The 70,974-nt window shown below is 41.9% G+C and overlaps 6 protein-coding genes across 11 annotated transcripts in view; 4 read left to right on the plus strand and 2 right to left on the minus strand.

Annotated features, from left to right (window-relative positions):
* Positions 1–5,589, plus strand: part of fignl2 (fidgetin like 2) — a 17,285-nt gene extending 11,696 nt beyond the window's left edge. For both annotated transcript variants that reach the window (XM_056424078.1, XM_056424077.1), the window contains one exon: positions 1,100–5,589. In XM_056424078.1, coding sequence (XP_056280053.1) covers positions 1,100–3,144 — 2,045 coding nt within the window. In that variant the 3' untranslated portion in view covers positions 3,145–5,589. The remainder of the gene's footprint in view (positions 1–1,099) is intronic.
* Positions 5,590–11,991: 6,402 nt separating this feature from the next.
* stat6 (signal transducer and activator of transcription 6, interleukin-4 induced) lies at positions 11,992–26,858 on the plus strand. Of its 2 annotated transcripts, none has more exons than XM_056422611.1 (19): positions 11,992–12,633; positions 13,807–13,952; positions 14,153–14,297; positions 14,765–14,830; positions 15,188–15,371; positions 15,740–15,840; positions 16,333–16,481; positions 16,576–16,692; positions 16,861–17,028; positions 17,647–17,734; positions 17,813–17,935; positions 18,498–18,590; positions 21,804–22,007; positions 22,090–22,184; positions 22,270–22,403; positions 23,140–23,289; positions 23,387–23,447; positions 23,527–23,601; positions 24,731–26,858. In XM_056422611.1, exons 2-19 carry the CDS (start codon positions 13,819–13,821, stop codon positions 24,786–24,788), a joined length of 2,145 nt encoding a protein of 714 aa, XP_056278586.1. In that variant the 5' UTR covers positions 11,992–12,633; positions 13,807–13,818; the 3' UTR covers positions 24,789–26,858. The 2 variants fall into 2 exon arrangements, with proteins under 2 accessions (XP_056278586.1, XP_056278585.1); XM_056422610.1 differs by having other exon boundaries at positions 11,993–12,633; positions 14,750–14,830.
* A 531-nt stretch (positions 26,859–27,389) lies between these two features.
* On the minus strand, positions 27,390–30,582 carry mipa (major intrinsic protein of lens fiber a). The gene is made up of 4 exons (XM_056422612.1): positions 29,839–30,582; positions 29,361–29,525; positions 29,163–29,243; positions 27,390–29,065 (listed from the first exon to the last, which is right to left on the minus strand). Exons 1-4 carry the CDS (start codon positions 30,196–30,198, stop codon positions 28,880–28,882), a joined length of 792 nt encoding a protein of 263 aa, XP_056278587.1. The 5' UTR covers positions 30,199–30,582; the 3' UTR covers positions 27,390–28,879.
* Positions 30,583–42,430: 11,848 nt separating this feature from the next.
* Positions 42,431–47,889, plus strand: dtx3 (deltex E3 ubiquitin ligase 3). Of its 3 annotated transcripts, XM_056423968.1 has the most exons (5): positions 42,431–42,919; positions 43,118–43,158; positions 43,687–44,489; positions 45,538–45,755; positions 45,987–47,889. In XM_056423968.1, exons 2-5 carry the CDS (start codon positions 43,146–43,148, stop codon positions 46,060–46,062), a joined length of 1,110 nt encoding a protein of 369 aa, XP_056279943.1. In that variant the 5' UTR covers positions 42,431–42,919; positions 43,118–43,145; the 3' UTR covers positions 46,063–47,889. The 3 variants fall into 3 exon arrangements, with proteins under 3 accessions (XP_056279943.1, XP_056279945.1, XP_056279944.1); XM_056423970.1 differs by lacking the exon at positions 43,118–43,158 and having other exon boundaries at positions 42,431–42,711; XM_056423969.1 differs by lacking the exon at positions 43,118–43,158 and having other exon boundaries at positions 42,432–42,919.
* Positions 47,890–49,048: 1,159 nt separating this feature from the next.
* Positions 49,049–51,751, plus strand: LOC130199573 (probable E3 ubiquitin-protein ligase DTX3). Its single transcript, XM_056423209.1, has 3 exons — positions 49,049–49,348; positions 50,287–50,504; positions 51,318–51,751. The coding sequence occupies exons 1-3, from the start codon at positions 49,061–49,063 to the stop codon at positions 51,394–51,396; spliced, it is 585 nt and encodes a 194-aa protein (XP_056279184.1). The 5' UTR covers positions 49,049–49,060; the 3' UTR covers positions 51,397–51,751.
* Positions 51,752–64,297: 12,546 nt separating this feature from the next.
* Positions 64,298–70,974, minus strand: part of rnd1b (Rho family GTPase 1b) — a 9,898-nt gene continuing 3,221 nt past the window's right edge. For both annotated transcript variants that reach the window (XM_056424081.1, XM_056424080.1), the window contains 3 exons: positions 67,878–67,987; positions 67,596–67,730; positions 64,298–67,227 (listed from right to left, as the gene is read on the minus strand). In XM_056424081.1, coding sequence (XP_056280056.1) covers positions 66,982–67,227; positions 67,596–67,730; positions 67,878–67,987 — 491 coding nt within the window. In that variant the 3' untranslated portion in view covers positions 64,298–66,981. The remainder of the gene's footprint in view (positions 67,228–67,595; positions 67,731–67,877; positions 67,988–70,974) is intronic.

Genomic DNA, 70,974 nt, shown 5'->3' on the forward strand with positions numbered 1-70,974 from the left:
TCTCGACTGCCCTTTCTGCTGTTAGCTCAGCGATGTCCTCGGTGCGTAGCAGCCATGATCAATCAGAGCTCAGCCAGTGCTGAAGTCAGCCAGAGGAACAGACATTCCACTTTCCCAATGTTCCATGGGAGACTGTGCTGATGAATAGCACACTATGCTGCAATTCCAAGCCCAACCCCCCTCTAGCTTTCTCTCTTTTTCTTTCTTTCTGTCTTTCTCACTCTCTCCACACCACTGTCCACACACACACACACACAAGAACGCACACACACACACACACACACACACACACACACACACACACACACTCTTTCCCTTCTCCCTCCCTCCCTCCTTATGTCCAGCCGGCCACTGGGCCTTTGGAGCTCTGGTGTACGGTGGGTGGGTGGTAGGTGGGGGTGCAGGGCGAAGAAAGCAGGCATTCAGAGCAACATGCACGGGGAGATAACAATAGGTCCTCTGGGAGACCTGCAGATGTTAATAATACAGGGAATAGTAGTGGGATCTTATTGCTACTCCAACATGGTAAACTGCAAAACAACACATTTATTTTTCTTACTTATTCACCTCCCCTTAACCTTCCTTTCCCTCTCTGAGAATTGAAAGCTAGCATATATGTTGGTAACACTAGAAAAGATTCCTTTCCAAACAGAAGAAAGGCAATTTCTTTTCACTGGCTTCATGAAGATGAGGGCCTCCGACCATGTGTCACTGTGACATTGACAAATGTCTACTAATACTGCTTTGCACCGTCTAGTTTACTAATTCAAACCGAATATAGACTGTTATTTGGACTATTATTTGAAAAATCACAAGTAATGTGACATTTTATATATTGGCAATCTTGGAACTACAAATTTTACCTTGAGAATTATTTCACTTTTCAATCGAAGTCAACAAACTTCTCCATTTTCAACTCACAGGAAAGGAATAAATTAATAAAAATGCTAAATTAACCCCAGATGTATTCATATCCAGCATGAACACAAAGCTGCACAGCCCAACATTCCTCATTTCATCATCAATATACTATTTTCTGACGTAATTGTAATTATAGGAAAATCCTGACCTGGTCCCCCCTGTGTGTTTCTTTTGACAGGCCTGTTAAAGATGCACTGGAACCCAGAGCATGCCCAGCCTCTCAGCCAGTGGCCTGAGCAGCACCTGGACGTCTCCTCCACCACCTCCTCTCCAGCCCACAAGTCGGAGTTATACTCTCGCGGTCGCAGCGGCTACAACTACGCCTGGGCCAATGATGACATCTCTGCTCTCACAGCCTCCAACCTGTTGAAGCGCTATGCTGATAGATATTCTGGCGCGCTGGACTCACCATATGACCGACCACCTACTGTGGGCATTTACCCAGAGCCAGGGGCCTTTGGAGGCCTCAACGCCCCAAAAACTGAACTGGAGCCCTGGCCACTGTCGCACGGTACTGATGCCTCCTATTCCCTGGTGCCCCCTGGAGGCCATGACAGCCTCTCAGGTTCAAAGGCCATAGCCACGTCTGCAGGCCCTCCAGGGGTTAGTAGTGTTTCGGTGGTGAACAGTAACCTCTCAGACTCGGGCTACAGTGGCAGCAGCTCCTGCAGTGGCTCCAGTGAGTACCCCTCGAACTACAATGGCACCTATCTTTCCTCAGCGTACTGTCCCCAACCCAGTGCAGCACTTCCCCCTGTCTCCCTCCACAGTCTCCAATCCACCCCCACCCTAGTGCCCAGCTATAGCCCGACCACACCTGTCTATAACTACCCCCCGAGCACATACCCTCCCCAGACCAGCCTTGCCCCCAGCTACAGCCACCCCTCCGCAATTTACCTTCCCTCCGGCCTATCTGCCCCATCTCCTGTTCCCTCAAGGTCCACAGTCGTAGGAGGCAGCTATAGTTACCAGATCACAAACCTTGTGACATCTGATTCTGAAGGGACATTAAAGAGAAAAGCATTTGAGATGAGTATAGAAGATGATGAGAGCGCAGATGGGTCTCGCTACAGGAAATATAGCTATGACCCCTTGAAGGCAGGGGGTAACTCACCCTACAGTGTGAATGACAAAACAGAATGCCGGGGAATAGGCTTCAGCAATTCAGGCAGCACAGACCCTCATACCTTCAAGGCCGGTAAGCCCTCTTCCCAGCCACTCGTGTCTCCTCACTATGGGTCAGTTGGGGAGTACAGCCCTCCAGCAGGCATGACGGGGGAAAATAGTGTTGCAGAGCAGGGCTTCATCCAGCAGCAGCAGCAGCACCGCTCACAGGCCCATAAACGCTCCCCATTGTGTGCTCCAACTGTTGAGACTATGAAGAGCCCAGACCCCCGACTGTTGGACCTTGTTAATGGAGAGTTACTGGACTGCAGCCCAGCACTGGGCTGGGGCGAGCTGGCTGGGCTCACCCATGTCAAGGCTGCCCTGGAGGAGGACCTGCTGTGGCCCGTGTTGAGGCCCAGTCCAGTGATGCGTTCACCAAGAACCGTCCTGCTCTTTGGCCCCCGAGGAGGAGGTAAGACGACGCTGACTCGTTCTTTGGCCTCACAGTTGGGAGCTTCCTTCTACCGGTTAAGTGGAGCCATGCTTGCCTCTAAAGGGAAGGCTGAGGCAGAGCACATTCTGGGGTCTCTTTTACAGGTAGCGGGGGCACGGCAGCCCTCAGTAGTGCTGCTCAGCCAGGTGGAGGCCATGGAAGAGGAGGGGCTGAGGCAGACACTGCTGACCACCCTGGAGAAAGCCCAGGTGGGGAGCACAGGTCTGGTGATTCTTGTATGTTCCACCGGAAGGCCAGATCTGCTGCAAGATGCAGTTCATCGGAGCTTTGCCAAACGCTATCACGTTGGCCTGCCAGATGTGGGTTTGCGCAGGCAGGTGCTGCTGCAGGCGCTGCCGCCCCAGGGCTGCAGCTTAAGCGAGAGGGAGCTGAGTGCTGTGCTGCAGCGCACAGAGGGCTTCTCAGTGTGGGAGCTGCTGCAGCTTTGCCAGCAGGCACTCTCCTCAGCTTCCTCCCCCTCTGGGGCCATGCATGGCCACCCCTCATCCTCCAAGCCGCCAGTCTTCACAGACTTTGACAATGCCTTCTGCAAGGTGCGCCCACACACCACCACAAAAGAACTGGACACTTGCATCGAGTGGAGCAAGATGTATAACCACTGAGGAAGCAGCCAGTCACTGTACCTGGACTCTCCGTCTTTGCTTTGACATGGAAAGCCATGGGAATGTTTTCTTGTTGTTCTGTAATTACAGATTTTACAACCAAAAGAGCCAGAGACTGGTAGAAGCATGCCATGGTGTGCTGTTTTTGTTTTCGTATGAATATCCACAATGTTTTATTTTTCCCAAAGAAAAGAAAGATGAATAGGCCTTGTTGAGTGTGGTCGTGTATAAGTCTTTTGGCCAATGGGAAAATCAGATTCTATACTATTTGGATACTCTCAGAGATCCTGATTAGCCTTGGTCTGGGACAAAATCAATTGTTTGTTGCCAGGTGACGTGGTCCAAGATTATGGATAATCAGGGTTTGGAAAATCCCCCCTTTGACTGCTACTCTCAGGATCCTATTTATTGCCAGTCCACGACCCTTATCTTAATGTTGATTTAGTCATTGGATTGTCACTAATTATTTAGTCAGAAGGGCTTGGGATCAGACAGAAAGATTTCAGTAAACCACAGTTCTTGACCAAAAATATGTCAAACCAAATGCATCAACAGTGTTGCTATATTTCTCAAAACGGACTTGTCCCCAAAATCTCAATAAATATATGAATCTTTCTCAAATCAAAAACTTTGCTGCAGTCTATCCTAGGAGTTGAGTTCTGCAAGTAAAACCTTGCAGAACTCAAAATTTTTGGCTGGAGAAATACTTCAAACATATCTTTATTCTTGTCACTTGCCAATAGCACTACATTTCACCGGCATCATAACTTCCATAATGTTCTTTATTTCACATTCCTCATCTTCTGCAGTTTTCCTGAGAATCTCACTTACAGAACAAAATGTGTACCTACAGCGTGTCTGTTTTCTCTTTCACTTACTCCTTTTGTTTTATTAGTATGTAGTCTTGTTTGAAATGCTCAGGAATAATTTCTTTACCTCAGAAATATGAAATAAAGAATGTATGTAATCTTAGGGTCTTAGTAGAGAGTGGCGTGAAGCGAGAGAAAGAAGCGAGGAGAAACCTGACAGTCTTGTGATACCCACTACCGCTGGGCTTTTACCTCGGGAGAGAAACTTGAATATGCTACAAAGAGTAACATTGAATGTAATTCAGGTATTTCAAAGGATATTTGATGCCATAAATCCATGTATTATTATATATGAATATATAAACATGTTTTCTTTTCTGTTCTTTAACCCTTTATTTGTATTGTAGTTTATGGTGGAGTGATGATTGTCTTCAAGAAATGCTATGTAGAAAACAGAAAATATTCCTTTTTTTGTTGGACAAACTGTGCACTGCTAATCCCTGTATTGTTTAGTGTTTACATATCCTGTATATGCATGTCTGCATAGTTTTACGGCTGCAAGATACCATTTATAAATGTAAATACAATGCACAAAATCATACATGTGCACACACAGTGAACATCTGAGCACAATAAGACAACAAAGAAAACACAGATGCCGAATCAGTTTATAGATTATGTCTGTATGTACGTTTCAGCAAATCCCAAAGTCTACGAACGCACAATGTATGTGTACACAACATTTAGGCAATCTAGATCTAGAAGTCTCTCCTTTTCCACCAGCTCTGTTTTATCAGGCTGGAAAACGTTGGTCACTGGAATGCTGGTCCAGAGGTCGCTCATGTTAGACTGTTGCTATGGTCCTGAAGAGGTGTACACAGAGTGATGCAATATCTCCCACTGCCCTTTCCTCCCTCTGTCTCTCCCTCTCTCCCTCATCATTATTTTTCTCTTTTTCGCTCTCCCCAGTGCAATCTCATTAGATTGGATTGCCCCCTGGCCACGAGCCCCAGTGGCCATGTGGCGTTGCATCCTCTCCCCACCCCCCTTCTCCCTTCCCCTCCCTTATACCGATTCCTCTGGAGTGGAAGTGGTCTGATTGATGTCCAGCAACCCTATATCACAGCACAGCCGTCCCTCTCCAGCTGGTGGCTTCAGTCATGCCATACAGCCAGATCAATTAGAGTGATCCCCGCTGTGCATACTGATCAGTCTCAGAAACCGAAAACACATTTACAACTTACAGAACAACCCCCGCCTCATGGTCTAGATAATGCTTGCGACTATTCACATGTAATTAAATATTAATGATGACTTAAAGGTACAAGTAGCTCACATGTTGATGTTTGTTGTGCCCACCACTCCAGACAGTTTGTCCAATAAAACAAGCTTTTATTTTGTACATGTTTTGATACGTTCTGGCGGTAACTTTGTTCTTGGTTATTGTACATTTTCTGTAACCATTTCTACCTCATTTTTGCGGCATATTGTACATGAAATTATTTATTTCATGTCTTTTTTTATGTCTGTTTGAAACATGATAATAATGTTCTTTAACTGTAATGGTCTACCTCAAAAAAGACTGTATTTTAAGAGAAGAGTATCACACAATATTAAACAGAATTTGTCCATATTGCACTGCGGTGATCTCTTTTTTTCCCCCTCAACAGTTGAAGGACTGCAATTGACCAGAGTGCAGACATTACATGATGGTGGCTTCCATATATATCTGTATTTGTAGCCTGGCTTGACCCCAATGTTAAGGGCAACACAGTTACTTAAACTGATTGATAAATTCACGTAACACAAAGGACCTAGTCAATGGACAAAAGTGGGTTCATGTGGCGGTGTGCTGCTCTTAGATATGACACAAGCATGTTTTCAGTTGAGGCCATTTGTTGTGATGGTTTTTCTGTGTGTGGGTGTAGGATTTGAACAAAAGCTTTGAGTGTGTGTTTTGTGTCTACATGCACATATGTTTGGCAGCCTGCACGTGAGTGTGTTTTTACGCGCTGCGGTGTCCAGAACAGCAACAGAAGTGGTGCTAGCACCCCCCCGGAGGCTTCAGGCCCAGTGCCAGAGCACACAGGTCCTTCCTCCCTGTCACTGTCTGTAAACAACTGCTCGTCCCGGCGGCCAGCCCTCTGCTATTTCTGGTCTTGCCTGACATCTTTTAAAGACTCAACACTAACTAAGAGAAGAAGTACACCTGAGAAACTCTGTGCCAAGAATTGAAAGTTTAGTCGAGGCATGACTCAGGATTTGTAGTTATGGATAGTGCGTCAAAGTTGGAGAATCCCGGTCGAACAGTAATGATGGTGGTGTTGATGCCAGAGTAATTAATAGTCTAATAATGATGCATAGCTTTGTTATAAGCAAAACCCTGTGCTGAGGCCGCCCTTCATCCGCTGATGAAGGATAATCGTTTCTACAGCTGTTTAAAAAATGATTTCCTATTTTTCTTGTCACAAACTCAATAACAATATCCACAGAACAAAATAACCTTTCAAAGGTAGAATAGACCATGTTGATATGTGAGGTGAGAGATTTTTACATCTTCACTACTAAATTCACACTTCATGGATGAAATATTTTGGCAAATATAAGATCAATCATTGAAAATACTGCCTAGAGTTTTTCTAGATGTTTTTGTACTGGCAACAGTCACAAAGTTGTAAATGCTTTACTTCCCCATGGTGGTGTTGCTGGAAGACAATTTGTGATAGTTGGACAAAGACAAAGACACTTCTCACACAAACTCTTGCATTTTATATACTTTCACAGTCTGTGAGTCACTTTCCATCCCGTAAGCAACTGATCACCAGTTTGTCCTTCTTGTCCTGAGTGACTTCTGTCCTGCAGGAAGTCAATCATGTTCTTCTTCCTGCTGATTGGAGGTAATTAGGCGAGCAGAGTTTGTAATTGGATAATAAAAGATGCTAATGAGCTGCTGTCCTATTTACTCATACAGTGGCAGTGAATAGCGGGACACAGCTTTGCCACACTTTCCATGTGTTTCCAAAAACTGATAAGGTACGACCATTTCACAAAAATCAAAATGAATTATATTGATTTAAAAAATTGGGATTTATTGAATAGGGGAGATTAAGAGAATAATTTGCATTATAGCACATCTTAAATAATTTGATGATGTCAATGGTGTAATTATAATAGGAGCGGTTTTACTCATGCATGCATTAATGATTATCTATTTTGTTTAGTGTTTATGAATTGTTTTGTGCTGATTGTGAGATTTAAAAAAATTTACTCCATGCACTCAATTTAAATTTCTATATTATGTTATTTTATTTTATTACATAGTTCATGTTTTACAGTTATTTATGGTAACAACCTTCATAAAAAAAGGTCATTCTCTCAATCTCATTTCACACAGACACGGCCCCTCTACCTGTGCTGCTGGTCTTCCATTGTCCGGGCCTTGATACTGACAAGGTTGACATCAGAGGAGAGCTCTGACACTGGGTGAGTTAGGACTGCCAGCTGTTAGCAATCAAGTCTATTTTGAAGTCAGGGACACATGGACCCCCAGGGCCAAAGCAGCAACTAGCCCAACCCCTCACCCCCCAACACAGCCTACAACCTCTGAGCCCTCTGGTCCCACAGATAGCCATCCCAGCTGTATTGGTTCCAGATGTTTAAAAGCTGCAGTAAGGGACCTTTACCTAAAAGGACCCCAACAAGTTACAGCCAACATGCACAGAGCGTGATAATGCAGCAAACAACAGTAATACAAACAATGATCTGAAGAATATATGTTAACACCAAACCTGCAACCAGCAGACCAGCTTTCAAAAGCTTTAAAAAGCTTGACAAATTTGAAGTGAAAGGTTTTAAATGATATAATATTCTTAAACTCTGGCCTGTGGTGCTGCATATTGTTTCAGACAAAACACTTGCAACCATTGCAGATTGCATTTGGTGTCCGGGATCAATGTAATTTAACATGAGATATTAGCTGTTTTCTCATCACAAATATTGACCTGAATATTAAAGAGTCTAATCTTGATGGTAACTAGTCCATCAGCTCTGCAACAGTTTTGTACAGAGTAGCAAGACCTAATGAGAAAACACAGAAATAACTCATCACAAGCATCAGATGAGGTCTGCAGCTTCAAGACAGACAAATAAACTAAAGTGAAACATGGATGAGGAAGGAATGGCACGATGGAAACTGCTCAAGTTGTTTCAAAGGAAACGGTCAAATCTTTGCAGCTGCATTGTTTCTGTGTTGGAGAGGTCAATCAAAACTCTGAGGAAATTAGGTTTGACAGATGGAATGTCCTGGTAAAACATCTTGACCTGCCCCCTCTCACATGACAAAAATGTGATCACTGAATAAATAAATAGTAAATAGGTATAGGACAACAAGAGAAACAGAAGGGTCACTGTGAGAACAGCAGCAGAATCCGATATTTATAAATTCAGATGAAGGAGTTAACATGAAGATCTTCAAAGTTTGGGTAGTTTTCTTCAGGTTGGGTAGTCAACAGAAGATCATGTGTGATCTTGCTATCATGGCACCTAATTTCAAACAGACCATTCAACACGACGAGGAAGCAGCTTTAAGGCAGCTCTCTACTTCCCTCAGGTGGTCGGTCCAAGAACATATTAAACCTCACGGTTTACCCGATTGTGCCACGAAGACATTCTGATTAGACCCCAACGGATAAGGCTACAACTAGATGAATTTTTGTGGCATTCATCGTTCCTCCAGCTCCTCACAGCTCGCTTCTTTGAAGAGAGAAATTGAAGTATAGTTTGACGATGTGTCTTACTGTCTCTGAATCACACATCACATGTTCCAATTCCTCCTTGTAGGCTACTCCTGGTGTTTGCCCACAAGGCCCAACTATGACACAACTATGACACATATTTATGTCCTTGGTATGTTAAACAGTATATAATAAACAACCTACACAACAGGATTATTAGTCCTAGATTATGTTATCATGTGTCATATTTTATCATGACATATTCTAATTGTGTGTGTACAGTATTGGCCTGCATTATATAATACACATGTATGTGATATATTATTTTAATATATAATTGAAGTCCCCATGTGTGGAATAGTTTGATTTATTCCTGCATTATGCTGACAGGTGGTCATGTGGGCAGACTGATCTTAAATTAATATAGGCCTATATTTCCATTCAAGCAATAGAATATTTATAATGTCCAAATATGTCCGTATCGACCCTAAATCCCCTCAACACACTGTAACATAAACATAAAACATGAGGTCACAGGCCGGTAAACACCTGAGTGACAGTCATTAGCACAGGCCTGATAACTTTCCGGCAGTGGGTGCTGTTGGGAAGCTGTCCGACTTGAATCCGCTGCCATTGAGAGAGGGCGAGTGCAATCACTGGCATCGACAATGCCATTCGCAGATATGGTATCATGTGTCTCAGTCAGGCAGCACGTGCACAGATAAAGCCCGAGTGGTGCTCAAGCACCAGCCCTTTTGCCCTGGATGTGAAAAGAGCCCCCCCCCCCGCCCCTCTTCCCCCCGCCGTGCCCCTCCTCTTCCTCCTCCTCCACTTCCTCCTCCGCGCAGTGCTCCTCGCGCTACTAAACGGGTGCACCTCCTTTCCTCTGACGCGCAGCATCAGACACACAGGTCATGACGGTGTTTGTTCCCTGACGTTGTTTTGTGATAAATCAACCACAACATTAGCGCTGCTGAAAACATGAAGTCACACCTGGTCCGACGTTTCCTAAAAAAATAAACAAACAAAAACTCACGAAATCCGTGATTTCAAAGTCTTGTCCAGCTGTTTACTGACGTTAGTTATGTTTAGAGAATAGAGAGAGGGAGAGAGAGAGGAGAGAGAGAAGAGACAGAAGAGAGAGAGAGAGAGAGAGAGAGAGAGAGAGAGAGAGAAGAGAGAGAGATAATTATTATTCCGTTCTACATTCAAAGAAATGACTCATTGGATGAACTCAATTAAATTGTTGGCAGGTTTTCCATCCAATAATGATATGCAACTCCAACTCAAATTTAGCACATCAGTGCAATAAAATGTAATTAAGTTAGTCCAACTCATTTGTATCAAATACATCTAAAATAAAATAACGATATTCATTAAATTAAATTAATTTGTGTTTGTCCAACTCAAAAGATAAACTAACTAACTAACAAACAAAATATGCAAACTCCACACAGAAGGACTGGGAATTGAACCCACGGCCATCCGGCTGTAAGGCGACAGTGCTAGCCACAACACCACCGTACAGCCCTGAAAGTCTCTTCACCTCATGTAAACAACTGATTTTCAGCTGGCGCATGCGCAAAGGGTAGTCCCCAATGAAACACATATATTTTGAGTTGATATGCACACCATCGAACCTAAATAAATCTAATAAATGAAAGTATTCATACATTTTGTGTTACACCCATTAAATATAAATATTAATTTTTGGAATTGATTTATTTAAATGTATCAAACAATATTTAAATGTGTCACCTCGAAGAAGGCCTTGAATCGTTTTTGTGAGTGTAACCTAAATAAATCTAAAAATGAAAGTATTCATAAATTTTGTGTTACACCCATTCAATATAAATATCTTCGTTTTGTAATTGATTTATTTAAATGTATCAAACAATATTTAAATGTGTCACCTCTAAGAAGGGCTTGAATCGTTTTTTGAGTGTATTTAACAAGGGCTAGTCTAGGATTTGCGTGGCCAGACTGAAAAAAAAATCATACGGCCTCTCTTGTTCAGAGGGCCGGGCCAAATGTGGAGGCGGGCCGTGTCCGGCCCGCGGGCCTTAGTTTGAGGACCACTGCTCTTGGCTGTTGATGTCTATCAATATCGCTCATTTTGAAAATGACGTACACTAAAAGAAATGACTCATTGGATGAACTCAATTAAATTGTTGGCAGGTTTTCCATCCAACAATTATATGCAACTCCAACTCAAATTTAGCACATCAGTGCAATAAAATGTAATTAAGTTAGTCCAACTCATTTGCATCAAATACATTTAAAATAAAATAACGATATTCATTAAATTAAATTAATTTATGTTTGTCCAACTCAAAATATAAACTAACTAACTAACAAAATATGCAAACTCCACACAGAAGGACCGCCCCGACTGGGAATTGAACCCACGGCCCTTTGGTTGTGAGGCGACAGTGCTAGCCACTACACCACCATACAGCCCTGAAAGTGTGTTCACCTCATGCAAACAACTGATTTTCAGCTGGCGCATGCGCAAAGGGTAATCCTCAATGAAACATATTTATTTTGAGTTGATATGCGCACCATCTAACCTAAATAAATCTAATAAATGAAAGTATTCATACATTTTGTGTTCCACCCATTAAATATAAATATCTATTTTTGTAATTGATTTATTTAAATGTATCAAACAATATTTAAATGTGTCACCTCTAAGAAGGGCTTGAATCGTTTTTGTGAGTGTAACCTAGATAAATCTAATAAATGAAAGTATTCCTACATGTTGTGTTACACCCATTCAATATAAATATCTTCGTTTTGTAATTGATTTATTTAAATATATCAAACAATATTTAAATGTGTCACCTCTAAGAAGGGCTTGAATAGTTTTTTTTAGTGTAAGAGGGCAATACAGATCCGTATCAGACCAGCTAGGAGGGCAATACGTGGCTGGCATGACGCCCATTAGCCAATCAGAACGCTTGTACTGTTGTTGCTATATAATAATTCATCTTTATTCATAAAGAAAATGTAAGCTAGCGGTCTGATGCTGCCCAGAGGAAACGCAGGTCGAGGACAGCATCATCAGTGTATTGCTGCTAATGCTTCAACTCATTCAGAATTTTTTTTTGGCATTGGGTGCCCTTTTTTTTGGTTTGAGCACCTGCCCCCCAAAATGTCTGTGCACGTGCCTGGTCTCAGTACAGTCTGACTGGAAATTACAGCATCTCGTAAAATGACTCAACGTTCCTCCGCCTACGCTTCGTTATGTGGAAGTTGATCAAGCCCACGAGAGGGCTGAGTAGGCTTGTGGTTTCTGTGTTAAAGGTGGCACGACAATGCCTGTAAGCTTCCCTGTTTATCGTTAACCTATTGTTATTATCTATTATTAGATCTATTTGTGTCATTATTATTCGTATTATTTATTATTATTTGTTAATTTTATTATTGCAGCCCTGAGACATATCCGCAGAGTGCTTTCAGGCGGTAACAAAACAGAAAGTAGACTCGACCAGACAAAGTCAAAGACATTTGGAGCAACATGTTGTAGCCTATGCTGTTGCGCTGGACACACGCACAGTCCGCAGTCTGCGGTCATACCGATGCTCCTAAACGGCTGTCCTGATGTTCTTCGGGACGTCATCATTTGGGCTTTCGTTAACTTGAAGGCAGGAAATAAAGCGCGCGCCTCCGCTACTGGCACATCGTGCGCAACAGGGAAGTAAACCTAACCTATTTTCTCCGTGGCATAACAGTTGTCCGGGCTGAGCTGCTCGGTGCTCTTAGTGGATTTCTCCTCGGTTAAAACATTATAACGCCAGTAACGATCCAGCTTTTCAGGGACAAACGTCATCCTTAAAGTGATGGAGGCAGGACATGCTCAGTAGGTTATTCGGACTGGCGGAGTACTTGTGAGACAGAAGACAACAGAGCATGTTCCAATGTTTTGAATCTATATTTAACTAAAGGTAAGTGTATGTTTTACTGTACAGATATGATGATGTTAAACACTGCAGCCTGTAGCTGAGGAGGTCTGTTGAGAGAACAGTGCTGAGTTAATGAGTGTTTTCTGGCTCTGTTTTGGTAACAGAAAAACAACTGTTGCATGATGCATGTCGGCCTGACATACAGGCTTAGTGCTTCAGTTATGCAAAACCACGTATATGATTATGTCCAGGTTGTACTGTTAGCTATAGAGAGCTAATTTACTGTATGTGGTCTTCGGCAGGTTGTTACACATGTGTGGCCTGATATCAATACAAATATGCAGCAAGCACTTCTGTACAACACTGTACAGCAAAATAAAACACAATAGCGATACAATACAACACATTGCAAATAGAAATGTCAAAAGTAGCAGATATGAATAAACAATGAGAGTGCAGGAGATGAGGTATGATTGCTTCGTCTATGTTTAAGGATAATCTCTTAGTGACCTCTCTTAACTCCGTCACTGTTCTCGTAGTGGGTGGTTCGGACTGAGAAGTCCGTACAATACAACACAGTCCCCTAATCTTTGTCTGGTATTTCCCAAAAAATGTACGATGTCGTAATGAAACAATCTTTACCAATTTAGTCTCACACTCCACGCTCTGTGGTTCATTGTTTATTGTTCCTAAAAAGCATGTACAGCTTGGCAGTATCAAATTATGTTCTGTATCAGCATGTTCCAGCTTGAATTTAAACACAAGACTTGTTTTATTGGCTCCATAAATCAATCAAATGGAAACTTGTTCTCTGTATTTTCTGGAGCTTTGGGACCCCATTGAAAACAAACACAACTACGAAGGCTTGAACAATGTTCGGGTCTGCAGTCGAAGTGTGTACGGACCGTCCAGCTGGCAGTACAGTGAGACTATTGAGATAACATTTGTCAACCATCTTTTTTAAATATTTACATATGCAGGGGGAATGAATATGATTGGGCATGAGGGCAGGGAAGTCTTGACTTATTTGTTCTGTTGTATGTTTTGGTCTTTTCATGAGATTTGTTGATATTAAGACAAATATAGAATAACGCCAGTCTTAAATGCCAGTGTGGTGTTTTCTGAAAGGGAGTGGATTTGTTTCCACTGTAAATAAAAAATCCAGTGACATTGAATAATCCGACGTAATGTTCTTTTCCTCCTTTAACTGTGCAGCCCTCTCTGACCATGGCCCAGTGGACACACATGTCTCAGATGTTACAGGGCCTGACTGACGACACTATCAACAACCTCTACCCCCCAAACGCCTTCCCCATTGAAGTCAGACATTTTTTAGCTGAGTGGATTGAGAGACAACCATGGTATGACTCAAACACATGTGCACACATATTTTACACCGACATACACATGCACGTGCACACAAAGAGTGACACTAAGATGCATGTATATATGCAGCGTCTGGATTCATGCATGTGCGTATGTTTACATGCACATACTGCACATGAATGGGCAAGTATTTATGTGTGTGAGTGTGTGTGTGTGTGTGTGTGTGTGTTCATAGGGACGACTTTGTGCTGGAAAAAGAGGAGTCGGAGAGCCAAGCCCAGGCTCTGTTGGACCAGACCATCAGCATGCTGCAATCAATCTCTCAGCAGAATGCCAACGTGGTGGACCGGATGAAGCTAATGCAGATCAGCAGGAACATGGTAGGGGAACTGTGTCCCAGAGTAGGAATTAAGTTTCACCCTGGATCCCTGACAGGCTTCAATAATCTATTATAATAAGCACAATAATGCTAAGCAGCTGTCGATGGTTGCAGCAGGTTAAAGTGACTATTAACGCTGGAACCAAAGACAGGAAGAGGGTCTTTTCATGTGTAGGAAAACATTGTGCCTCTCATGAGAAACGTCTGTGGAGCTGGAGAGATGGTGAGAACTGTCCACAACTTACAAGTGCTTCCAAATACAAAATAAAAGCCTAACTTACATTCCACTGAACGCAAGATACGAAAGAAAAAAGGTGAATTCGGAATCTTTGGAGATTTGTGTTGCCAGTAAAAATGTATCGGCATTAACTGAATAAACCACTGCATGCTAGTTGCTACAGTGACATTATGGACTGTTTTAAAAATGTGATAAGATACGTTCTTGATTCACAGACCATGTTTCAGCAGCAGCCTCTACAATTTGCAGTGATGGTCAGGGACATCCTCACAAAGGAGAGGGTTCTGCTGGGCACGGTAAGATCTTTTAACAGATATAGTCTGCCCATAACCTAATAAGCTGTCTTATCTTGTTATACCACTTCGTGAGCATGATCTCAGAGTGTATATTATAGAGTTGATATCATTACAATTATATAACCACAGAGGGGAAATGCATGCATACTACTTTGCAGGAAATAGTCTGACAAAGTCACTTAACTGTGGTTTTGAAATACAAATATTATATTTCCAGATTTGGAGACATTGAAACTTGTCTGAAAAGATTATGACTATTTAATCAAAGTATGCTGTGTTAACAGACAGCAGTTTGAAATCAGAAGAAGATGAAGCACTGACGCTGTAAGTGTATTAAGTGCTTTTCCATGTTTTTAGCCCAATCAGATGCCCAGCCCTCCACAGTTCCAACAGCATCCGAATAGAGAGTCCTCGTTCCGCAGCATGCAGGATGTAGACCACCTGGTTCTGAAGGTGCTAGATGTCCAGGACATCCGACAAAAGATACACCAGCTGCAAGAAGAGCTCAACTGGGAGAGGCAGAACTATGAGGATTTACAAGGTATGAGACACAAACACGCACAAACACAAGGTAGACTGTATTTTCTATGTCAGTTTTGTTTCTGTCGGCTCTTGTCAGGCCTGCCCTGTGTGTCTGATGCTCACGTGCTGGACTGTTTCATCAGATTTATTAAGAGGTTTTAATGTGTTTTTCCCCTTGTTCTTGGAACTGTCATTGTTCCTGAATTCAAAATAACACCAATCTTGTCAAATGGATGACTCACTGAGCTTTGCTTTCTTGTTTCTTGTCAGAAAAATGGTAATTTGTCTTTTCTAGTCAGGTGTTGAGAAAAGTTGTCACTCACAATTTGTTTGTCTGCTTGTTCATTTATTGGACTCAAAATATGATGTTATGTATTGTTTGAACAGGGCCAATTCAACAGAACGGACTGGCTCCAACACAGTCAGACATTCTGAAACTCCAGAATCACCTCCAGCAGCTGGAGTACAACGTGAAGGCAATGGCCAGGGTGAGCTGGGCTTCAGCTGCATGTAGCAACAACATTACTGGGGCCGTAGAGGGATATTAGTTTATTTTTTTACATCGATGCCTAAAGAAATTAAAGCTGCACATTATCAAAACACTGTAAACAAACCACAGCTGAAACTAGTGTTGAAACACAAATGACAGCAAACAGTTTAAAAATGTTGATTCATAATTTTGAGTGAATAATCAAATGAAAAGATAAATATGTGTAGATTCCAACCACTCTAGTATTAGAATGTGCAGCTTTTCCCTATTTATTATCATCTAACAATTCAAAAACTCTTTTTTCAAATGTTGTCCAATCAAAATAAACAACAATTGGACAATAACCTTAAGCTTTAAGGAATTTCAGAAGGTTCAAATGTCCATCCATCCATTCATTCATTCTCATCCGCTTATTCCGGTATGTGCATGATTGACATGCAAACGCATCTGTGTGTGCCCGTGTAACATGTTTGGCTGTTGGTTGTTGTAGAAGCGTTTACAGCTGCTGAAGGAGTGTGTGGACTGTCTGGACCAGTGTCAGACCCAACTGATCAGCAGGCTGAAGGCGTGGAGGTGGGATCAGCACAAGGCCACCATCGGACAACCATTTGATGACAACCTCAGCCTCCTGCAGACCAGGTAAGGTGCACCCCACTCCACTTATGGCCTTTTCTATTGACTGCGTCCCTTTCTTTCTTGCTCCCTCACTGTCTTTCCATATCTTTTCTGTTAGGTGTGAGCAGTTGCTCGGTGTAAATGGAAAGCTGAGAGAGGAGTTGATGCTGATAGGGGAACCGATCCCAGAGCTCCAGGAAAGGCTTAAGAAACTTCTCCAGGTTCTGATTCAAAGGTAGCACAGCGCAATGTTTGCTGATATTTATTTATTTTTATTTTTTAAATGGAGAACTGTGAAAACTGTGTTAAACTCAAACATTTCATTCCACAATAGCATCATAAATGACTTCCTTGCAAACATCTTTTAAAACTGGTAGATCTTTTTCCTCCCTGTCTCCTTCAGCTCTCTTGTAGTGGTCAAGCATCCCCCTCAGGTCATTAAGACGCAGTCAAAGTTCTCCACAACAGTGCGATATCTGTTGGGGGAAAAAGTCGCTCCTGGGAAGCCGGTGGTGCTGAAGGCGCAAATCATTAATGAACTGCAGGCCAGGAACCTGGGCAGTGGACCTGGGTGAGTCATACACACAGCACAACATTGAGGACTGCACAGTATCAGGCAAGAGGAATGTACTGTAATTAGTGCATATCGCTTACTGGTTATTATGAAAGTAGCAGTAATATGTAGTAAATAGACATTTATTTACAAAGTAACCAAAGAGAACAGAGCGAACGTGTAAAGTCAGTCATCAGTGATCAGTCAGCCAAGGAAGAGAGAACTCCATGTCAAGGTCGAGCCAGCAAAGAGGACGCAAGGCCATGATTTAATTCAGTGGTATATTTTTAAATGTGCCACGAACAGAGGTTTTCTATTTCAAAAAGTAGCATTGAGGATCTATTGGCAGAAATGTTTTCATGAGTGTATAAATCAACTGAAACTTAGAATAAGTATATTTTCAATATCTTAGAATAAACCCTTTATATCTGCCGTTTGCCCGGCCGTATTTCTAAAGTACCGTAACATCTATTTGTGAATTTGTGATATTGTACGTCATGCATGGCAATACTGGTTGTTGTTTAGTGTATGATAAACCACAGTTGTCAAACTATTAAAGTTTAACACTTCAGATTGGGTGCACTTAAGGTACTTAAACTTACTAATACAAGATAAAAATGTATATTGAATCTGCAGTGATAATGTTGGGGAACTGATCAACAATGCAGCCGTCCTAGAACACAACACATCCAGCAAAAGCACATATGCCACCTTCAGGAATATGGTATGTACCGCTCTAGATTTCTCAACCTAGATTATATCATTAAATCTTCACTAATTTAAACTTATTTTGGTGTCGCAGTCTATCAAGAAGATCAAGAGAGCCGACAGAAAGGGATCAGAATCTGTGACAGAAGAGAAATTTGCTCTCCTTTTCTCCACGGAGATCACCATCACAGGCTGTGACACTCCCTACAGGATACAGGTCTGCCCCGGTTAATTGTTCTGCCTGTTCTTTAACTGATTGTTGTAGTGAGAAGGTGTTTATTTAGGCTTGATGATGATGGGTTTCCCCCCAGTATCACATTGAACACAGTTTAATGCGTTCAATGTTCTTGCATACCATTCTTCAGCACATTAGCTTTGTGAAGGCCATCCGCTACACGGGGTGTTTAATGGACTCAGAAGTTCATTCAGGGAGCGACTCAGGATGCCTCAGTGTTGCACTGAACGACTCGGATGGTCTCTTTTTCCAGCAGCAGTTTGATTATTTAATGAACACCTTTAGGTTTATTTAGATTTAGATTTAGCATCTTTCTGATGGTCATGTTTTATGGGTCATCTTCTGGTTTTGTTTGTTCCTTGTGGTGTGTTTCTTGTCTGTTGTGTCTATTGTTGTCTGTGTGGCTTGTTGGTGGCAAATGAGTTTCCCCACTTGGGATTAATAAAGTTTTCTAATCTAGTCTAATCTAAATGGAAACAGCAGTGATACACTGAGGCTGACAACTATGTGGTCACACAACTTACAAATTCTGTCATGATTATAGATGATCTCAATGCCGGTGGTTGTCATTGTTCATGGTAGTCAGGACAACAACGCTCTGGCCACCATCATATGGGACTGCGCTTTTTCCGAACCGGTAAGTATAAGACATTTGTATTTCTCTGCTGTTGCTTTCAAGTTCCATCACATTTAAGTCTCTCCTATCACTGATGCAGTTTGTCTTTTTTTAGCTATTGTGAACACTGCAACTCCATTTTAGTCAGAAAACTCATGAGTAATAGATTGTTATGTAAATGTAGTCTTTGTTCAGCATTAATGTGTGGTGCCTAGTCTCTATTGTCATTAGTTCATCTTTGTAGGAATGTTCTGCAATTGTTTAGATTTTAAGTGGAATTCAATAAAACTAGAACTTCTCAATAATAGGTTAAATTAGCCAATTAACATCAAATGGCTCATTGTAAGTCATCCATAATAGTGAACAAGCGAGCTCAATAACAGGACCCGAATCTCTATTCCGAATCTCTTTCACATGCAAAATCTAACAGGACAAAATATTGCTATTGGAAGTATTGACCAATCATGTAAATTGATCATGTATAGTCATTATGCAACAATGCAGTGGTAGTCCATTTGCAAGAGAAGAAAAACATGACAAAACAAAAACAGTAGGACATTCTTGGAGTACATATTTTGGAATTTGCATCATAAGGAATGTAAACAGAAACTACAAAAACAAGTATCTGTGCAGATAAGGCTTTAATCAAAAGTGTACATCAGGAAAACATTGTCCATCGACTTTGATTATGTTTTGGCACCAAGCATCATGATGTAAACACAGAGTCCACCTCCTTCCATCCTTCCGTGTGGAGAGCAACGGACTCAGAAAGCAACACGTCGCCTCTCAACTCCAAACTCACATCTTAAGTGGCAAATTGTCTGCAGTGGTTTTTAATCAGTTCCACTTCAGAATCAGAATCAGAATCAGAATCAGAAACAGTTTTATTGCCAGGAATGTTTTCACAAACAAACGAGGAATTTTTTTTGGTGGAAGGTGCAACATTTGGACATGACAAACAAACAACAATCAACACGACAGAAAGACAACAAATAATGTGAAGTGTTTGGGTGTGTGCTTCAAGTGGTGTGTTTTAGTTAAAGTGCATGTTAAAGTGACGTGTGTGGAGGAGGGAAGAAGAAGGAGGAGGGAGGAGGAGTGAGGAGGAGGAAGAGGAAGGAGCGGGAAGAAGGAGGAGAGAGGAAGGTGGAAGAAGAGGTGGTAGTCCTGGGGGTGACAGTCAGTCAGTCCCGGGGTCCATTGATGAGCCCGACCGCCGTCGGGAAAAAGCTTTTGGTGTGGCGGGTGGTCTTGGTCATGATGGACCGCAGCCTCCTCCCCGAGGGGAGGGACTCGAACAGGGAGTGTCCAGGGTGGGAGGGGTCAGCGACAATCTTTCCGGCCCGCTTCAGTGACCTGGAAGTGAACAGGACCTGGAGGGAAGGCAGATTGCAGCCGATAACCCTCTCGGCCGAGCGGATGATGCTCTGCAGCCTGCACTTGTCTTTGGCTGTGGCTGCAGGGTGCCAGACGGTGATGGAGGAGCAGATGATGGACTCAACGATGGCCGTGTAGAATTGTACCATCATTCTCCCTGGCAGGTTGAATTTCCTCAGCTGCCTCAGGAAGAACATCCTCTGCTGGGCCTTCTTGGTGATGGAGCGGATGTTCAGCTCCCACTTGAGGTCCTGGGAGATGATGGAGCCCAGGAAGCGGTAGGACTCCACAGCGTCGACGGGGGAGTCACACAGGATGAGAGGGGCGGGTGGGGCTGCATTCCTCCTGAAATCCACAACCATCTCCACTGTCTTTAGAGCGTTGAGCTCCAGGTTGTTCTGGCTGCACCAGGTCACCAGGTGGTCAGTCTCCCACCTGTAGGCGGTCTCGTCCCCACCAGAGATGAGTCCAATGAGGGTGGTGTCATCCGCGAACTTTAGGAGCTTGACGGACTGGTGACTGGAGGTGCAGCTGTTGGTGTACAGGGAGAACAGCAGAGGGGAGAGAACACAGCCTTGGGGGGAACCCGTGCTGGTGGTCCGGGAGCCTGAGACGTGTAGTTGTCCTGCTTTGAAACGTGTTGATCAATTGAGTTTTCCTTAAAGGTAATATTATAGGAAAATGATCGCTGAGCAAGGTGACCGTCATGTTTACATCTGTGTGAGTGGACCCAAACTGCAGAGAAGATGAAGGAAAGTGAGAAACAAAGTCCCACGACCTGACACTGACAACAAGAAAACACACAGACTAAATACACATGTAAACTAGAATGGGCACTCGGTAGAGCGCATACCTTCGCATATCACAAGATTGGGCATTGAATTATGAACATTGTGGCATTAGTTGCATGCCAATTGGACACAAATGTATCGTGCTTTGGTAAAAAAAAGATGTTGACCTTTCCATGACCTTGACCTTTGACCCGATTGATCCCAACATCTAATCAAATGGTCCCTGGATAATAACCAATCATCCCACCAAATTCCATGTGATTCAAGAACATTTGACCTATTCATGACCTTTGACCTTGACCTTTGACCCGACCGATCCCAAAATCTAATCAACTGGTCCCCGGATAATAAACAATCATCCCACCAAATTTCATGCGATTCGGTTCAATACTTTTTGAGTTCTTGACCTTGACCTTTGACCCGATCGATCCCAAAATCTAATCAACTGGTCCCCGGATAATAAACAATCATCCCACCAAATTTCATGCGATTCGGTTCAATAACACGCATACAAATAAATAAATAAATACACGGCGATCAAAACATAACCTTCCGGCATTTTCAATGCGAAGGTAATAATCTACTAGTGACACACAGGCTTGGTGTAAAACAGGCAGGAAAATGACAAGAAGTAAAACTAAAGAAAAAAAACAAGAGGCAAGGAACTTGAAAATAAAATTGGAACTAAACTAAACTCAAGACCATGTCTACGTCCCTAACACCAATATAAAATATCATCCTCTTCTGGAGACCTGAGTTTTCACAAAACCTATTCCACACGTATAGCAGTTCATCAGTACCAACGCATGTCTTCTGGTTTATGTATCAGACATTATATTGTATGCAGCTTTATCGGTTGAATGTGCACTCAAGCACTTTGGGCCTTGACAAGATTGCTCTCTCTTTGTCAATCTTAATGTTGACTGCAAATAGTCTAATGTGGTCGATAAGAAATACATATATTTTTTTAAATGCCTTTCTTTTTTTATTATTACTCTGGCTATGACATCATTGTGAATGCACATCAGTATTCTTATCACATCAGCGTATTTGTTGTGGTCATCAGGACAGAGTGCCATTCATGGTGCCGGAGCGAGTGCCGTGGAAGATGATGTACAATACCCTCAACAGTAAATTCACAGCTGAGGTCAAGACGACGCACAATCTAGACCAGTACAACCAGCACTTCTTGGCCCAGAAGATATTCGATAAGCCTGACTTTGCCGAAGACTTCAGCAACATTTTGGTGTCCTGGACACAGTTTAACAAGGTACACACGGGTGCATGTCCTCTCGCACACATACGCAGGCTATCATTCACTCAAGTCTCACAGTGCAGCTTCAATCTTACAGGAGGTTCTCCCGGGCCGACCCTTCACTTTCTGGCAGTGGTTTGAGGGAGTTATGGAGCTGACCAAGAAGCACCTGAACAACTACTGGAGCGAAGGGTGGGGGACTCACCTTGCTATATTATATATTAAATGTTAGCAACCTGCCGCAGTCTGTTAGTAATGAAATGTTTGGTTCCACTAGGTTGATATTTGGTTTCATTGGAAAGCAGCATCTCCACCTGATTCTCAAAGACAGGCCCAACGGGACCTTCTTGCTTCGCTTTAGTGACTCTGAGATCGGAGGCATCACCATTGCATATGTGTCCGCTACTGAGAGTAAGTGTTGGTGTGGTTTTAAAGTTGATGAAGCAAAGGTGCACACAGTAAATTCAGTGTCGGCATGGTGAAAAGCCTTTTCACCATGCCGACACTGAATTTACTGTGTGATTGCCCTTTTCAGAAAAGGGCAATCATACATCTATCTGTTACATTTGTTATTTGTATGTGAAGGAATGGCAGGACTTAATTTAATAATTGATAACTGATGATACCCCATTTTGTGTGGTAGGGTGTATTAAAACAATTAATTAAGACCCTTGAAATATATATGGACATCGTTTTTAAAGAATTTATTCCATTGTTGGATGTTTACTTGGCCCTTTATTTTTGCGCTCTTTTGCAATACATTCTGGACTCCCCCTGATCCGCAGAGAAAGGCTGAGCTGTTTTAAGATATAGTTTTATGAAGTTGACTGCCGTTGGTTGTGACCACAGGGCGGATGGCTGTCGCTGCATATCTGTAATATTGCATCATAAGATGTACAACTTGCGGAAGAAGTTAAACAAGATTTATTGCCAACTGCTGCCACGCTGTGATTATGACTAAGAGTACGTTGCTTCATATGATTATTTCTGTGAGACCTTAGATTATAATCGGTGTAACAACACAACTTGCATGCAGATTTGTGTAAATGCAGTAAACTGACATTAATGTGCTTTATTTAAGCTACTAAGGTCTCACACACACACACACACACACACACTGACACATCAAACTTTCTTTTACTTCTAGATGGAGGACAGAAAATCCAGAACATCCAGCCCTTCACCAAGAGAGATCTTGAGATCCGCAGCCTTGGAGACCGCATCCGGGACATAAACCACATAACATACCTGTATCCTGAATTTCCGAAACATGAAGTTTTCAAAAAATTCTACACAGGTAATTGTCTTCATCTCAGATTTATGGCCTGAAGCTCAGGTGGAAACGGAGAACTAACAGATTGAGTTCTTTCTCTCACTGCTATTGTTTGATACAGAGCCTCAACCATCACCCGGCGGGGGCTATATCCCTGTGTCTCTCCTTACCAAAGTTGGCACGTAAGGGACTGTTTTACAAATAAACAATGTCATTTTCAAGGAGCATGTCATGTTTGAATGTTTTTGTGTTTGTGTGCAGGGAAGATAACTTAGACACCAGCCCAGCGCCACCACCCCTCGCTGAAAGCCCTCACAGTGCTGTTGGCTTCCCCGTGTAAGTGTCACGCCGACTTAATCCTCTCTTTCACTTCATCTCATACAACCAACTCGTTGTCATCAATTCTCTACTACTGGCAACTGTTACACTGTGTTTATGTCTGCACATTTATATTAATATTTGATTACTAGTTTGACCATTTTTGAAGCCCAAACTGTAAGAGGCAGTCAAATGTTATGTGCATATAAAAAGTTGAACTGTAAAACCAATGAAAGTATACCAACGGTATTTGTGTTATTATTAAAGGTGTATAAGTAAAAGCCTTTATTCTTAATCACACTTAATGCTACAAATTGTCCTAATGCAGCCTCAAAGTTGGCTCACAAAGTCTCATAAAAGCGTTATAACAGATTAATTATAATTATTCCATTCCAAGTTTACATATTTTAGAAAGATTTAATCAAATGGCAAGCACCCATTCTATATTATTCCATAGCATTAAATACTTGGTATCTTTCAAAACTTGACCGAAATGAAAAGTAAGATTCTGGTGTGAACATTGCTTCACACAGTTTAAAATGATAAACCCGCAAAGGTGTTTCCTTCAGTAGGGCTGCATAAGAACTAGTCTTGAGGAAATATTAATGTGATGCATTCTAGTGCCGATTTGAAATATTGTCAAAAAGTTACGTGTAAATAATAAGGCTTATGATTTTTTGTATTATTGGTTTTAAGTTATTTTTGTCTATTACTGTTTCTTTAACCCTTGTGTTGCCTTCGGGTCATTTTGACCCGATTCAATATTTAACCCTCCTGTCGCCTTCGGGTCAATTTGACCCGATTCAATGTTTAATGTCGGTGTTCTTTCGGGAGTCAACAAAGAAACATTAAGTACCTCACACTTAAACTTGGAAAACAATATTAATTCTAATAATTTTCTGGAGATTTTAATAGCTGGGGTCATATTGACCTCAAGGGTAAAATATGTTCGTAAATATAAAGGTAACAGGAGGGTTAAACATTGAATCGGGTCATATTGACCCGAAGGCGACAGGAGGGTGAAACATTGAATCGGATCAAATTGACCCGAAGGCAACACAAGGGTTAAGGCATCAGTTCCTGCAGCCTTTCAGCCCGCATGTTGTTTTTACACGAAGGTCATTATGTGTATGTCTCTGTCTTCTAGTTGTGCAGATGATATGGAACTAGATTTTGACACAATCCTCGAGACTCTGAGTCATTAGGAGGAATTACCATCAAAGTTGGTTTTGGGTGCTCAGCAGACATCGGATGAAGACCGGAGCCAAAATCATCCGTCTTACCTTCAGATGAAAGGAGCACCATGGCTCACACAGACTTCCATCCTACGGATTCCTCTACTTTTGAGTAAAAACAAATCGAGCTGGTACTATGTTGCATAGGAAATTATTTTAAGGACAAAGTCAAACTGAGACCAAATGAAACGTGCTGTCCTCCTTGTTTTGCACCTCTTTAGGTTTGTTGATGTTGTTCTCCGCTCAGTGGACAGTCACCGCCGCGAAGTTGTCCTCTGGCCTTTTTGCATGTTTTACAAGAGGAAAGCACACCTGGGTGTTTTTTCCATATGGTATATAATCCTTCGCTATGATGGCTACACCTCTGCTATAGTATATCGTACACTCGATCTTACATTAACTCACAGAATGCATGGGAACGACTTCATAGCTCAGCCAATGTCATGGCCTCACCTGTTTTGTATAAAGTGTGGATTCGGAACATGAGAGGAACAATAAGCTTTTTCATTACTGTTGACTGTTACTATATTGATGGACACTCACAATATAGCAGATGGGATGATGATGATGATGATGATGATGATGATGATAATGATGGTGGTGGTAGGAAATGCTTATATTATTTTTGACTACTTAAAGTGGCATTACTACTTATTATACTGCATTATTTAAAACCGATCTGCTGTCAAAAAATCACAAAAAGGATCATCTTGTTTTGCAGATGATTTTTTGATGAACGATTTCGGTCAGTGTCAAACTTATTGACAAAAAACATATTTCCTCTAACTGCGAACTAGTTTTTTGGGAGTTAAATGCTTTTAGTATGAAGCCACAGCAGTAGAAAATGTTTGGTTTGCACCCAGTTTGTAATGCTACAAATACATAAACATTGCAATACTTTCATCAGTGGGCAATAGGCAAAATAAATATTGTGTTACCTCATTTTACGATATTATTAGGCTACTTTAAAGACTCAAGTATGTATTTTTCTGTGACATGTTTATATTTTTAAAGCTTTCATTCACGTGTTGTTCCTTTTCTCAACTAATTGTCCAAATTTAAAAACAATATTGGTATCTGTGTCCAGTCTTTGGTGTGATACAAATCATAAATATAGAGAAAGTAGCCTTAATGATAAACAGTATATTTCCATACCACTATTCCTATGTAAATTTCTAATTCCCATTTTACATTATTTTATTTATGTGTGGAGTTTAACATTAACATATTAATGTGTCATTTAAATATTTTTTTTATCTGTTTGATAAAAAAAATATGAAAGGGATATATAATAGAGTGATTACTGTTGCAGTTAATAATAGGAAACATTACAGGAGACAACAGGATCTTTGTTTTGTGGAAGCTCTAAATCTTGCTCTGATGTTAGCAGCTTGTACTGAGAGCTGCATGTATATCAAAATGAATCTTCCTAATTAACCAACTTTTGGTTTAATGAGAAGCTTTGCACCACCTACCATCACTGTCAGCGTTGTGCATGCATACATATATTAGTGGGTTAGACTTACCATATTGCATGTATGTTGTTAACCTTTTATATCTTGTGGATTCTCTTGAAAAACACCCTCAGTCTACTACTACAATCATATATCTTTCAACTGATGATAAATAAAATCTCATTTTTTTCTCAAAATATATTATTTACAAGAAGTGAGTTATCTCCATTAAGTCAATATCTGATATCACGGCTGTCTGTGGCAATATTTTAGACGCTGCTGAAAAAGGAATATGTCTTACACGCAGCTGCAGACTGGATTGTAACGTTCACTGCCCCTCTGCCGTCACAGAAATAACCTCATCTGATTTGCAAAATGTTTATGGAAATAGTTACATAGTTTAGTTCTCAGAGGTGTCACAGCCTTTTTGATATATGCAAATCTACCTGTCCTGTTCTAAACCATCTATTTAAATGACATCTTTTTCCGCAGTCAGTCTTAAAGAAAAGAGACAAAGAAATGATTGGAAACATAAGAATGTTCTAATTGTTTTTGACATAAAAATAATAAATCAATGGCATTGTGATTGGGAACCTATGTCTTGTACCATAAAGGCTGTCTATTGAAAGAAAGCATATTGGTGTATAGCGTAAATGGCATTACTTCCATAATCCATCAGCCAAAGAGGAGACATTTCATAACTAGCATATTATATTTTCTATCCATTCAATTTCAACAATCATGAAATGATTTCTTTTTTTAAAGAAAGGAAACTTTACGCTGTACATCACACAGCTTTTCCATTAGAACACAAATTCTAATTTTAACATGCCATTAAAATGAAATTCTACTCAACCACTGCCAGGGAAATCACACTGAAAATAAAGGTTATGTCGAGGATGCAGAAAGAGAATCAGCTTACATGTCTGGTTCAAGAACTGCTTTAGGGAAATCTTTTGAAATGCTAACTCCTCTCAGTGCCCCGTCCCGTCCTTCCATCCCAGCAGCTTTCGATGTCCCCTCATTAGAGCAGAACTAAACGGCTGCCGCGTAAACAAAGGGAGGAGATAGGGCGAGTGAAGGAGGGATGGAAGAGAGAGGGGACGCCAGGCTAATGTAGAACTTCAAAGTTTATTATCTCTTGTTTAGATTGTATGAAAAAAAAGTTGTACATTTATCACCCTGTACAAACACACTAAACCTCACGGTGACCTTCTCTCTTCTCCCAAGTATCAGAGGGGGGCTTGTCGGAAAGCTCAGCGCAGAGGAGAAGGCACCAGGTGTTTGCCAACACCAGCAACAAGCCACCACACCTCATGCACTTTCATTTCTAACTTCGAGTTGTGTCAAACAACACAACTCACGAGAAAACGCTTGTTCCTCATGACATCTTGTCAGGTTTGCTTTCTTTGTTTTTCCATGGCAGACATGCAAATCTAAAAGCAAACCAACTATCACACACCTGTACATGAATCTGTGATGAGCGCTGCTCTAAAAGGAAAGCTCATGTCAGAAAAGTAAATACAAATGTAACCCAACACAAATACTGTATAAGTTATCTAAACTGCAGAAAAACAGTTTTTACCATTTCAAGTGTCTGCGATTGTAACTTCAATGAAGACTGAGCTCAGAAACGACCAGATAGTTTTGGGTTTATTTTAATATGAATATGAATGTGTGCGCGTCACAATATGAGACACCATCTCTAAACTGAATGAATTTGGCATTAAGATTTGACTCGAAGGCATACATTATGTTCATCTGATATAAAAGAGGGATCGCTCTAAACATGGAATCTGTTGAACTTTTGCAGTCCCAGTAAGGGTGTGGAAAAGGCCACATCTGTTTGTATGATTAATAAAAAGTAATGATACAGACAAAGGATTGTGGCAATGAAAAGAGAAAAATTAAAATGATGAATTAAAACAAGCACACATGCACACACATGCACAGAGACATGCATGCACACCCACTCTGTCTCACACAAACACACATTCAACAACAACAAAAAGAATGTGAGCCAAATAAATACTGTTAAATACAATACGGACATGTAATTTACCCAAGTTCATTAAACAAAGCTAAACAAAGGGCGAGATCCAAATGGAAAAGCATGCAGGAATCCAGTGCTCTACTGTAGTTTCACTCCGAGCGGACTACAGATTAGGGAGAAAAACAGAAAGATAGAGAAAGTGAAAGAAGGATAGCGACAGAAGCCCATGTCCTGAGCAGTTATAGCCACTTGGTCAGCCAGGAGTGACGGACTCCCCACACCGCAGGGCACAGGGTGCTTTCTTCAGGGTCAAGTCTTCTTCTAACCCTCCATCTTTATCCTGCAGTCCAACAGGGAGGAAGAGGAGGAGGAAGGTTGGATAGAAGTGAAATCAGGCGAGATGGTCGGGGCTCTGGGTTCCCCTTCCCTGCAATTCAGTTAGTCCAGTTCTGGATGCAGATCAAGGATAGCAAAGGTGTTTGGAATCTGTGTTAGCATGTGTGGATGCGGAGAGGAGGTATGAGCACAGAACGGCCGGGTTGGTTGAGGATGGACCGGGAACTGAGGGTGCAGATTGAGGGGTGGGGGTGTCAGAAAGCTAATCTTCTTCAGGCTTATAGGGCCTGTGTCTTGAGCTCGATCGGGTCTCCCCTGGCCTCCTGCTGGGCCTCAGCCTCTGGGGTCCGGATGCCCTTCAGTGTGGCGAGCCTCTCAGAGAGGCTGCGCACACGGGGGAACAGTATGAAGTCGTACAGCACAGCGCCCAAGGCACCACCAATCATGGGTCCCACCCAGAAGACCTGTCAGAAACAGAACATACAACGTTTGAAGAAGTCACCTCACTATGGTTTGCAAGACTTTGAAGTGTCACAAGATTCACATATCTGATCATCTTACCCAGTGGTTGGTAAAATTCCTGACCAGGACAGCAGGGGCAAAGGACCTGGCTGGGTTCATTCCTGCTCCAGTGTAGTACATCTATGTGAAAGACAGAGAGTAGATCAGGGTTAAGACTGCACATGTGACCAGACACTATGGTGAGGATTTTGAATGGACCCAGTGAGTCGTTTCAAATCCCCCCCGGTTGGTTTTTACCCCGAGAAGATGCCCCATGAGCACAGAGAAACCGATGGCAAGGGCAGCAGAGCCCAGGCGTCCATTGCGCCTCTCATCAGTCACAGCAAAGATGCAGACGACAAGCTGCAGGGTGAGGAAGACCTCCATGGTGGTGGCCATGCCCAGGCTGATGCCAGGCTGCAGCTGAAAGATGAAATGCATGATGTGAGTGTATAAAGTAACACACATTGGAATGATTTTAGGTTTTGTCTCACAAAATGAAATTGTAATGTAAGTTTTTCTTGAATTGTTTTGCAGTGAATGACCTTTCTGAATGTAAAACTTGTCAGGTTAAATATTTACATTTCTTTTCAAAACAGAGTTGGCAATGTTGTTCTGTGGGCATTGTGCAATTTATAGTTGATTATCTGAATATTCAACAGCCAGTGTATTCAGTATGCAGGAGTCAGAGCCAGTCAGCTTACTTCCTGTATTGTACGTAATATTCCAGTCTTACCGTGTTGAGGGCTAGGTTTCCTCTCATGTTGGTGGGCGTGACCCCATACAGCACGGCAGCACCAGCCAGTGCTCCAAGACACTGGGCCACGATGTAGAAGAAAGCACGGAACAGAGACATCTGGGAGCCAATCAGGTAGGCAAAGGTAACAGCTGGGTTGATGTGTCCTCCACTGATGTGGCCAATGGACTGGATCAGGGTGGCAGCCGCCAGCCCAAAGCAAAAGGCAACATGGAGAACATTGTGGGGCCCAGTGGTCCAGCGGAGGGCTGCCCCCAGCCCAAAGAATACAAAGAACATGGTACCATAGAACTCGGCAAACACAGCCCGCCAGAAGGACATGGACCTGAACTCCCACATGGTGGCAAAAGGTCAAATAGCAACTTCTAAACAATGGAGGGATAAAAGGTCAACACAAATTAGATGCTGTTTCTCCACAATAAATGATTGTGTTAAAAAAAGAGTAAAAGCACAAAGGTAATGCTAAAAAAAATAGTTGTCAAACTAAAAAAGACCTCGCTATAGCTAAATGCAACAACACCTAAACTGCTCAACATATAACTCGTATGCACCTGTGGTAAATCTGCTTTGGATTTCTGTTATCGAGAGCTCCTGAGTGGAGCAATAGGCCAGTCTCTGTGCATCTATGTGCCAACCCCGCTGGTCGTTAGTCGAAGAACATAGAAAGACAAACGTTAAGCATGTCCTGCAGACATTCAGCCTCTTTACCAGAGCATGGGGAGCTCAGAGGCCTTTTTATAACACCCTAGGGACCACAGCAGCCCTGCTAGTCCCAGGGGAGGGGCCAGCAAACAATACTACAAATCAAAACAAAATAATGTAACCCTTCTCCTGCCTTGACCTGCCTCTGTCTGCTCATTGTAGAAATTACTCAAAGTCTGGACTCATGGAATTTTTTAAGGTCCAGAAATAATCAAGCTGGTAATTGCTTATAACTTGTTCCTGTAGAAAAGCTCTCCATGTACTGCAGTTTTACTGCAGAGCACTTTTGAAATCATGAATTGAGGCTGAGTGTATGCTTGAGGTTGAAGGATAAGTAAACTAAATGTATCATACTTTGGAACATCTTTTATTTCTTTGATTTCAAGTCTGGTTTTGCTGGACCAGGTGTTGATCTTGTCCCACTAACAGTTTGGTTGACGCATTAAAACAAAAAAATTCATCATTCATAACAGCACTGGTTGATGAGCATGTGGGCATGAGGCAGGTAGACCCTGAGTGATGGTATGGCGTGCAGTGGGAGTTTGGCTTGAATTCAACAACATTTGAACTCTTACAAGCACAGAATAATGTAATTATATTGTCCAACTTTCACTATTTGTATACGTCATTAACTTTAATTAAAGCTGTGAAGACAAAGCATGAGTAATGAGCTGTGGCAGCAGAACTGATAAGGCACAGTTTTACTTTGTGTGTGTGTGTGTGTGATGGCGGGTTCGGAGGCTCAGGTCGGATAAAGCGGTGGAAAATCCACGGTTGTAGAGGAAGAGGGGAGAGCAGGCCTAGCATTGAGCTTCTGCACTGGAGCATCATGCTGACCAGGGCAGCCAGAGGGATGGCCGCAGCCCTCTGAAAGGATTATGCTGAGCTCACCGCTTTTCTCCTTTCATGCATAGAGACAAAACGCTGGCAGTAACAGTTTCTGCTGGCTTCTATGATCTGTGTGTCTTGCCATCACTGTTGAATCTGTGAGCTCCCTTGTCCATGGGACAGAGTGGCTATATGTTTATTTACCTCTGCACTTACTCTCCAGAGTTGTTTTTTGTTGAAGAATGTACAAAAATAGCCAGCAGAGACTTTTATTTCTCTAAATTTGTCGGTCACTTGGGAAGTTGAGATTTCTCGTATTAATTTCACAGCAGCCTGACATTTGGACTTTTTATCCACCTCAAAACATGAAAAACATGATGATAAAAATGTACCACCATCATATAATGAACAATAATGGTTGTTGCTGGAGAATAAAAAACGTTTTTGTTATCAATGTTGATACTGTTGTCCTGATTCTGACAGTGTATTAGTTTGTCGGTTGGTGCACCTCTATTGTGAGGGGTATTATGTCCCTCTCATGACTCCCCCGCCAGTGGTAGGCCACCTTTTGCTAAATTAAGCCCACCGTTTAGTTTTAGGGGAGGATGTTAAAAAGGTGCTTGCATTGTATTTTCCTGTTCCCTGGACACAGACTGCTGACACTCACATAATAACATGCAGCCTCTAAATATCTCACACGAGAGGCTCTGCACTCGACACACAGTGGTGAGACCAGGTATTGCAGAGCACGAGATGAAGGACTCACGTGAAGAATTAACAATGCTAGACTTAAAATGTGTATCCCAGCAGGGGATATTTAGGTTATTATTCCTTCAAATGATCCATTTATATAACAACCTTTTATAACATTCTTATTACCATGAATAATATATGGCCTTTAGACTGATAATGTGTCTTAATAATAAATCCAATGAGCATCTTTGCTAATTATTTTCAAGGAAGTATGTATTGCAGTTGCAAAATCCCATACAACATGAACACAAAAAGGAACTCTATTAGTGGGGTCGTATAAGGCTCAGTCATTTCAAATTCGTGTTAAAGTTTGGTTTTCACTTCCAAGTTGAAGTTTAGGGTCTACAGAAAAATTTGAGTCCGAGTGTCAAACACACAGATGAAAAATGGCCTCTAGGGGGCGCCGCAAAATATGTAAACTGCTACAACTTTTGATTAGATTATCCAATTTTAACATATGAGGTATGTATGGATTCAGAATTAAAAGGAGAAACAGGTATACCAAGCATTTGGTGACCAGATAAAAATAAATACACTTTTAGCCCAAAATATTACATGGACACAAGCGAAATTATGCTTTTTTTGGAGATAAAGTCTGGAAATGTCCTCAAAGTTGCTATGACAAGAGCAGTACAACAACTTCAAAAAGAATGTGCTGGACTCACATGACACACCACTGACAGCTCCGATCAAGCGAAACAACTTGATGTTGTTCCATGAGAAGAAAACACGCAAGAAGACAGCAGCTAAACTGAGGATGCAGCACTTCAAACGTCATGGAGAGCTTTATGGGAAAGCTTTCATTGTGCTGGAAAGCCGGAGGGAATTTGGAAGATTTTTCTGCCACGAGTCTTCGCCATACCCACCTGCATTGTCATCGAAGGATCCCTCAACTCCTGTACGAAATCAGATTTGTTGTTTTACATCCTGGGGAATCCTAAGAGTGGAGGAATATCTGACAGTGAGGAGATAGTTGCACCAGATCTTTATGATTTCATTGTCATTGATGGTGGAGCACTTATCCATTCACTGCCTGGCACGACTGTCCAAGGAAGACCTTTGAGTCCTACTTCGACAAGGTGTCTGCCCAAGAGTTCAACGTGACCAGAAAAGATCAACACAGTGGACATCGTCTGGGACCAGTATCGTGCTTTGACAATCAAAGGAGGAACAAGAGAAAAGCGAGGATCAGGCACCCGACAACATCTCTAGCACTGCCAAAGTCCCAAGAGATTGGCAGGCATTTCTGGCAAATGAGGATAATAAGACAGAACTGTTTTCATTCCTGTCAACTGCGCTTGTAACAAATGGACAGTTCCCAGATGACAAAGATGTCTACATAACAGCAGATGATTGCGTCCACCATGTTGGAAACAGTCCTCCAATGGATCGCTGCAACCACGAGGGAAGCTGACGTGTCCTAGTGCATCTTCTCCATGCCCTCCAAACAGCATCAGTTGGGATGGTCTATACTGGAGACACAGATGTTGTCGTAATCCTGCTGAGTAATTTCCATCATATCAAGGCTTTGAATGCAACTGCAGAAATCTGGATCTGCTTCAAAACTGGAAAGACATCAAGAATGATCTCCTGAACACTCTCCACAAAACTGGGCACAGAAACATGTAAAGCCATGGCTCTCTTCCACGCATTCACGGGATCAGACAGCACATCTTCTTTCAAGTTCAGGGTAGCGATCCTGCTGCAAATTGATGCACGAAGTTCCACACTTGACAGAGGAGTTCGCAACCATCATTGAGACTCCATTCCAAACCTCTCCAAGGCTGAAAGAAGTTGCAGTAAACTTTGTCTGTAGGCTGTACTCCAGTGAATCAAATGAGGAAAATGATGTTGATCTTCTTGAATGAGGCTATTCTCACAGAAGACGAGGGATGTTGAAAGAATCCCCAACAATGGATGCTTTGGATCTACATCTCAAAAGGGTGTCTTCCAAGCAAGCATCTGGACAACAGCCCACATGTATGCACCTGTATGGATTTGAGTACTATATAATCACAAAAAAACCATGCATTTATGTATTCATTCATTTAGGTCTATAATGCCTGACAACAACCCCACTGACCATGGGTGGAAAGAAGAGGACAGCAAACTTCTTCCCATTTGGACTACGATACCACTTGCCAAAGCGTGTTACAACTAGATGTGAAGTGTGGTTGTACAAGTACTGTACAAGTCGACCTGCCAGTTCTCGGTGCAAGTGCATGAAGGCGAAGTTAAGTGCACATGTCAGAACTTCTAAGACTGACATAGAATAAATCAAAGAAGTAAATTATAGTTATCATTGTAGAGTGAAGTTCTCAGAATAAATGTTAGCCCTATGGTCCTCTGTTCATTTTTTGAATGCCAGAAAAACTATTGTTTATCTTCTTATTGTTATTGATTTACTTTCTTCCAGATATAAAGTTCTTTTGTGAAAATTTCTTGTGAATAAAATGATGGCTTGTTGGCTTGTTGGCTTGATTGATTGATTGATTGATTGACTGACTGAAAAAAGTTGAGACACCTGATCCTAAATCAATACATAGAAAGTTCATGGCTGTTACTACATTTTGCGGCGCCTAGGGCATAGAATAGAAGAGTGAGGAGCATTTCAATTTCAGTTTAATCACCACACAGTCTTGACTTGTGAAATAACATTAAAAAGTAAAATTCCTTAGCAACTGTGAGGATATTTTCAGACTTTATCTTTAAAAAAGCATAATTTCGCTTGTGTCCATGTAATATTTTGGGCTAAAAGTGTATTTATTTTTATCTGGTCACCAAATGCTTAGCATACCAGTTTCTCCTTTTAATTCTGAATCCATACATACCTCATTTGTTAAATTTGGTTAATCTAATCAAAAGTTGTAGCAGTTTACATATTTTGCGGCGCCCCCTAGAGGCCATTTTTTATCTGTGTGTTTGACACTCGGACTCAAATTTTTCTATAGACCCTAAACTTCAACTTAGAAGTGAAAACCAAACTTTAACACCAATTTGAAATGACTGAGAAAAATTACACATGCATCCGACCCCACTATATAGCTTTCAGGAAGGAATTTTAAGCTTTCATTTTCTTTCTCGGTATAAAAGTACAGAGATGGGAATCCCTGAAAAACCCTGTGACGTTAGAGAGAAGTGAGAGCAGAGTGCTGCGGAACTTTAGCACGACACAGTAGTCACAGAGGAACACTTCACATGTTACGGGAATTGGTCGAAGAGGAGGGGTGTTTTAAAGAGCTATCAATAATAATGGTATTGTGTAATTGTCCCTCCTTTCTATCTTGCACTGGGAAGAGATTCCTGCCTGAACATGTTTCAATGTAGAAGATGAGACGAAATCTACTCAACCTAAGTTAATATGTGGGGATTTTGTAGCCTGAGTTAGACAGGTGGGTATTTTGCAACATTGAGTCTTTTTGGAAAGAAATTCCCTTTGGGTTCGGATTGCAGCTCAATAAAGAAACACGTTGAATGGAAACCGATGGAACAGATGGATGATTTTTTTCAGACCACATTCCAACAACAATAGCAAATAAATCCTTCCTTAGAGAATACTGTAGCGACCCTGGGTCAGGAACGCTACGAGACGTAGATGGCTTATAGGGTGTTTATTCAAGGAACATAGAACAAGCTACTGTTGGCCGTAGCCTACGCCAAAACCACAGCAAAACGCCGTGAAAACCTCCAAACCAGCTTCACGTCTGCTCCGGGTCATAGCTCTGCTCCGAACGAGTCGTAACACAACACCACACACACAACAACATCGCTGTCCAATCACAGACACGCCTCCCAGCTACCAGCTCGTGAGGCGTTCACTTACATCCGGAACATAACATTTATAACATAACATTCCCTCAGTCCGTTACAATACTTAACCTCATTGAGTTGAAGTCCTACTTCAATACTAAGGCTTTACATTAAATATAATTGAAGCTGCTACAATGTTTTGTACGCTGGCATAGATAAACTAACTAATATTTGTAAAGGTATGGTTATATGCTAAATGTGTACCACTGCAAAACAAGCTGGTCATTATAAGCATAGGTCTATTTTAAATCATTGTTAAATATTGTAGTTGTTGGCATACATTAGAAAACCCATTTCAAGCAGAACTCCTGCCTTTTAAATTAACAGACAAAATAAGTGCATTTTACAATACAAACATTAAAAGGAGAACATGTTGAGTAAATAATTCTACTCTTTTGAAAAATAGACATTTGAAGTTGTTTTCTTCATTAGAAATCCCAATGCTCAATACATTGACTGACATTGCAAAAACCCCAAAACAGAGAGAAGGTGTAAGACATCAGCACATCTCATTACAGTAATGTCATCAACATGACATTTCATTTGAAACGAAAAATCAGCTTAGATTGTCAGTAGCCTATCTGGATTGCACAAGTTTTTTCCATTTTATATTTTCCCCAAGACTTACATCTCTACTGTTTCTGCTCTTAAATCCCCTCGTCGTTCCACGATATTGATATATGTTATAAAGCTGTGCTGCCTGGCAAAAACATTAGAAGTGACACCTAAATAGTAAACTCTCGTTCAGGATAGAACCGTTGCTGTCTGACCAAACATCGCGTGATGTTTATTATCGTGACGTGATTTCCCCAGCCTGTAGCGGGCGTGTGCCACGGACCGAAGACGTCAGAGACAATTCTAGAAAGAAAGTGAGCTGCCTGTCTCCCAGAGCGGCACAACAGCGCCACCACCAGTCCCGCTCCTTCAGAGACAGTGTGGAAACTCACACCATCTCATGATTAAGAGACTACCTGACAGTTATACGAATACAGTCATACATGTATTTAATTATGTCTATACGTGTTTAATAGCAGGCTTCCTTCAGTCTTTTAATCTGATATGTGTTGTGTGGAAATAAGATCCACACTGTGGATAATTGAAATGTATAAAGAGGTGAATGTAGCCTACACAATTATTATGAGCAAAATGCACTCATCAAGCTTGCTACCCAATGCAGATAAATGGCCATTGTGTGTTATACTGTTATAAACTATTTGTCAAGAAACTCATTTTAAATATGTTGTATTGAGTGGTAGGCCTACAGCAGTGCATCATATGTCTTGCCTGTACAATCTTAATTAGTTAAGTAGTAACTATAATGACAAAAAAAATTCTTAAGTACAATACCTGCGCCTGGAACTGGCAGGTAACAAAAATATCTAGTAAAATACTACTACCTCAAATTAAAGGCAGGGTATGCTTTTCTTCAAAAACATTTTGGATATTTTTGTTGAAATTCTCATTACTTCCTGACAGCAATCAATGAATCAAATGCTTCGACAAAGGAAAAACAAAAACAATCGGTGGCTGTCATTTTATTTGAGTGTATTGCAGATGGGGTACCTGCCTGTGAATATTTTGTCTTTGCACTTATTGCGCATCACCAAAGACTTACACAAGCTGCTTGACAGACGTGAGTCCTGACAATAACCGTGTTGATGGTTCAGGACATGTTACGCTCATAACGATGATCTTGGGGGAATGCCTTTGGAGGGAGGCCGTCAGTGTCACAGAGTTGGGGACTTTCTTGGGAGATGTATAGTCACAAGAGTATAGTTGCTAGTTTCTCAAAATGACCAACCCTGCCTTTAAACTTCAAGGTGCTCTGGGTCTTTTTAGTCATGGTTACATTCAGAACTAAAATGCTAACTTGTGAAGATACAGCTTGGGGTGTATGGTGTGCTGCTTGCTAGAGATAAGGTAGCTGAAAAGATGTGGTTGGGGTGTTGATGACTGCAGCTGTAGACTTGCACTCTCATGCCTATTTTATACTTCTGAGGAAAAGCTTGCACAGCCCGCACAAAAAGCATATAGCGCTAAGCCGCAGGAGTGATCATACATTACACTTGCATGTAAATTAGTTTTGATTTCATATTCCCTTTGTTAGTAAGGCAGGTAAAGGGACATAATTCAAGAAACGTTTCTCATCCAAGAGTGTTTGCTAATTAGTGCCTACGTTTTGTTTCACCCTGTTCCGTTCCATCTTAAAATGTTATGTAGAACAACATAATGATGTCAACAAGCAAGCGCTTGAGCAACGTTTACTCTTCGAAGATGTAGCTGGCCACGATTGGCCGGTTTGACGCTTGTAGTGTGAGCATCATGAAGAGGAAAAAAAATGAGGGAACAGGTTCAGAGTTGCCGCAGGTCACCAATCCCTCTCAAAAGATTTTGCTGACTTCGAAAATATTGCCTACATTGACAGTATCATGGAGACAGCAGAGGGCAATCCAGCCTTTGGAGACGATGAAAAAAACATGACGTTGGTTTATAGTTCATTTCTCAACAGCGATAACACATGCAGAGGTGGAAGCCAATTCATCTCCTTTCACAGCCGGCTTATCAACAGATGCCGCTTTCTCGCTAGCCATGATATCAGAGTGAAGGCCAAACTTAGTGATCTTAGGACCCGCGTAGGAGTGGAGGTTGTCAGATGCACCTGCTGTCATGGTGTTTGACTTCAAGAAAGACATGGAGACTGACGGAGGACTTTAAAACGATTTGGCTCACTTTGGGAGCTTCTTCAAATCGTTGGACATGAACGAGGGAGAAGATTGGCTGAGAGGCGCGTGTCACCAATATGAGGCTTGGCAGCTGTCGATGGAGCACGTGAACAATAGCGAGAAGGCAGGAGAAGAGAGAGCAGCTAGAGTAACAATGTTGGGGAGTTTTTAAATGTGTGGAACACAACCAATAATGTCTGAGAGGATGGGATGAAAATATCTAAAATAATAGATAGATAGATACTTTATTCATCCCCAGGGGGAAATGTGTTTGTAGCAGCAGCAAACAAGGTTACAATATATACAATACAAATAAAATAGCAGAGCAGGACATTGTAAATGTAATAATTAAATAATAAAGAAAATGAAAAAAATGAAAAGTATATACAGTGTATTTATACACTATATAAGTGAGTATAAAGTATATAAAGTGAAAGCGATGCAAGGGTTATTGATCTGGCCAGATGTGATTTATTATAAAGTCTAATAGCAGTGGGCAGGAATGATCTCCTGTGTCTGTCCTTGTGTCTGTTGGAGAACGTGCTCCGCTGTCCCTGCAGTAGGTGGTGGAGAGGGTGGTCCGGGTTATCCAATATGGACAATCATGTTTCAGTGTCCTCCTCTCCACCACCTGTTCCGGATAATCTTGTTTGCAGTAAACAGGCATTTGGCACATTATACATCCAGAGGATGGTTTAGGGGAGGTATTGTGGTGACAAAGAAGTCCATCTTTCTTTCCCCCTCTGAACACTGTGCACCGTTCAAGGGTGGAGCAAAACAATGGCAGGCCTTATGGTGGAGGAAAGACATTTTAGAGATGAGAGGCTGGAGGTAGTTGGCAGACGGGAGTTTTCGTTGGCAAAACATGCTGTAGTCAGAGCGCACAGTATAACTGCTCAGTCCCAATTTCAGCTCATAGAGTAGAGGACATGGAGCCCAGACGAGAGCCAAATACACGTTTTTAAGCGTATAAGCCATGTCACCATTAAAATGTAATCGTTCTAAAACTGTGTATATAACCATTGGTAAAGAAAACCTTTAGCAGCATGAATGTAAACAAAATATTTCTGTCATTAATCTTAAAGTTTAAGTTGTATATCAAAATATAATGCAATAATATTCAACATTGTTCCTCCAGATACAGGAGGTATACAGTATAGTAGTTGTATTTCTATCAAAAGATTCAGTACCTTAAAGCCACTGAAGACAGTAGCTTAACAATGAACTCTCATGAATTAGTCATCATACAAGAAAATAGACATCATTGAAACTTTAATTACCTCCAGGAGCTTTCTGCAGCTACAATGTGATTTTGATGGGGAACTGCTGTATTTTCTATCCGTCACAAGCCATAGTTTGGATGCATTATTGTGATCTTAAAACCTATTTTCTTTCTGTGGTCCAGTTGACACAACTCTTCCCAATAGCCTGATTGTAATGACACCATTTATAAAGTTTGTCAATCATACTGTTAAAACTGGCTCTGGGAAAGAAACGGTTTATAGCTTTGGATAGCATGACTGCAAACAAAAATTGTTATATTATATTATATTATAACTGATTTTACGTTGCGCTGTTCGGTGATACACATAAAGTCATATGTCCCATGTCAGATGGTCTTAGAGTTTCATTCACATTATCCTATTGGTTGAAATTCCGTAAAATGTAATCTGAAAAAAAAAACATTTACTCATTACCAACAAATTACTATAACAACATTTGATGATTACGATGTTTGCATCTTAATCTAAAAGAAGGAAAACGGAAGGAAACGCCTCAATTTCACCGTCTTTCAAGAAAATAACAGAACATCCACCTAATATAGAATACATATTATTTCTATAGGACTGGGCAACTCTTTGCCTTACAAGGTTTCATGTGTGCACCTTTCCTTCAGCAAACAGACACGTTGATGTCAGCAAACAGCACGCACAAATCCGAGGGCTGCTCCATATACAATGAATAATTGAACAGCCCTTGGGGCATTATGACTGCAGCCACGGGGTCTGATTCACAGCTGGATGTCCTACATTTGTGTGACACTCATCTGATGTAATATATATTTATAAAAAAGGCCTATAATCAGTCACTAATTCAGTTTTAATGGACAGACTCCAAATAGTGTCATATGCTATGACGCATCCTTTTTTCTAATCTCCAGCTCAGGGATGTAGTTGTCTGTGTATGAAGATATTTACTTTATCTACCAACATTAATAGAATAGCACATGAATAATGTGTTTTAGGGTGTATATGGCTGCAATGAAAGAAGTGAGTAATATTAAGTGCTGTCGGAAAAATGAAGCGAAAGGTAAGATAACCTCAAATCACAATAAATTGCATTTAGATGTTATGTTTTTAGCTAATGTAGCCAACTACAGCATGTAAATGGAGGGTTCAACTGAGAAAATGCATCAAATGCCTCAGCATTTAATCTATGTGTATGACACCCAGATATTAGCGGAAGACGTTTAGCTGAATGCCAAGTTGAATTAAAATGAAATTAAGAAACCGTAAAATGAATTATGAAATGTGTTTTGGGAAATTGTGTGAAATATATTGCGTGATGTTGTTGGCATAAAGCTCCTATAGCAGCGTGATCCAACGTCTATAGACCTTGACAGCCAGGGCCAAATGGCACCTCCTAAATCTAACTACAGACCAAAATAGAAGGGGAGTCTGATCTTACCATGGCTTCAGTGAAAGCCTTGCAGGTACATTTTGCTCTGGCTGCAGACCAGTAGGGATTTCTAAAATAGTTAGATGCTGCTGTGTCAGCAATGTTTTTTTAATTTGAAGAGGAAAAACTAATCAACATTTAAGACACCTAAAACAAGAGTAACAAGAAATCACTGATTTCTACAGGATTAATAAAGGCTTACTCATTGTAGACATCCATATGAATGCAGCTTTAGACATTCTTGAAATCATTAGATATGTAATATTGTAATGAATTCAATAAAAAAAAATTATTGCATTAGTACTTTGTCAAATCCAACTGGGATATTGTAAGAAAGTCACAGAAATCATCAACAAAAGAAACTAGAATACTTGTGAAGGTAGCAAGAAACAAAAGCCTTGCATAACTGACTATGGGTCAGTGGGTAGCAGGTCTGTCTTTCAATCAGGGGGTTGGAGGTTCAATCCCAGCCCTAGTCGATGGGTCCTTGAGCAAGACACTTAACCCTGAATTGCTCCTTGTAGCTGCATCTACGGTGTATGATTGTAACAGGATTGTAAGTTGCTTTGGATAAAAGCGTCAGCTAAATGACATGTAATGTAATAATACATGATCAACTGGAATAAAAATAAACTGAGAACATAAATGAAAAGAGGACCAACTCAACATGTAGCCTATTGAGTGTACACCGTAAAATGAGCAATAGTATACATATGTATATATATATGTATATCTCTATATATATGTATGTGTATATAAAAACACATATATATATATATAGTTGTAATATGTGTGCTCGAATAAAAAAAGCTTAAAGCCAAACAATATATTCTGTCAAAAGTGTCAAAAATGGCATACTTGCTGTCATTAAGTCGGTGTACCCTGAGAGAACAGCTCATTTGCATTAGAACTGAACGAGTGGGTATCCCCTCGATGGCGCGTGAGCTGGACTCGTGTACTGTATGGAGCGCTGCGTTATCAATAAAGCTGTTCATCACGACAGAAGTATGATTCACTCGCAGCATGCAGAAGAGAACAACACAAACCACCATTTGTCAGCCAATCGTGGCAGCTTAGTGACGAACTTCCTGGTTACACTTTCTCGCAGGTCCCGGTCCCCTTATTAATGGGTAGGCTGTGCTCGCTCCCGCACAGGCAACAGGGAGGACGCGGTCTGCAGGCGGAGGGACGGACTCACAATGAGAAGAAGGAGCACATTATCGGCCCGGAGAAAGTTGTCACACAGCTAGCGTGGTCGGAGCCAGATAACAAGAGTACCTCCAACAGCGAGTGACTCTGTGTTCCGCCTAGGCGAGGACGGACGAGGCGGGCGGACACAGGCGAGCCTAGGGACGAGGTGAGGATTTGGATGGCATCTGCCAGAAAACCCAAAGAGACATGAGCTGGGAATACGTTTGGATATCATGTCTTGACTACAGATGACTTATTATCCGCGGATAAACTGCAGCGGCACGTCAGAACTAAAGGCCTCCTCTGATGGAGCACTGTGCTCTCTAATCCAGACAGAGACCTCCCCGACGGGCAGTGACGAGCTACGGCAAAGGGTGAGGTGCCGAAGTAATCAGCCGGGAAACCACTTTGCGAAATGTTGACGCGAAATGTAGGCTAGCAAAAGTCTGAGCTAATGTTGCGAAATCGCTGAATTCCCCGTTCGCTCCTGCGGAGTCCACGTATCGGCGAGCAGCTGTGATCACGTGGGTTCCAGTCCTTCAGTTTGTCTTCCTCCTCTTTCTGTTCAACAGGACGCTTTATTCACAATTGAAGGGATTTATGGGATCACAAGGTAATATTTCACCCCAGAGAAGTGTCTCGGATGTGTTTGCATGTGGCTGTCGGGAGGCTGTCGTGTTTTCCGCGGATGACGGGGTTTAGTTTCCTTTGTTTACAGTCTGAATGTGAACAGCTGATACGTCCTCGGCGATGCCTCGACACTGCCTGTTGTGTGTGTATCTGACTGCAGCCGCGGCAAGAGCGGCTCATGTCGGGTTGTTAGATTTACTTTGACATGCACAGATACACTTCCAACTAAACTACTCCAATGTATATATACATGTATTTGCATTGCCTGAGCTATGCGCACGTAGAAACAAAGAAAAAGTAAAGCCACGTTAATCTGAAACAAAAACACTCCTGTTGCTGCGTCTGCGCAAAAGGCATATTCCCCTCCATGCATTTGAAAATGGCAATTAGGATTAGGGCAAAGACACTTCTCTAACTTGATTTCCATAAACACAAGTGCAAATTATGTTTGTTTGAATAATGTTGTTAATACAATAATGTGCTGATGACTCTTGTCTGCCTCTCCATACAGTTTCCTCTGATGAGATGAGTGTGCGTGCTGGCCAGGGCAGTGATGAGGTGCTGGTTTCACAGGCGGTGTGGGATTACCTGGCTGCAGCTGGGCGGCCCTGGCTCATTGACTTCCAGCTCAAGCAGGGGATGAGTGCTGGTATCATTAGGCGAGGGGAGAGGGGGGGCTGCTGCGCTGTGAGGCTGCAGCCGGTGGAGGGCTTCAGGAACGGTGGCGCTGGGGTGATGGATGGACCCATCTCTAGCGAGACACGGAAAGCTTTCATTGACTTATGCCGCTGCGCCCGCAAAGAAATGAGCAAACAGGACGGGGGACCCAAGAGGAAGAGGGCTCTGCTGCCCTGTGTGGGAGTCCTGGAGCCAAACGGAGAGGGGAGCCTGCTTCAGCCTCCACCTCCACAGCCTCGGCGCTCCCAGAGACAGCAGCAGCGGTTCAGGAAGCCTGCTGATGAGGAGGCCTGCGCCATGCTCCATGAGGCAGCCCAGAGGAAGGACATGGACCCCAGCTTGGCTTCCCATAATGAGGCAGAGGACAACAGTACTTGTTCAATCTGTATGGGGGACATAGTGGAAAAGACTACTTTGGAGAGGTGTGGCCATTCATTCTGTCGCTCTTGTCTGGATCAAGCCTTTAAGGTGAAGAAAGCGTGCCCCGTGTGTCGGCTAGTGTACGGCCAGCTCATTGGGAACCAGCCTGCTAATGGTACAATGATCGTAGAGCGAGATTCTGATCTGGAGCTTCCTGGCCATGAAGGCAGTGGGTGCATCTGCATCATCTACAGCTTCCCTCCTGGCCTCCAGGCGGTGAGTAGACAGGAACATGTACAGATGCAGAGTGAAGTGACTCTCACTGTTCCTGGGATAACGGTTCATTTAGAGAAACATCCAGGGGTGTAATCAAACTGAACTTAGTAGTTATGGATGAATAATACAAATCATAAAATAGTCAAATATTTAAATAATCAAAACCAACCTGTTTTTAAAGCCTGCGGCTCCTCCGATTGACTGTGCAAATCTTCTTTTTACATCCAACAACTAAATATATCAACCCGAAGGTACAATTTCTGATCCAAGTGTAAACAAAATAGGCAACGCAAAACTCATGACCTGAACTAGCCGTCAGTCTCAAATAGATTGACAGATATTTGAATGCAGGTTAGGGACACGAGGCAATGACACACTATTGTTTTTACAATGCGTTTGTGTTTACAGCAGTAGGCCTATTTATTATTTTGTACCGGCAGTAAAAAAAAGCCTGTATCTGCAATTATCCAAGCACCAAATGCATCCCTTTTTTTATGACTTCAAAAAAACTCCTAAAATATGTTGTGAATGCATCTCAAATTCAAAAGATAAACATGAAGGATTGGCCTTTTTGAAAACATCTAAACGCTCACAGGTGTTTTCAGTTATTCTGGTTGATTAGACCTCTGCTCAGCTTGAAGGTGAAACGGAGCTCAAACTAATTGGAAACACCTGTGTGTGTGTTCAGAGATTTAAGGAAGCGAGCCGTTAACCCATGTTCTTTATTTTTGCATCTTCCATTACATTTTGTGCATTTGCTTGATCCTACATGTCTCATGGAACTAATGGTATCTTTTCTTTAGTCCCTGCCTGGTAAATGCTATTTTTCAAACTCCAGGCAGCCTTCTTGTTATAACATTTGTCATCCAGACCGAGATAACCCCAGCATGACATCAGCATTGTATTTTTTTTCTTTTTTCTTTACTTTTCAACGCTCTTCTCCAAGAATACTTCTTTTTACAAGCTTTCCCCTGAGACATCTTGTAAACTTGAGTTCCCGTGAAATAGATTAGGATTTTAACCAGATCCTGTTTTAACTCCTTAACAGCCAGAACACCCCAACCCAGGTGTTCGGTACCCAGGAACAGACCGCGTGGCCTACCTCCCTGGCGGCCCTGAGGGAAACCGTGTGCTGGGTCTGCTGCGCCGGGCCTTTGAACAGCGCCTTATCTTCACCATCGGTACCTCCATGACTACGGGCATGCAAAATGTCATCACCTGGAATGACATTCACCACAAGACCTCAATATGGGGTGGGCCCCGCTGGTATGTATGGCCTTTTGGCTGGAGGCAAATGGCCAGGGAGTCTTGATGTATGACCATCAACAACTTCCCTAACAGATGTGGTAGCTTTGAGAATGGATCAGGAAAGACTGAACGTTGTAATTCAAATGCCTTACAAGGAAATGCTATCAGTTGATGTCCTTGACTAGATGGCACTATTGCTGCCTGAGCTCATACAGATGCAGTGATGGCTTTTTTTATTTCTCCTGACAGTTTTGGCTACCCAGACCCCACTTACCTGGTGCGAGTGACAGAGGAGCTCAGAGAAAAAGGCATCACGGCAGACTGACGGCAGCGCAGTGACTCTTTCAAGACTTTGTAGGACTTTCCGAGTGTCCTTGCAGTGGGCATGACTCGGCTCCAGGTTGTGCTCCGAGTCCCGTAAGGGAAGGCTGAAGACGAGGCCGTCGCCAGGCAGGCGTCTACCGCTGCAGCAGAGCCCTCTTCCCTCCACTACTTGTTCCTCTGTTTGTTCAGTTTTCCTGCATAGCTCATCTTATTCCCGTGCTACATGTGGAAGAAAATACTTTGAGTGCAGTGCATTCTTGTATTACACAATCCTCTACCTGTCACTGTTGGCCACAGGGCCTATATCTGATGCACTTAGTTAGGAGCATCGTGTTGCAGTTCATGGTACCTGTATATTATTTAGAACATTTAAGTTCTATCTTTATAAAAACGGTTATATTAATGTTCATTTCTATTTTGGGGATTACGTTTTATCTCTCCAGTAACTTTTAAGTAAGTCTCTAATTTGCTTTCTAATGACCTGTTGTAAGGATAATATTTGTTGGGTTATATGACAAAATAGTGTTGCTTTAGTAGAAAGTATTCATTTTCTAAGTTATTGCAATCTAAAGCACTCGCAGGCACTTTTGTAAGGGAGTTTGTATTTCTTTTTTCCCCTCAGTGAAGTCCGTCATGGTTGTTGGTTCCTCCGTGTGGAAGAGCCCTCGAAGCAAACGGGTTCGTGCAGCTATCGGCTATTAGCTTGGTGGCTACAAGTTGATGTCAATTGCTTGGAACTCTTTTGCGTGCAATTATTATTATTTTTGTTCTTCCATGTTACCTAAATAGGAAGAATGTTAAACTATGGCTCACTGCAGCACTTTTCTTTTCTTACATGCAATAGGATGTTCCCCTGGGTTGTATTTCTTTCATTCATTTGGTCAGTCCTGTTATTCGAAGATGGCTCCCAAGTGTTGAGCCCGTTTTACCTCAGTTGTTAAGGAGCTCATTTAATTACCAGATTTATGACGATGTCAAATATAAAAGGGCATAGAGACCACTTAAACCAAATCAAAGGCACAACAGCTCTTTAAATATCTATGCCTCTGTCCCTGTCAAACTTTGAGATTTGCCTGCTAATGTTCTCATTTAAAATGAGGTAACTTGTGAATTTGTTTTATCTAAATGGATAATCTACGACACACATTGAAAAAAATAATTAAAGAAAATGTTGTAGGAACAATTTATCTCATTTAGGTTGGGGTGTTGATCTCATTTTGTTGTGCCTTTCTTATATTCACTTTTGATAAACATCAAGCATGTTATTAATGAATCAGTTTGGACATATTTTGGTATTATTTCATAGCTAAACAACATGTTTATGTAGCTGTACTATCTGGCTTTAAGTACAAATACTACGCAGTTCATGAAAATACGGATTAAATGAACTTCTCCTTCATAAACATTCTCGAGTCCAAATGCTGAAAACCCTCCGACTGACAACGCTGTCTGTGTAAAAGTGCTTTTGCTAAGTCCAGTAACCTGCTTGGCGAGTGCGGCATGTGTCCTTAATTTGAGTGGTCAGATCCTTACATCAAATCCCCTTTCGTATGTTTTCATCCCCTTTGTATTTTAGTTAGGGACCAACTGAAATATTTTTGGGACACAGGATTGTAGTTCACTAAAGCTACTGTGCAAACATTTCTATGCATTACATGTCCGAGGAGGAGCCAGGAGAACGAATAGTTGGAGAGATTTCACATATTACAACTGGATTGTCAAGGAAGAGTTGCAGTTTTGCTTTTTCTAATTGTGTTGATTCGTACTTTGTTGATATTCTGAATAATGTGCTTTACATTTTAATACTTGAATAAAAAGTTATGTTTTGTGTTGTGTTGGTTTGTGTAGGTCCTGGATAAACCAGGTGCTCCATAAGCAACTGAATATCAAAATTGTGTCCAGTTGGAATGAGTTACGGTTGTCACCTCTAATCAAGAGTTGATGGGCGCTGCTTTCCTTTGGTATCAAAGATTCTTCATTTAAGATACTTAATTCTGCAGATGCACTTTGGGCCATATAGTGGATCATGACTGCAAAGTGAACAGAGATTTATACTCTTGTACCATATACTCAATTTGTACCTTATTTTGTACGCTACCTAAACACATTTGTAATGTAGGCTATATTTGGTTACACATTTGAGGTATAGTCATGAATATTCACACTTTCAAGTGAAGAGGTTGTGTCACTTTAAATCATTAAGAATGATTACAATTAGTCTTTTGATAAGATTAATTTCATGTTCAAAACCAGCCTTAAACAGATCGGCTTGGTTGGTATCCAACAACATACTATAGGTAGTGCATCCCCGTAATGGGTAGGAAAGAATAAGGAGTAGTTAACCTATTGCAGAAGGAGCACACAAACTACATGTCAAGGCGCGTACTTTCGGCACACAACAACCCAGGGTAGGCAAAACTAACAGTTAACAGTGTCCCGCTGATGCAATATGTCCCATCCAGATGCTCCAGATAACCCTGAAACAACCTCATTCAACACTGCCACACAAAGTGTGCTGCAACTGCACCACCCATGCAGGAGCTACTCCCCTGGTATGGTGGCGAAGGTAAAGGTGATGCTGGTGGATGAGGTGACCTCTCACCTGCACCTCCTCTCCCCCTGCTGCCTGGCGAGAACAACATTCAGATTCTGAGGAACCATTCAGTATTTTTTTGCCAAATAAATTCCTTTCATAATGAGAACGAGTTTGAGTTTACAGACTAAGACAGTTTTACATTATGTGTGTCTCGTGGGATTGAAACCATTACAGATGTACAGAAAACCTGAGTATTATTTGCACATGTTATGTTATGTCGCAAAAACACCCTGTAACATCACAAAGTAGTTACTAGCTGTCAGATAGCCGAGTAGTGGAGTAAGTTACACCACCTGGATGTGCGTGTACTTTTGTTTGTGTGACGTCACCCCCCTTTTGAGATAAACCAACCCAGTTGCACCCATATGCGGAAAAGAAAACACTCGTCACATACCCGGAAATAATGGAAAACATAAGAGTCCGTAAAAGTACGAACGACTGCGCCATTTGCTTGGAAACAATTCAGGAGAAGAAGACATTGAAGTGCTCTCACTCCTTCTGCTCGGCGTGCATCGACTCGGTGTTCAAGCTTAAACCCGCTTGTCCGCTATGCAACAGCTACCATGGAGAGTACACGGGGACCCAGCCCGAGGGCACGATGACGGTGACCCACAGCTGGCAGCGCCTGCCTGGCTTCGAGCACTGCGGAACCATTGTCATACAGTACAGTTTTCCTGCAGGGACGCAAGGGGTGAGGCCGAGGCTCTAACGGAAGCTAGAAGCACTCAACAGAGCGCCTCTCGGCTGTGTGATATGACATGTGTCCACCAGAGGGCGCGCTTTGTTATTGCAAGTCGACAGATATGCACGTGAAGGCATGTAGTGATTGATGGCCGATTCAATTCGGGGTATTTAATCAATTAAAGAGCAGCTCCCTTAATATACTGGAAAATATAACAATAAGCAGACACTTTTCTGTCACATAATATTTAAGATAACTCGCTAAAATCGGATAACTCAACTTGGGCTGCAACTAATTAATTATCAGTTATTCTGCAGATTTTTTTCTTGAATCATTTATATTTGTTTAGTCTATGACACATCAAATAATTGTAAACAAATGTACACCCGAGTTTTATCGAGCCCAACTTGAGGTCCTCAAATTAGAAGTCGACTGATATTTGATGTATACAGTCTGATATAATGATAGTTTAGTGCAGGAAAATAATCTTAAACGTCTGATGGCTATTAAAAGCTGATAGGGATACATTTTGTCTCCAGGTCTCGAAGTAAAAGAGCCATTTCGTGGGTTCTTTCACAGTTGTTTGGTTTATTATTAGAGATTAATCAAATGCAAACATATATAGTCAGCAAAGTGGCCCTCATATGAATGGAGATGGCGGCCTGTGACCTCGTGCCACCGTCCACTCACTCACGACCCTGTATTTCAAATGTTCTACAGGTTACAGGATATAAATGGAAGAAGTGTGTGCATGCGTGTGTGTGCACTAGTTTAGTTCCTTATCGGGAGATGTGAGGATGAGCTCCACCTCATAATCTATGATCCAGATATGACAAGATGCATCAATGTCATGTAGACCTGTATTGCCATTTCTAATAACAATATTGAAGTGTTATAACAAGTGTTCAGTGTATGATACATTATTGCTGCTGTTTATCATATTACAGCCTGAACACCCAAACCCTGGGGTGAGGTACAGCAGCACCTCTCGTACTGCCTTCCTGCCAGCCAGCGAGGATGGTGAAAAAGTCCTGAAGCTGCTGAGGAAAGCCTTCGACAGGAGAGTCACCTTCACCATCGGACAATCTGTCACCACAGGCCTCAACAACGTCATCACCTGGAACGACATTCACCACAAGACCAACATGGCTGGTGGTCCACAATGGTATGCACATCATTGATGGAGAATATATATCTATATATTATTATTAGTATTATTATAACATAAGTGCTCCAGTGCTTTGAGCTAAAACACAATGTACAGCTGGGGCTTATGGGAATGTGATTAGTATTGGCTGGAGAATGGTTGTTATGACTGTTTTGAAAGAGTCCACTTCAATTGTGAGCTATTGTAGACAACAGGTGGTGGGCAGGTGAGGTTATTGTTTTTCTAAACAGAGAATATGTTGCATGTATTATCACCATACAATTCATTTTAAAAGCTATAACTGACACTAAGCATCAATGTACTGAAAACATAAATATACTAAGAGCAGGGAAACTCACATTTCCTATCAAACAAACAGTGGTTTCCAGTAGAGAGTCCAGTGTTCTGCTGCCTAGTGCAAAGCGCTCACAGCTCAACCCAATCCCATCTCTGTGAAGGCTCTGATCAAGCCAGGTCCTTCCCACTTGCTGGTCCTCCTCAGACAGCTCTACCTCCAGACCTGCTTGTCACAAAAATGTGGTCATAAAACAGAGTATTGCAAGAAATACATGTTAACCTGCTGATGGCGCGATATTCAAAGTAATGGGTTCACCAAAGTTAAAAAGAAAAATGAACATGTCTACGTTTTACATTTGGTTGTTCTCTGTGGGGGGAGTTCATTCCCGGCCTGAGGCCTTGCAAAGCCTTTCCAAATGTCATTGAATGCATAACAAAATACATGTTCAGTAAACTGAAAGGATTACAAATAATCCTTGTTCCAGAGATGTACTTACCACTTTTTTTACGTTTGTTTGTCTTTCTCCATTCCAGTTTTGGATATCCAGATCCAGAATATTTGTTCAGGGTTCAAGAGGAGCTTCGTCTTAAAGGAGTAACACAGGATGACTGATGGGTGAAGACAATCAGGAGACATTCTTCAAATAGATTGGACTCTTTGTATTGTTACAAAGGCTCTGATGTTGTGCAGTCCTCAAGCAGGAATCATCATCACTGAGATGTTTTTATTCTCTGAAGGTTAATGGCTTTTCCCAAATAGTTTTAAACTGTCAACCAACTGTAAAAAAGAAAAAGTGAGTATGAAGGGTATGTAATCCAACAAAACAAGGATTGCAGGACAGTGGATGAATAAAGCAGATTATTCTACTAATCATCAGATTACGATCATGTAAATGTCTTTTGTAATGCTGGATCACAGGTCTGGGGCCTAAAATCAGACAATAAACATAAAGGGGACACAGAATGAACACGGACACTGGAGTTTGTATCGAGGTGATCCCACAAACAGTTCTGCCACTGTCAATACTCACTAATGCACCAAATATATAAAACAAAAACAGAAAAAAGTCCCCAACAAATGCACCATTTACTTCAGTTTGAGTAACTTTAGTTCAAACAAATAGTATCCAGCTGTTTTAGGACAACTTTACCACTTAAAAAAGAAGAAGATACATACATGGTCATCGATTTAAATATGTATATCTCCAGTAATAAAGAATTGGCTCAGGCATGAGTGACAGAGACAGGCTGGGGAAGTCAAAGTATTGACAGATTGATAATAACCAACATATAGAATATCTGTTTTATAGAGTACCTTTAATACATCTTTTACATTAAATAGAATTCAGCTGATACTTACAATAAGTGCATTTAACCTTGAGTACAAACTCAGAACAACAAGAATCAAGAAAGTAACATTTCTTGAAGAAACTACAAAAATACCATAAGTAATACCATGAGTAATACCATGAGTCATATCATAAGTAAGTGCCATTCAAGTGCCACTAAAGTGCTAGTCTGTTTTTATTCAAGATATAGTCAGAAAAGAAGTGTTTTTAGTTTCCGGCGGAAGATGTAGAGACTTCCTGCTGTCCTGATGTCAGTGGGGAGCTCATTCCACCAATGAGCCAGGACACCAAACTGGATTTTGTTGAGTGATTAGTTCGCAGTGACGGAGAGCCAACATGAGTTCTCTGAAGTCCTGTCATGTATATCCATCAAAGTATTTGGAAAAAACATCTTAGATATTTCTCAGTCCTGTCTTTTGCCTGTGTGGTCCACTAGAGGGCGATGCTCTCCCGTAGAGGATCACGTGAAGGCGTCTGCTTGGGATGCAGCTGTATCATCATCACAAACCCAAAGGCCTGCAGCACCTCCCAAACCTCCTCGCCCAAAGCCAGTGAGAGGAGCAGAGCATCTGCTATAAATGATGAGTCATGTGTTTCTATGGTGCTCGGCGGAGACTTAGCAGCAGCGTGCTCGCACTGTGTGACACTTATCGCCTCGTGTTGGACCATCGTCTCCGGCTGTCTGATTGCAGTGCACACACGGTTAAAGATGACTTGTGGTGTAATGACATGCACAGACAGCAGCAGATTTTATGTAAAGATTCTTGGCATCACTGACACAAGTGAAACATTTGTATTGACTCGCATCTCTTTTCATGCAGCAACGCAGGACACACGCTTTGTTTTTGCTTTTCAACTGGCTCTCTGACCAGTTACAACTGAGATTAAGTATATCCAGATGATCTTCTTTGGCAACAGTGCAGAGTTATGGGAAGAGGAAATACATTTAAATCTCTATCTCTATATGAGAAAGAGTGCACATGGCGGAGTTACTGGGCTCTGCCTCTTTAGCACCCTGGTGTTTAGAGGCTGGAGGCATTTCTGTGGCTCAGGATCTCAGGGCATCTGCTGCTCTCACAAAGCAGACCAGGACCCATCTGGTCAAATGAACCCCCCAGCCCTCCACACACACACTTTCTCTCATAATTCTTCAGTCCACTACTCCACTCATTTGTTATCATTCTTTATCCTCTCTACTCCCTGTTTTCTATTAACTATGTGTTCTTTTGTTGTTGTATCTGTTATGTTCCTTTCTGCAGTAGTAGTACATACCTGATACAAATTCATGAACATTTCATTACATATTTGCATATTTTGTTCTGATTTTTTACTATTGTTTTACACATTTCAACAGAAGAATGACTTAAAGTGACAGAATGGAAAACCTCCTCTGTAAATAGTGGCTCAGATTGTGAAACAAAAAGAAAATGGACCACTGAACATACAAAGGGACGCTGGAAATGTAACCTAGATTTGAACACACAATATTCCAATATGGTCAAGACGTTCCCCAAAAAAGACTTCCTCCCACTTGAGTTTATTTCTTCAGGCATTATTGTTCAAGTGCACAATATATTGTTTTAACTTAAAGAAAATGGCATTGGCATTGTGTTTGCACTCTCACTTATATGAACTTTGTGTTCAGAATTCACATTCAAGTGGAATGACTCTTTGCTCTTCTCTGCAGGTATTTCCCTTCCCTGTCATTGTCCATCTGGACATCTGAATAGGGGAAACGAATTACACAAATAAGCAGAGATGTAAATATGAATCCCTGATTATGCAGAGCAATATTGTGGGTGGATTCAACATGCATCAATGTAAATGGCTCGGGACAAGCCTCCTCTATGAAATGGATTGATGACAGACTGAAAATAAGCCCTCAGCCTATATGGATTAAGATCGATGCTTCTGTATCTGCTTCCATTCATCTCCATCAAACTATGCTCGGCTCTGTTGTGGGAGATGACTGGAATATGTTCTCCGTCAGGCACTGGAAATAGCACCATGGCTTTGGGGATTTCATGTTTCTAGGTGTGACTGTAGACGGCCACTCAGGAGGGGCTCCCAACAAACACACAGGCGTGCGTACCCTTCAGACGAGAGATGTGCAGCGTTTCCTGTACTAGAGATGATAAGAAAATCATTCTGTGAAAACGCAGAGCTGTTGTTCTCGCCCCCTCTCCCCACTGCGCTCCTTAATTAGAGTGTATCTCTCTGGCACATCGCCTGCCTGCCTGCCTCCTCATCCTCTCATCCTCTGATGGTAAAGCTGCCCTATCACAGATATACCTGTCTATCTGGGTGCAGAGCGCGCCACTCTTTGACTACCTTCACTGTAATGAGGATCAACTCCACCAGACGTGCCCTACTTTTGCATACCTTAGAAGGTATATGCTGTTTATATCTTAAACACAGTATCCTGTTTTAATTCCAAAGTTGACAAAAATAGGGATTCTCTGTCTACTCTGAATTAAAAATATCCATATCCAAAACTTCAAGTACGCACAGAGATATTTCAGGCTGTGTGTGTGTTATGTAAATGTAGGAGGAGGCATCTGTTCCACACACACTCTGTGTGATAGAATGCGAGCCCACCACTGACATGCTCGTTCACTGAGCCTGAGGCTGTTTGCTAAGGAACAGCAAAGTGAAAGTGGGTGTGTGTGTTTTTGTGCTTTTGTGGCTTTTGTCTGGTGCCCTTGACTGCATCTGTGCATACAGTATGTACGGATATGCACTAGTGAATACTTGTGTGTGTGTGTTAATCGAGGCAGTTTCTTACATTCTGTTCTCTGATTCATAGCCGGGGCAACACAGCTTTTTGTCTGCCTGATTTAGCAGAACAGACCTTCGGCTTTTCTTAGGAATGACAGATTTACTGACTTACCTTACAGACAGGACACAACGGCAGAGCTGGCAACTGTTCAATTCAATTCAGTTTATTTTATATAGCCCAATATCACAAATTACGAATTTGCCTCAGAGGCCTTTACAATCTGTCCACATACTGTTGGGGTCTTTGGCTGGTTTGTAACGCCACAGATTGAGTGCTCTGCTCTGCTCAAGCTGTTCTTCATTAGTGACAGCCGATAGATGAGAATAGCAGCTCCATCCTCTGTCCTCTGTAAGCGAGATTAAAATGTAATCACCAACGCTTAAATCAGTTAAATCAAGTGTTTTTTTAATACCACACACAATACCCAACCTCATCATCTAATTTGTGTGAAACATGAAAATATAAAACAAAAGCTAAACACAATCCCATTAAAAAAAGAAGAAAAAAGTATAAGATACATTTTAGGACATATTTTCTAAAAGAATCATTTTAGGACATATTTTCTAAAAGAAACATGTTAGGACATATTTTATGGATGTGTTGAGGAAGGCTGACCTATTTTTTTGTTTTTTTTTGTTTCCTGTCCTCAGCCTTGGCCATCCACTCTCAAACTGCTTCATGGAAGAGCAATTAGCTATGGCTGTCATGGCAACGAGCATGACCTTTCTGTCACGAGAACCTCAACCAAGGCCCATCTTTCTTTTGAGCAACTCCAACAGCTTTTTTCACATTAGTGGATAATGTGTCTCCTTTTATGACAAAAAGCAGACTGATACTACCAGAAATGTTTCCCTCTGAAGACACTGGACGAATCATGTGCCCATTATCAGCTGTGTATTTTAAGAAGTATTGATGCCGCATGGTTATATCCAGTAGCACCTCTACTGTATGTGAGCCCAATTGAGACTTTGTAGGCAACAGTTATGTTACTGCTTAAATAGCAAGAAGCCCTTTTACCTCGTTCATATAGAACAGATCTCTAGTTGTGTACAACATATCCAAGTGAATATAAAGTACAGTTTGCTCTAAACATATCAAATTAGCAGTCACAATTACATATGAAATTCTGTATTTGGATGTCATCCCCATTTATTCAAACCTGTAGATTATAGAAGGGATAGTGTTGTATGTTATTTAATGAAGAATTGGCAAATTTCAGATGCTACAGAGAAAGCATCATTATTATGTAAAGGCTTGGGCTCAGACATAAACCTGTGAACAAGCATTTACAGGATGTGTTCAAGCACAAACAATGTTTTGTTGCATTATATCCTGGGATTAAAATAGGGGTTTTATTGAGATTTTATCGAAAGGACCAACGAACACAAAATTGTCAGGATAGGTGTGAAATAAAAAAAACTTGTTTTAAGTCAAAAGTGTGGTATATGCATATGTAATCACTGCCTTTATGAATCCTCGCAATGAGATCTGATGCTACCAATTACCTTCAGAAATCACATTTAAATAAAGTCCACATGTGTGCAATCTAAGTGTTAGATGATCAGACACAGGATCCAACGGAGCATCATTAAAAACATCATTCTAAAATGTAAAGATTTACATTTTAAGACCACAACCAACCTTCAGAAAGAGGAGCACCATGGGCCAGGCAAGGAATGCATAAATCATAAAGAGAACAATGGATCAAAGAGACCCTGAAGGAGCTGAAAAGCTACACAGCGTAGATTAGTATCTGTCCACGTGACCGCTTGAAGTCAAACACTCCCCAGAGCCAGACTTTATTGAAGAGTTCCCAGAAAAAAGTCACTCAAATAAAAAAATCTGAAAACACATTTGGAGTCTCCCACATACCTTTTAGCAAACTCTACATGTGTTTTCTTATGTTTACCCATGATGTTGTCACTATTTCCTCCAGCATGTTTCTGGTTAAGCATCCATAAGAAGATCCGGCTAAACCTGCAGAACTAGCGGACCTGAACACCCGTCTCGGACCAGTGCTTACATATGTCTCAAGGTGAAGTGTGGTGAGGACCAGAGAATCCCTGCGGTTATGAAGCGGGTACCTTGCTTCACCTGCGGTTTGTTGATGTAAAGACGTCATACTTCCAGAGGGCAAAGCAGGGCCTCTTACAATTAGTACATGGTTCGTACATGGAGCAGCTGCACCTTCTGGCAACAAACCGCTCACTTAGCAGTTTAGCCGACGATGAATAATAAGAGTGATCGCAAAGCTTAATCATGTCAGATAATTAGAGCAGGAGTTGAGAATGTTCTGCAGTAACCCTCCCTGCTACACTGTGTATTATACATAAATCAGAGTGAGTCATAAGCTAGATTTTCATATTCATGAAAACTAAATTAAGATTGTTTAGGTTATATGAAAATAATCAGGAAATATTAAAAGAAGATGGGAGTTTATCTTTGAGGAAAAAGCCTTCTCAGTTCTTCTTTGAGAGAGAGAGGGAAAGAGGGAGAGACTGAGCATATACATATAGCCAGAGTGGCATACTGATTCCTGTCACTAAGGTGCCTCTCAGCCTTCTGCAGGCAGTATCAAGGCAGGAAGAAACTGGGGGAGAAATGCATATTTACTTATCAAAGATGCCTCCAAAGTAGCTGTGAATCAAACACCTTGGAATATGCGAGTCAAGAAGATGGGGAAGAAGAAACAGCAAAAGAAGAAACAGCTTCCGGAGGGAGGACACAGACAGAGGGCGGATGGAAATCCTCCACGGGGATGTCTTTGGAGCAGATGTGTTGCATAGTAACAGACTGCATCCAGTATCTAGAGCAAGCTAAAAACTTCTCTCTTTTCAAAGTGCTTTATTTTCCAATTTTTACAGGTGACGATGAATTCCCAAACAGGGCCATGAGTTAGAGATAGAATGCCAAACTAAAACCGTTGGCATGTGATTTCAAATATGAACCCATGCACCACTGCTGTGCTAAACTACGCTGCTTGATAGTGATGCTGCAGTTTGCAGGCTGCTGGTCTCACACATGTGAACTTTGACCTGTGGGTCTGCAAGAGGTCAAGGCAAAGTTGTATTGTCGTGTGACACATTTTTTTCCTTTCTAATTTGCATAATCTTGATAATTGAGAAGTAAAGTGAATATTTGCAGAAGTGAGAACATTCCACAGACAGTTTGAGAGGTCGTCTGCATTCCAGCTAGAAGATGAGCCAGAAGAACGTCTGTTCATGTGTGCCTCTCCTTTGTTGGACTGGCGCACTCTGAGATGCACGATATGTTTACTGAGTTCATCAACTGCTTCGCATGTATCACAGTGTTGCTTCAGTATCTGCACTGCAAACATACTGCTGTGAGTCAGTGACTGAGGCTTACATTGTAAATCTCCTGCAGGCTCTTGACTCCTCGGTTATACTGTGAGACAAGAGGATGCACACTGCACTTAGATCGTCCGACTGAACTGGGACATTTTCTGTGACAAGGCACCTGTGCAGCTCAACTGTTTCCCTAAACCAATGCATGCATTTGACATCTGCCTCTTCCTTTAGTTTACTTTATACAACAAATATTTTTATTACAGATACAACAGCCACCAGTTGTTGTCATGACAACATAACCCTGCATTGAAATTGCACATTGAATACCATTAAAATAGTTACACTGAAACCAAGCTTTGCTTAAAAGAGTGGCCCTATAAGCCTCTCGTATGTTTCCTCTGTTTGATCGTAGCTGCAATTTCAGCTTCCTGTTGATGCTGCCTGACAGCAAATACTTCTTCCCAATGCAGTGCTTATGTAATCTGCATTGGCGGCGGCGCTATGCTTCAGTTCCCCCTTTGAGTATGTACATGCGAGAACATCCCTACTGTGTGTATTCCCAGTGCTTTACAGCTGCTCTGCCACTGAGGATCAATGTCATTGGTCGGCTGTAGTGGTTCTCTCCAGTGTCCGTATATGTTGCAGCACGGTAAACATTATGCATTTCCCTCTTTAAAACCACTTTATTTTGAGATAAAATCTAAATTAGGTTTAGACTTAACGACATTAGGCGATTGAAGATGTCCTTCAATGTTCTCGGACAGCCTCGGCCTTGGCCTTTGCTCCTCGTTTCTTTCAGCCCAACCCCCCAGGAAAGAGAAGGAGAGTTAATGCTAAGTGGGAGGGCCCCCTGCACCTACGTGCATCTTGGACTAAGCCGACACACACACCTCACACTCCTTCAAACCACTAAAGGCACATGCTCCCGCCTGTAGCCATGGTTCCCTAAAGAGGAGGAGCAAAGACAAAATGAGCAGAGTGCTGTCTGTAGTAGCCTCGGCCTCCCCTTTGTCTCTCTTCCATCCTTCCCCCCACTGCTAATACTTCGCTCAGAGCTGCAGGGACCTTAGGGATAACAGTTGCACACATGCACGCACATGCATGCACTCTGATCACTGATGGAGACGTGCGCTGCTTGGAGGAATGCACTGGTCCTTTTAATAGCTGCTGATGTTTTTCTCCTGAGTTATAGAGCAGGTTCCTCCATCTACTAAGGCAGCCAGATCTGTATTCAGTAATTTGATGCAGGGCTTTTGCTTACTGAGAAAAAAATAAAATGATGGTGGGGAAACACAGCAGAGACATAATATGGTGTAATTATGGAGTAATTATCACTGCTGTGCGCTCAGTCTGCCGCAGCTGACCTAATCTAACGTTTTAATCAGCATGAAGGACAAAGCGTCGGACCCTGAACTGGCACGATGAGGGGACGGCGCTTATCGGCGATGTACTGGATGTCTCTATGTTATTTTGGCTTGTGCAGACACACGCACAATATGGCACGTTGCCAAATCCACTGTGTGTGTTTGTGTGTGTTTGTGTGTGTTAAGTGTACGGCCCAATGCTCCTCCTCATCGTGCACAGCAGAGCACGCCTTCGCCTTTGTGTGAGGTTGCCCGGTGATCACAAAGAAGGGCATAGAGCATGTGCATATCGTGTGTGTGTGTGTGTGTTTGTGTGCGTGTGTGCGTGTGTGTGTGTGTGTGTGTTTGTCGACAGTGATTATGTTTTGGATGTAAGTTTTGGATTGGTCCACTCACTATGGCGAACATCCTCTGTATAAAAGACGGACAATAGAGTCTCCAAACACCACCTAAGAAACAAAATGCTCTTAAATATATATCAACAATCTTTTTTTGTGATGAAATATGTAGAACATTAAACATAGATATTGGTATTTTATGTATAACACCACCGTCATCTGCTCAAAATTAAAACTACACACATAAAGCGCTACAAATTCACGTCAAGCCGTGCATAACATAACAACCCTTGTATAATGTGAACAAGACTAATATGTATGTATTTTTATTTTCTACCAACAAATACCTGCCTTTTAATGGAAACAAGATTGAGGAAATGTGCTGTTCTGGCAAATAAAAGTGAGTAATCATATACCAGAGGCAATGCTCCCGCTCACAAACAGCATAGAAGGATTAGAATAAACCGATGAATACTCGTCCAGCCTACATCTGCTCAATGTGCATGACTTGTGCCACAGACAGGTTTCTGGTCCGTCCCAGTCAACGCACAACGATGTGTCCTGCTACACAGCGATGTGTCCTGCGACACAGCGATGTGTCCTGCGACACAGCGATGTGTCCTGCTACACAGCGATGTCTCGATTCCTTTGCAAAGCAGCATGCAGTGGCACAACTTGTGCGTGCCCACTTTAGCCACAGGGAACAGTAAACAATTGCTCATATTTGTCTGAGCTCATTGGTAGTGCTGCCAGAGAAACACAAGGTCAAGAGGGAGCTAAGGGAGCCGTAGGTTTAACCACAGGAGGGAGTTTGGGGTCAGGGGTCACACAGAGAGGTGGGGGTGGTGGAACATTGTGTCAAGTCCTCAATGAACCTGAAACAGAAGAAATAACTGTTCTGGTGCACGGCTACTGGTGCTGTGGGTGTAAAATGAGGATGAGGATGTGTTTATAAGATGAGGATTTTGTTACCAACAAGAAAAATAATAATAGACAATAAAAAAAAAATATGTTTCTCAGAAGCCATCGACACTCATCTTTGAACCCTAAGTCCGATATTTTCTCTGAGATCTAAAAAAGAATATCTCTTGAAATACAATTGCAAGCTTTAGCAGGAGCTTCTATAGAGACAGTGAGGATACAGGGGATACTGTGTGATCATGTCCTGTTAAATCCTGTTACACCACCCCTTTATGAGAGCATACTGGCTGAATTGGAAATGGATGGTTTTGGATACTCTGGCCCTGCCCTGCACTGCGGCAGAGGCAGAGAATCAGAGAATCTCTCTGAGGGAGAGAGAGAGAGAGAGAGAGAGAGAGCTGCAGATCTCAATACCTCATCACTAATCAAAGATTTGCACACATCTACACAAATATTTCTATTTTTTATTTTCCACATTGACAACATGGAGGAGTTGAATCTGCCTAGATGCAAAAAAGGAACCATGAAGGGACTGGTTACTTCTGGAACGTGCTTGTTGGGTTGTCGCGTTCTTGCAGAGAATTATGTGAGTACCCGGAACACGCTGTAAATAGTACACAACAGTCCACTCAGTGCTGCCTCAGATCCCCCTTTGTACACCACCGTCCAGACCAGCAGAAAAACTGTCCAGTCCAGCTTGAACACTGACTCATTGTGCGACGCTGCCACGTCTAAATCCTATTTGTGTTTTGGCCGGCATACTTTTTAACTTGAATACAATCGCTATGACGACAACTAATAGGAGAATGCCTGTTGGTGCATTGTCATTCTAGATTTTAATTGATCGGTTTTAAAGAGAGATAATGATCTTCACACTTTTATGAATTTAATTTTGTGATGTGGATTGATATTCTGATTAGTCAATCATGTGTGGGAATCAGGATTAATCCGATGGGTTTTACAGCCCATTAAACTGGCTTTGTGTTGGTAAAATGCCCACCACTCTCCCACTTTTGTCCATGGCAACCCAGTAATCCTTAGTCAAAATGACCCACTGTGTGTATCGGAGACAAATAACTTTTCTAAGGTGCCTGTGTATGGCAAAGCCTTCACAAAATGGCAGAGTTGAACTTAAAGCTCACTGGACTGTGCAATAATGCCACTTCTCCTTAACCAAGTCCTCGAGGTACACGCCACAGCTGAGTGGGCAATTGAACTCTCTGTGCCTGTCCAGATGTTGGCCTAATTTACTACGACTAGCAGCGTATGTGTCCCATTTACATGTCCTCACACCCAGTGTGTGTCGCTGCATGTGTACAATGTCAGCCTTTACCTGAGGTCTTTCAGCATTCGCCAAACTGACCTCCCATGATTCATTTAGTTTTTGGCATCAGTGTTTATTTTATTTTAAGCAGCGAAAACCCTTAACTAACTGGTAGCTTGATTCTCGCGATATCAATTGCAGTTTCAATCGTGGTCCCCAAGAACATAAAAAATCTCTTTTGGTAAAAAAGTATACGTGTATTAAAGCTTTTATCAATACTTTTCATAATTATCAGTCAGCACTGCAGTTCCTGTTGGCTCTACTGAGTGTTTCAGTGTCTCTAAGCTCATTGTTTTATTTCAGCATGCAACTTTTCTGTTCTTAGCCTCTGACAGCAGGAAGCTGTTTACAACAAAAAAAGCTCTAAAAACTCAGTGCTCACTTCCAAACAACAGACAGTCACAAGCTGGTAAACACGGTAAAGCATTTAGCAGGTAAAGAGTCCGATACTTCACTCAGGAATTGGTGAAGACTAAAATAGAGATACAAGTAGAGGCAATATTAGACTTCAATTCATTGGGTGGACACAAACTCCAGGCCAGCTGTAGACACCTTTGCAGCTAGCAGCGACCAGATGTGGCAGGTTTGAAGACAGATGAGAGCAGCAGCCATGTGCATCTTTAGTAGAGAAGGAAAAGCTGCAATGATTTCCAACAACCTATGAGGAAGAATCAAACTTCAAAATAATATATAATATATAATTCAATTTGTATTAATTAATTACTTTGAGTTTCTTGAAAATGTCTTCCTAAATAACATTTATTATTATTATGACAATTATTATTATCGTTATGACAATGGTAATTATTATTACAATTATTACCATTATAATTTGTATGAATAATATTATTATTATTATTATTTTATTTTACTTGTAAGTAGTGAATATCAACACGTTCATCCTTCATATTATGCTGTTAATCATGTGACAGGGACATTTACGACTGGCACATTTTTCTCGGTCTGTGATAATAACTCCCTGATAATCAGCAACTATGATCTTAGTTAAGGGATGAAGTTATCCATCTTGATTTAAACTTGCTCTATCCGTAATGAGACATGCTCTGCCTGTGAACGAATTATTATCACTGATGGAGTGGAGAAGATAAGCACTTCACTTCTTAGGGAGCTGATTGAAGTGATACACTCCTGGAGAATTCAGTTCACTTTAATTTGTCCTTTCATTCATAAGTATGACAGGAGGGTTTAAACTATATGGGCGTCATTTTACAAATTATGTTTGAACCTTTTTGACCAATGTGCGAGTTTGATTTAAGTATCAACATCCGTATCTCATACTGATGTTTAAAACACCTGAAGTTGAGAGAACTGGTCGATGGTATGGTACAGTCAGAGACATCTCAACAGTCACATGCAAAATACTGTATTTGAACATTGAATCGAACTGTGAAATAAATATGAAATAAGAAAGACACTACTCTGGATTTATGAAGTGAGTGTCATGCCATGTGTGCCTGCCCTGTGGTCTCCCTGTGTGTCTGGCTGTTGGTTGGGCTACACCTCTTCCAGAGCAGGTGACACCTCAACAGCTGCACTATATCCGCTCTGACTTTCCTCTCAGTCTGGGCCCGATTGTTATGTCTAGTTGAAGCGACGGTCTTGGACCAACGCTGTTCTTGTGAGAGACCCTGTGTTTTTTTGTATTCAATCGTCTGTGTCCTTGTACGAAGATCTCTGGCTGCCTCTCAGCTACTCAAGATTTCCAATCTCTTGCCTGCATGCCCTGTCGCTCTGCCGCCGAACCGAGCCCCGTTCCCTTCTGTCCAACTACAGGATCTGCCAGGAGTTTTGCAATAAACCTTTTAATCTGCTTTCAGAGTCTGTGTGCTGTGTTCTAGGTTCACTCAACACTGCATTTAACAGCGGGTGTACATACATATTTTTGTATGTATAAATGTATCTAAAAAAGACTTGATATACAAATAGATAATTCATCTCACGACTGGCGCTTTTATTAGGGATCTTGAGTAGCTATTTAAATTATTGTTCAGTTCATTTAAGACACTGTGAAACTGATATATTACTGGAAAGCATATATCATCACAGAGAGGGACGTTTTTTCAGTAATGAATTTTTCACGATTTAAGTTTTAAATGACAAGAGCACGAAATTTCAAGGGTGCCGGACAGGGCAAGCTTTATTAAACACAGCAAAAAAATCAGGAAAAAAGATGAGATTTCCAAAATAGATTTTAAACAAATGTACATGTCAATAAAAAAAAGGCAAAATAGCTACCAAATAAATATTCACATCAACAACAATATTTTTATTTGACATCCTTAAAGATGTCTTACAATGATTATAAAACAAGAGACAGTATGTACAATCATACAACTTTAATAGGACATGCTTAGGAGTTTGACTGCACCATTGTACCACACACTGACTACAACACAAAGGCTGCATATTAACTGACATGACCATCCATCCCATCTTCAGAAGGCCTGGCATCAGCTCCGTAACCTAATGGACAATATTAAGATTTTTATTTTTTAAACAAGCCTGGCAATAAATTCGTAATGTACGCTGTAATAATGGATGTGGGGATGTCTGCTTGTGAGCCAACCCTCTCTGTCCACACTACCAACCCAAGAGCCAGTCTGTTTCCTTTGCTGAACTGTTGCCATGGCAATGCTGAGGAATTCGGTGTGTGAACATGAACTGGAAGCCTTTGTGCAAATCACCACATTAAGTTCCTCTGATTACCGGGGACAGTCCACAGCTCCATGAAGACGCTACAACCATCTTTGAGAGCTATTTCCAAAACAACACTGGGACTCACATCATGCTTTTGAATACTAAAAAGAAACACAAAATACACATTAACCAAATAAACAAAGAATGGAAAAATAGCTTTCTTTGGATAGGGCCAGCCTGTGCATTATGATTACTTGTTCTCCTCACATTATTTATGTTTTTTCTCCACGCACTAGCCCTTTTTACAAGATGAATTATAGACATTTGAAGTAGATTCCCAATTTTAAAAGTATATATTGTCAACTTACTCAAGTAGTTCATTTAAGTCCTGCTTCCTTAATACTTTTTGATTTCATGATTATGCCAAATTAACAGCAAATTCTAGCATCTCCAACTCAAAGAGTGCCGTTTCCTCTTATTCAGATACTCCAATCTATTTCATAGCAGGACATTGTCATTGACTATTCTATATACCAGTGGCTACTAACACGGAGGAGATGGGGCAAACACAGAGCAGCAGCTCTTTATACAGCAGAGATGGTTTCAGTCTATGACATGGTTGTCCATGGAGTGCTATCGCATGACAGTAATCACAAAGCTGAATCTTTATTGCCACACAGGTTCTCTTGCATCACACACTTAAATCATTATTGATTCATGGTTAGAAGCACAGAGATCAATGCTGCACTCATAACCATTAAGACAAAGATTTAAGCTCTGAGAAGGGTTCAATTGTTTTTGATTCATATTCATTGTTACGGTAGGCGCTGCTTATTGAGGGTCAATAGATTAACAAGAGTGTGCGACACCAAACTAGTGATCTTGGAAGAGAGTCAGATTGGGAATGCTACATTGGATTGTTGCAAACGAGAGAAATCCACAGGCGTATTACAGTAGTCAAAATATCTCATTGACTTCCGGGATATGAAAGGCATTTTTCAAAACTGCATACCATTTGTGAATTGTTGACAAACTGTCAACAACGCAATGCTACAAATCTTGAAACTGCAAACCAGATCTTTCCGTTAGCAGTCGCCCTGACTTATTAGTGTTATCCTCGGCTTTTAAAATGCCTCTGAACACTTAGACTGGCATCATTAACCAGACACGGCTTCATAAATATCACTCCACAGCTCTGCAATGAACTGTTTCTTATGCTTTTTATACAAAAGCATCTTTTCTCATCATTTGAAATGTGTCTGTCCCATCACCAAAACAGTATTTCAAAATAGACATCATCTGTTACAGCAGACACCGGAAGCCCAACTAGACACCTTTTTTGGGGGCGTTTCCTCATTTCTGCAGGTGTGTTGTATACACACAGCCTCTTCAGCACTGAAAGCCCGTGGAGCAGCGCTGTCCAGAGCTACACAACCATGCATCAACAATCCATGCAGGTTGAAATGGTCTAGACTGCTGTCTGCACAGCAGCCTGCGCTCACAGCTCTTCTCCCTGCTCTCATCACTACTGAGACAACGAGAACAGCCCTCTATGTAATATCTCTCGCTGTGGTGTGTCCCTCTACTCCCTCTACATCTCTGGGCTTTCACAAGCTTACATGGGGACACCAGCAACAAGCTATTTCCCACCTCACACACCTTACTAAGAGGGATGTACAGGATGCTGCTACTTCCTGATGGTTTCATGCTAGATTTATTTTTGTACTAAGAAAAATATCCATTGAATTGTCTAAGAGGCATTTACGTCACAAGATTAAACGTCACACATTTCCAATTTGGACAGAATCAACATGTGCCTAGAGATAGTAAAATCATACAGATGTAACACCCTTGTCGTTGCATACTGTTTACAGGTGAGAAAAAATGCTAGCTGGATGATCAAACCTTGACTGATATTGTTTCTCTGAAAACAAGATAAACAGAAGTGGAAAAAGATGGATGTGCGCTAAAAGGTTCAGGAGCAAGTGGACAGCGGAGTGTCCACCTCTACTGAGGGGTGTTTGAATTCCGGGGGGGTGAGGGAAGGATTCAGCAGGAAGCCCTGATAAAGCCATCGTGCCCACCCCCCCTTCCCCGAGACCAAAGAGGCAGGGGCTGGGGGTTGCATGTGAGGACTGTAACCCAGGAGGTCTCCACTCACATGACCGAGCAGCTCTTGGTCTTCTCCTTCTTGAAGGTGGAAGAGAGCAAATCCGACTTGCTGGGCAGGTGGAGCAGTCTTTTGGACAGGCGGCGGGTGGGGCTTGGCTTGGGGAGGGGCTGCAGCTTGTTGATGCAGGCCATCGCTGCGGTGCGGAACACGCTGTGGATGCTTTTCTCCGAGGTGAACGCTGAGCACTCCAGGTAAGCTTCCACGCCCAGCTGCTTGGCCATAGCAGAACCCTGCAATACACGTGATGAATGATGAATGCTACCGTTCATAATGTCCTGTGATATATTTTCACTGTTTTTTATTTGCACCAGGGTCAACATGTTGTGTGGATTTCAGGAAGAAATGCCCGAAAGCTCATAAAATGGCTGTACAATTAAAAACGAGGATGCATGCCATGATTGACGATATATCCTCGAGCCATTTGTCATCCTACAAAGACCAAATAGGCTTTCAATGGGCTTTCAAGCAATAAATATTTATCCCAAATTATCCTGAAGTAATTGAAAATGCTGGCTAGAAATAGCTGCTCCATGGGACGTGTACTGATGTGATGCTTTTAAACCGGCGTTGACTACATTCCTGAATTCTTTTGTCTCACCTGCTCATAGGTTATGGGAGTCTGTTTCTGATTGGACAGCTCCATCAGCGTGCAGACATCCGTGCGCAGGTCGGTCTTACAGCCGATGAGCAGGATCCGTGTGCTCGGACAGAAGTCCAGGATCTCAGTTTTCCACTGTGGACAGAAAAGGACAGTCAGTTCAGTAAATAATCACCTGTCGTCATGTATACAGCAGGCTACATTTGAGAGAATTACTGACATGGAATACAATGGAACACAAAGATGAATCATAACTTGAAATGAAAGTCCTGAAGTCATTACCTTCTTCAGACTGCTGTCCACAGTGTCAGGACGGCTGATGTCAAAACACAGCAAAACTGCATCTGAGTCACTATAGCACAGGGGCCTCACGTTATCGTAGTATGGAGAACCTTAGAGGGCAGAACACAGATAATCACACATGTCGATAAATGAGAAGACAATCGTTGAAAACACGACAACCAGCATCTGATTACAAGTTCCTCCATCAATGCCCTCAATGCAGCGTTTCAGAGGAGTCTTGCACTGCAGCCATTTTTAAACATTGCCAAAGGTGAAATGGTAACACACTCCCAATCTTTGTTAACTTTTATTGTTTCTGAGTGTTTGATGGAAGAAGAGCCTTTTGATATTTTTAAAACTTTAAGGTCAGACTAGTTCTTTTCTGGTGCCACATTAAAGGCATGTTTTCATTTCAAAGGGACAAGGATCTGCTTTGTAAAATGTTTAAAGAGTGAATTAGTAATTCCTTTTAACTGGAGATTGTTTCCGGAATTGATGTCGCAACAGACAGTTGTTCAGGGCAAAAAGGGTGACCGAGCAGCAGAGTGGCAGAGGCAGAGAGAGCTGCAGGGATTATGTGCAATCGGCATCACTTCTCCTGCTGAGCCTCACTTTGCTGTCCCTGAAACTGCTCTTTCCTCTGCTCCTGTATCCTCTGATGGCATTTCACAGGGAGAGAAGATGACAATCGAGCTCTAAATCCTCATTGATCTTCTCTTGCAGTAGATTACGCAAGTGGAACAGTAATCTTGGGGCAGGCAGACGCTCCCACTCATGCTCAGAATCCTTAAGTAAACCACCCACCCCCCAAAAAAATCCTCTGCTCGCCGCGCAATACCTTCAGTTCCTCTGTTACCACAGCAACAGCCTTGGAATCCGCCATCTACATCAGGCATTCCTCCCAACTCTCTATAAAGGCTCGCTTTAACTGCCAATCAATCACTTTACACCGCAAACTGCCCACCCACCTCCTGTTGGGGACATTCCTCTGCTCTGCTACAGAGTTGGGGACCACAGACATACATCGGTCACACACAAAGACACAACACCACACCCAATGATACACAGACTCGCTATTTCAATTTGGCAGCAGCCAGAGGTCTGTGATCAGATGAAACCGAAAAGGAGCAGCTCAATGGGATTACCATGTTTACTTTAGGCTCTGTGTGAATCCAAAAAGGAATTCAGTGTTCCTCTTATAGCTACAGAGAACAAAAGCCGTCTGTGTAATTACTCGTTAGATATTACACAACCACCCTAATTGATTTACAGCGTAAAAACAATGCATCAGGAGGAAACATGAACGAGCACCCACAACATGGATGTGTGCATACAGATCGGTTTCATGAATACTTAATGATTTTCCACATTATCAAAGGGTAAAACTGAATTTGCCAGCTGCCAGGCGCTGTGAGTGGAATAATGACAAGCTGCGATGAAATTCCTCAGGGCTCAATGTCCTGAAGAAAGTAAACATTGCAGCAGAGGAACAAAGGGACTTGTATTAAAACCCTGTTTCTAAGCCTTTGGATACAAAAACATACTATACTGTTAAGTAGCAAATTAACTGAAACATTGTGATTAAACTAAATGATTTACTCCGGCTGTATTTTTACAGACGACAACACCATAAGAATGCAATTTACATTATTGCCCTAACACTGTTTACACCTCAGGCTGAGGAGAAAAGCCACGCTTATCTGTGAGACAACTTCGTGTTTGCTGACTGTAAAAATCGACACACATTAAAATCAGAACAATTAGCACTACAAGGATGTGTGTGTGCATATGTGTGGAGACTCTAAGATGTCTCATCGGAGAATCAGAGGCAGAGCGCTCTATCAATCTTCCCAATCACCCTCAGGAGGTTATCCCAGCCAGCAACCTGGTGTGATTCTGCACTAAAAAGCCACTGATCTAAACACAGCGATCGATGGAACGCGGCACAGGGGTCCAAGAGTCTTTGAAATTAAAGCTGACAAATGAGTTACCCTGTCAAGAAGGAGGGGAGATGGAGGGAATGTATAGAATATTTTTTCTTCTTCAAAGAAATACATTTTTTTATCAAGGATGCAGGATTCAGTGGGCATATGTATCCTATCTCCAACGGAATTAAATAAAAAAAATTATGACAGTGTAAGTATTAGTATTTGAAGCTTCTCGGCATGCTGTTCGGGTAGAGAAGCAGTCTTAGGGGCACTCTCCAGACACTCCAGGACCCAGTTTCTAATCCTGGAAGAAATAGCTGTTTCTATTATGTCGAGAAAAAGCTTGGAAGAGAGGAGGGAAAGCAGAAGTGTAGCCAACTGAGGTAGATCACAAAGAGCCCTCCTATGCCATTAATCCTTCACCCCCTGCAGTCTGATATCACAGAGTGCCAGTCTCTGTCGCTTCCCTCTCTTCCCTCCTTCCCCCCACTGCAACAACCCAAAGACTGGCTGAGATAGATCAATACACATGCAGAGCCTGCTCCCAATGCTCCCCTTTCTCCCTCTTCTCAACAGCATGCCTCGACAACAGATGGAGAGTTTCTGAGGCATGAAACATGGAGAGTGAGGCTGAGTAACTGCGGGATGGAAGGAAAAGAAAAGAGCAGAACCAAACTCCTCAGCTGAGCTCAACTCCATCCGCCTTGATGGTGCGGTGCTCAGAGTGTTGAGGTAGAAACTGGGCCAGATGAGAAGTAGACTTCGCAGGCCGAGACGACTGTCCTTGTGTTTGTGCGTACAGGTGGGGGAGGGGAGGATCTGCTTGTTTTGTGGGTGCATGAGTGAGACTGCAAGGGTGTTTTTGTGCATGTGCTAAATCAACTGAGCGTCACAGCCTATCTTCATCATTAGCACACTCCTCAGTGAGAATGCAGGGGTCAGACAGAGTAACGATCCAGTGATGGGATGCGTCACAGATTTGCCCCTCCACCCACACTCAGCCGACTGGGAAGTTGCCGCTGCAGCTGATAACTACAGAAATGACCACAGCCAGGACAAAAAAACACACTACATTGCGTCAAACAGTTGCTCCCTGGTTTCACATGCCAGAGCCAGTCAGAATCACGGCTGCAGGGCCCTGCAGGGAGCGGGAGGACGGCTTTGTTCCT

Source organism: Pseudoliparis swirei, chromosome 9, assembly GCF_029220125.1.
Source record: "Pseudoliparis swirei isolate HS2019 ecotype Mariana Trench chromosome 9, NWPU_hadal_v1, whole genome shotgun sequence".
Classification (NCBI taxonomy): Eukaryota; Metazoa; Chordata; class Actinopteri; order Perciformes; family Liparidae; genus Pseudoliparis; species Pseudoliparis swirei.

What these genes read in the sequence shown, in the direction of transcription:
- stat6 (XM_056422610.1), top strand. Translation starts at nt 13,819, where the DNA reads ATGGCCCAGTGGACACACATGTCTCAGATGTTACAGGGCCTGACTGAC. An exon ending in CCTGGACACAGTTTAACAAG is followed by an intron (nt 22,008 to 22,089) that starts GTACACACGGGT and finishes TCAATCTTACAG; the next exon opens with GAGGTTCTCCCGGGCCGACC. An exon ending in TTTCAAAAAATTCTACACAG is followed by an intron (nt 23,290 to 23,386) that starts GTAATTGTCTTC and finishes TGTTTGATACAG; the next exon opens with AGCCTCAACCATCACCCGGC.
- mipa (XM_056422612.1), bottom strand. Translation starts at nt 30,198, where the DNA reads ATGTGGGAGTTCAGGTCCATGTCCTTCTGGCGGGCTGTGTTTGCCGAG. An exon ending in GAAACCTAGCCCTCAACACG is followed by an intron (nt 29,526 to 29,838) that starts GTAAGACTGGAA and finishes TTCATCTTTCAG; the next exon opens with CTGCAGCCTGGCATCAGCCT. An exon ending in TCATGGGGCATCTTCTCGGG is followed by an intron (nt 29,244 to 29,360) that starts GTAAAAACCAAC and finishes TCTTTCACATAG; the next exon opens with ATGTACTACACTGGAGCAGG.
- dtx3 (XM_056423968.1), top strand. An exon ending in TCCCTCCTGGCCTCCAGGCG is followed by an intron (nt 44,490 to 45,537) that starts GTGAGTAGACAG and finishes ACTCCTTAACAG; the next exon opens with CCAGAACACCCCAACCCAGG. An exon ending in ATATGGGGTGGGCCCCGCTG is followed by an intron (nt 45,756 to 45,986) that starts GTATGTATGGCC and finishes TTCTCCTGACAG; the next exon opens with TTTTGGCTACCCAGACCCCA.
- LOC130199573 (XM_056423209.1), top strand. Translation starts at nt 49,061, where the DNA reads ATGGAAAACATAAGAGTCCGTAAAAGTACGAACGACTGCGCCATTTGC. An exon ending in TTCCTGCAGGGACGCAAGGG is followed by an intron (nt 49,349 to 50,286) that starts GTGAGGCCGAGG and finishes ATCATATTACAG; the next exon opens with CCTGAACACCCAAACCCTGG. An exon ending in ATGGCTGGTGGTCCACAATG is followed by an intron (nt 50,505 to 51,317) that starts GTATGCACATCA and finishes TCTCCATTCCAG; the next exon opens with TTTTGGATATCCAGATCCAG.